The sequence below is a fragment of the Furipterus horrens genome, unplaced genomic scaffold, assembly GCF_987537825.1.
Source record: "Furipterus horrens unplaced genomic scaffold, mFurHor1.1.pri manual_scaffold_3, whole genome shotgun sequence".
NCBI lineage: Eukaryota > Metazoa > Chordata > Mammalia > Chiroptera > Furipteridae > Furipterus > Furipterus horrens.
In genome coordinates, this window is record NW_028327173.1 from 28,831,821 (window position 1) to 28,903,126 (window position 71,306).

The 71,306-nt window shown below is 48.4% G+C and overlaps 1 protein-coding gene across 1 annotated transcript; it reads right to left on the minus strand.

Moving 5' to 3' along the window:
- Positions 1-231: 231 nt before the first annotated feature.
- SLC2A1 (solute carrier family 2 member 1) lies at positions 232-31,982 on the minus strand. The gene is made up of 10 exons (XM_090269252.1): positions 31,782-31,982; positions 19,004-19,099; positions 7,557-7,717; positions 7,164-7,404; positions 6,407-6,569; positions 6,130-6,317; positions 5,778-5,882; positions 5,233-5,334; positions 3,920-4,123; positions 232-3,551 (listed from the first exon to the last, which is right to left on the minus strand). Exons 1-10 carry the CDS (start codon positions 31,797-31,799, stop codon positions 3,351-3,353), a joined length of 1,479 nt encoding a protein of 492 aa, XP_090125378.1. The 5' UTR covers positions 31,800-31,982; the 3' UTR covers positions 232-3,350.
- Between the last annotated feature and the right edge of the window lie 39,324 nt (positions 31,983-71,306).

Here is a 71,306-nt window from a genome sequence, read left to right on the forward strand (position 1 = left end):
TCAGATTTCTGGGAGACTTAAGAAACAAAAATCACAGAATGAGAAAGAGGACATTAAAAATACAATGACAGAGGGTCGGCATTAGCTCAAGCGGTTACTTCGTCATGGCAGTTACTGAAAAATACAATGACAGAGAGAATTAATGTTTTTTCTCTGTTGTTAAATACATTCTCAGTTGTTGGATTTTCTGCCTAAAACTGCACCGGAAAAAACTTAGATTGTGGAACTTCATTGAATCCAAATTCTAGTTTATTCATTCAACAGTCCTGACCAGAGTCTGGTGGGAACTGGGGACAAAGGAATGACTTTGCAGTTGCCTCCCCAGTCTGGTGGAAGGGCATTTGACTCCTCCTGTACTGTGTGGAGAGCGCTTTGATTAGGGGAATGCAGGACTCCATGGGGTCCAGAGGGGAAACCTGATCCAGAAGGTTTCCAGGGAGATAAGACTTTTGAGCCCAGAATATCAGATAAAGGGTCTCACATCTGGAAAAGAAAGGGGCCTGGGAGCACCTCCATAACCTATTTACACCTTTGTCAGAAACCGTAATAGTCACCTAATGCGCGACAGGTATCCCAGTGAGCTACTTTCCCGAGGATGCTGGCGATAAACTTGACACCATCACTCGCTCCTGGAGCAAACGAAATTCCCAGAAGGCAGACGTGCAGTATCCCCAAGAAGCTCCTGGACCGCCCCCCGGGGCAGCCAGGCTGTGATTGGTGGGGGCCGGGGCTTCGGCTCTGATTGGTGGAGATACCACATAGCCCCTCCCCTCGTACCGGGCGATGAAAGGAGCCTAGCGGTGTGGGTGTGCGACAGCCTGGAGCGTGTCTGTTATGGTCGAGGATGTGCTCCAGATTTACACCTGCGGTAGACTGAGGTCCTTACGGAAAAGGCGTCAAGGGACCGGAAGCTGTGCCTCCCAGATCACTGTGGGCCTGGGCCTCCGGCGCCTGTGCGCACTTCGCATCTTGGGAAATGGCGGGCGTTCGGCACGTTGGTGCAAACCCATTGCGAGGAGGGAAACTGGGAGTGGTTTTTCGGGCCTTTGCAGACCCGGATTTGGGGCCCAGGGCCAGGGCGAGGGTGCTGCCAGGCTCTGCCCACTTCCTGGGCCTGGGAAGCGTGGGCACCAAGGAGCGGCACGGGCTCTGAGTGCCATCTGCTTTGCATCCTTAAGCTCAGGCCTCTTGCGCGCCCCTCCCACTCCAGGTCAGTTTTCTTTCCATCCTATAGTAAACAGCCGCCCTAGTACCGCCAGACGATTTTTGACTTAAGGGGCCTCCCAGTGAAACTGACAGAGAACTTCTTTCAACAGAAGCCTTTACGGGGCCAGAGATAAGGCTTCCTTAGTCCCACTTAATCTCTGTTCTGGCTCCAGCCCTTTATCAGTTAATTGCTCTGCCCCCAGGCTCAGGCAAGGCACAACCTTTCTCTAAACCCCTTCTGTGAGATGGGGGATGGATAACTACTCAGGTTCTCTTTACCTAATAATGCACAGCTCATAGGCACTTAAAATTACTTTGTATTTGTTTTCCCTTCTTCAGTCCCTCCTTATAACCCCTCTTCATGCCAAGATTTTATAGTTTAGCCTGTGTGCAGTTGTGAAGGCTTCAACAGGGAATTTCCCCCAAGATTTTTGTCAGGTGAGCCTCTAGGAACAAATTTCCTTGGTGCTTTATTTCATCAACTATTTCTGAGTGCCTGCTGTGTGTCAAAGCCTGAATTTAGTGTTGTAGACCCAGATGAACTACACGTACTTCCCATTAAATTGAGACCAGTGGGAAAAATTAGGATTTGTGATAAAGGGTAGAACTCTATAGTGTTGTAGGAAAGGAACAGAGGATGTCAAAATTCGGGGTTGGGGGACATGAGGAATCAAGTCTTTAGAAAGGATGTATAAGCTGGAACCAGAGGGGGCATTTCCAAATGAAACTGATGGGAGAGGGCTGCTTGACAGCTCATGGGCCCATGCAGTGAGCATGGTTCCTTTTGTTTGTGTGTGTGTGTGTGAGGGCAGGGAATGGGGTTGGGGGTTAGGTATGGGGTAACAGTTGTGCAATATAATTGCTAAAAGCGGGGGTTTTAGCATATTTGTCCTGAGATTCAGGCATATGACCTCTTTGAGCCTGTTACAGGCAGATATAATATCTAAGTCACATTTAAGATAACGCATATGAAGGCCTGAATATCAAGATGCTCACATTGGTATCATTTTTTGAATACCAGTTATCATAGGTGAAAATGGGAATGCCTTGAATGCCAAGATATTTAAATTTTCTCTGGGTAACAGGGATCATACAGATTCTTGAAGAGAGCGTACTGATCACAGGAGGTGCTTGGAAGGGACTTGACAGAGAGTCAAAAGATCTAAAGCAACTTATGGCAGTAGTGACTGCTTCTCTTGCACTCCCACCCAAATCTCCCAGCCCTTAATCCACAAGTATTTCAAAACCATGTTTCTAAAAACCAGCCATTTATATATGTTTAGGTAAGTTACAGGTATATGGTGGTGTATTTACAAGTTGGTTTGTCCAGATATACTATAACTTAGTGTCTGTATTTAATATTGACAACCAAAAAAATATATAAATATCTTCCATCTATACATAGCAGGGCAGGAGCATCCATGTGTTCTTGAGTAGTGAGTCCTCAGCCTCCCACGGCCCTCCTCTCACGGTGATCGTCTGGCCCTCAGTGCAAAGGAGACTAGAACCTGGAAGCCTTATCTGGCCCTTCCCCCTCTCCTCCCTCCACTCCAGTGCTCTCTACTGGTCTCAAGCAAGGAAAGATTAATTTGAGTGGTTGGGTAGGAAGAGATGGAAAAGGGCGAATCCTAATGGAGCCTGACCCCTAGGGTGGGGAGATTCAGGACTACAGAAGTGAGTGGCCACAGCCACCTCAAGGGGTAGAAGCCTCGTAGTTCGTAGTTCAATTAGTGTGTCCTTGGTCATACATAGGTCCAGCCCTACAGATTAGCTTGGTGAAGAAGGCAAGTATGTCTAGGCAGGACTTGGTCCTCACCCTCAGGCAACTGAGCCATTCAGGGTGAAGCCTGGGATGTGGGTACAGGAGACTCTGGCTGATACAAAAATAATAATAAAATCAGTAATAAAAAAAATTATAAAATCTGTTGCTTGTCTGAAGAGATCTGAGCAACAGTCTTGCTTTTGTTAAAATCCTGGAGGCGGTAAAAGTCCTGAATATTCTTCTGGACATCACTGCTAGCTGAAGAAAGGAGCCCCAGGCCCAGCTCTGCTGAGATCTGTCAATTGGAAGTTTTGTCCAGCTGCCTGTGCTGAGAGATCCTTGGGGCTGCTGGGAACAGACTGGGCTGGTGGTGTGGGGTGCCTCACACTTGGGAATCAGCCCCCAGGGGGTGGAACAGCTCCTCAGGTGTCTTGTCACTTTGGCTGGCTCCCCCCTGCCGGAAACCAGAAGCAATCTCATCGAAGGTCCGGCCTTTGGTCTCAGGAACTTTGAAGTAGGTGAAGATGAAGAACAGAACCAGGAGCACGGTGAAGATGATGAAGACGTATGGACCACACAGTTGCTGAAAGACACACAGACACACTTGGTTAGGGTCCTGACCCTAGATTCCAGCTGTAGGACCTTCGATAAGTGACTTTATTCTTTTGCCTCTGACCTGAGAAAGGGTATACCCACCCACAACATAGGTGTGCTGGGATGATTAAGTGAGTCTGCCTGCCTGTACCTGGCACGTAATTAAGTTCCAGGGAGCAGGTTCCCATTCACTGCAGAGCATAATGGAGACAATTCAAAGCCAAGGAAAGAACCCTGAGGTTGAGGTCAGGGTTCTTAGCTGTGTGACCTAGATTTCTGAGCCTCATTCCAATGGGAACAGCTGGAAGAGCACTGGGCAGGTGAGAAATGGTACATGTAGACAATGGGGTTTCTTACCTCCACATACTGGAAGCACATGCCCACGATGAAATTTGAGGTCCAGTTGGAGAAGCCAGCAACGGCAATGGCAGCTGGGCGAGGACCCTGGCTGAAGAGTTCAGCCACAATGAACCACGGGATGGGGCCAGGACCAATTTCAAAGAAGGCCACAAAGCCAAAGATGGCCACGATGCTCAGATAGGATAGCTGGGACACCTTATCCTGTTGAGGACAAGAGAGCGGGGAGGAAAGTTAGCTAAGAGCTTCATAGAAAACAGAAATTGCAGAGGCAGCCCGGGCAGGGCTAAGAGCTCTGGGCTGGACAGCAGGAGGCCTGGGGCTGATCCTGGCTTTGCAGTGTGACTTAGGTACCAGGTACCTTGCCTTAGGTCTTGGTTTCCTCATCTGAACAAATGATTTATTTCCTGCCTGGTGGCTATGAGCTCTGGTCTACCAGCTGGGAATGGTCATGCGGTGTGCATGCAGGAGGTGCCAAGAAGGGGTCCTCTGGCTCTGGGTGCAAACCAGTCTGTGTGCAGCAGGGGTATGTGAAAAAATGTCATTGTAAGGCACCCAGCTCAGGGTTGGCAGAGCACAGGCCTCAGACATGTGGTTCTATATATAATCATTCCCCTGGAGGAGGCCACAGAAGAGGTTAGGGACTTTGGCTCAGATCCCAGATCTGCCATTCATCCCTTACCGTGCACTGGACCTCCAAGCAATCATAGGACTTTTTAAGCCTTGGTTCAGCTGTAAATTAGCATACTAGTGCTTTCCTTTTGCAGAGGTTGGACAAATGAATGTTCTCTCATGTGAGGTGCCTGGCACAGGGTTCTCAGAGGTTGCAGTCATGGGTTTGGGCTCAGGAGACCTGAAGTCAATGCTGCATTACTAACCTCTTGAGACTAGGTTTCCTCGCCTGTAAAATGGGACTACTAACTGAACTACGCTGAGCTGTGAGAACTGAGAGCGGGCATGTACCTTGCTTCTATGAGAAGGGCAATACTTTCTAAGGCTGTTCTAAAGATTAATTCAGGCTACAGATGAAGATCTGAAAGGATTAGTATTGGGCAAAGCCACTCCTGGGGGGAGGGAACTTGGGGTCTGAGGCCAGGGAAGCTGTGGTGAGAAAGCACCATGCTGGGAGGAGCCAGGTCAAGGCAGGGTATGGTTGGGCAGAGTGCAGAACTAGGGAGATCAGCGCCCTGGCCTCTGGGAGCTGATGGCCAGGCTGGTGCTGAGATCGGCACTTTGGGATCTGAAGCCCATGTGAGCTTTGGTACCCACCCCTGCTACCTCGCGCCCCCCCCCCCCCCAGTGTGGTGGCTCACCAGTAATGCCAGCGCAATGGTCATGAGCACGGCACAGGCTGCCATGCCAGCCAGACCGATGAGGTGCAGCGTCCGTCGGCCAGCTCGTTCCACCACAAACAGCTGTGGGCAGAGAGAATGTCAGTGCCACCCTACCCCCACCTGGTGCCCCTCTGAATACCCCCACCCTGAGGCTCGTCCCCAAGAGTGGGAAAGCCACATGGCACTGCAGAGGACAAGGGGAAGACGGTATCACCTCCTCCCTGAGGCTCGGCTTGGGGGCCACACAGGGAGTGAGGGAAAGTGAGGTGGCCCCCAGAGAGCCAGGCAGCTGAGCATCCTGACTGACCAGGGGCAAGCCATCGTACTTCTCTGAGCCTCAGTGCCATCAACTGCTTAATATGAGTAATGAACTTGACGAACTGAGGATGAAATAACACAGCACTCTGGGAGCACACGGCACATGCCTGGCTCATAGTAAATGCTGCCATTCAGTCATGAGGCCCTGAAGCCCTAGGATGGACGCTGGGTGCGGATTGGTGGCGGGCAAGGACCCGGAGACTCACCGACACGACCGTGAAGGCTGTGTTGACAATGCCGGAACCGATGGTGGCATACACAGGCTGCTGCACCCCTGCCTTCTTGAAGATGCTTGTGGAATAATAGAAAATCTACAGGACAGAGAGGTCGTTGAGGCTCGGCCGGGCGCTGTGGCCCTTCCCCTGCCTCTGCCCTGGTGGGTACAGGACACAGGATGAGTAAAGAATGAAGGGGACACTGCAGCAGTTTGGTTCTAAAGTAAAGCTGCTTCTTCAGTGGGGGCTTGTTTGTTATTTTAAGTTTGGGCTCTGTTCACATTACATACTTGACCACAGGGTTTGGCTGGGGCCACAGGAAGGGAGGGTGAGGGGCACTCACAGCGTTGATGCCCGACAGCTGCTGGGACAGCTGCAGCACCACGGCGATGAGGATGGGCTGGCGGTAGGCGGGCGAGCGGAACAGCTCCAGGATGGTGACCTTCTTCTCCCGCATCATCTGCCGACTCTCCTCCTTCATCTCCTGCAGGTCGCGGGTCACGTCTGCCGTCCCTCGAAGCTTCTTCAGCACTGGGGGGACCGGAGGGAAGGTGGGCGTGGCTCAGAAAGGGAAGGAGGCCAGGGCCGGGGCTGGGGAGGGGGCAGGGCCCTGCCCGTACCACTCTTGGCCCGGTTCTCCTCATTGCGGTTGATGAGCAGGAAGCGGGGGCTCTCGGGGCACAAGGGCAGCAGGATGCACTGCAGCACGGCGGGGATAAAGATGATGCTCAGCAGCAGGGGCCACAGCTCCTCGTTGCCCATGATGGAATCCAGGCCGAATATCTGGGGGAAGGAAGGTGGAAGCAGGCAGTTGTGAGCACCCCGGCCCTGGCCCTGTGCCCCCAGTGGCCTTGGCTGGCTTTATGTCAGCAGCTGCTTTAGGAAAAGGGCCCTGTTCTAAGGTTCTGCCAGTAACATGAGGCTTTAACTTCTCTGACCTCAGTTCCCTCATGTGGAAGATGGGGAAAGTAGGACCTATTTCCCAACATTGGTGGGAGGAGAAACGGCACAGGGTCCGGGGTCTGCCACTGCCACAGGAGGCTTTTAGTGATGGGAAGAGGAGAGCCGCCTGGAGAGAGGGTGGTGTGTGTGAGGACACAAAGGCCTGGAGGCGTCAGAAAGCCCAGCATAGTGAGGACCCAGTGAGAAGAAGGGCTCAGTGGGCTGGGATGGACTTGCTCTCCTGCCACGGAGGTCACAGGGGAACTGGGAATGGGGGCGTGTTCTCTGGGACCTGTGCTAGGCTGTGTCCCACAAGGCAGGGCTGGGGAAAGCTGGGTGAGAGGTCTAGTCAGGTGCTGTCTGGTCACACCCCCAAGAGCCACTGAAGCTGTGAGGTGTGGGCTGTGCTGGGGAAGCGGGCCCCGACCCACTCACCTGGGCGATGAGGATGCCAACGACAATGCCTAGCTGGTGCAGGGTGCCCAGTGCCCCTCGCAGGGCCGTCGGGGACACCTCCCCCACGTACATGGGCACGAAGCCTGTGGTCAGGCCGCAGTACACACCGATGATGAAGCGGCCCAGGATCAGCATCTCAAAGGACTTGCCCAGTTTTGAGAAGCCCATGAGCACAGAGGACAGGAAGGCCAGCAGATTTATCATCAGCATTGAGTTCCGCCTGGAGGTGGGGGTCACAGGTCAGGTGGGTCCTTCTCTCCCCCCAAACTTCCCAGGGACTGGGTCATAGGGAACATCCTGGAACAGGCTGTCTCCTGCCACCCCCCAACCCAGCTGGGACTCTCTGGATGGGGCCAGGAACCCTCTGCTCACCGGCCAAAGCGGTTAACAAAAAGGCCCACGGAGAAGGAGCCGATCATGCCCCCTACAGAGAAGATGGCCACAGAGAGGGACCACAGCGTGGTGAGTGTGGCAGGCAAGATCTTCTCCCCATAGCGCTGGATCCACGTCTCGTTGTAGAACTCCTCAATCACCTGCAGGGGGAGAAGCAGCCTGGTGGGCGAGGCCAGGACCCAGTGGTTCTCTTCCTCCTGGCACTCGCCCCTCAAGGGGGGCCATTTTCACAGGATGCTGGAGAGGGCCCAGTACCTGGCCAGGCCCCAAATTCACTTGCATTTTCTTGAGTCAAGTCCCTCCCCTTTTGTGAGGCTCAGTTTACCCAGGTGAGAAACAAGGGACTGGGCTCTACCTCTGGCTCTCACTTCCCCGGGCGTGGTTTCCAGTGCCCTGTGTGGTTTTATATGCTCAGCAGGACTTGCTGGGGACGATGGCAAATGACCAGTGGTGGAAGCTCTGGCATAGAGCAGAGAGTTTGAGAGAAAGTGCTCATTCCCTCTTGCCCCTTTTCTCCTCAAGGTACTTAAGACCCCGGGCCCTCTTCCAACCCCTGTTGGGAAGGAAATACAGCTGGACAGAGAGGTTCTGCCATTGTGAGGCCCTGGGAGGAAGAGAAGAGCAGGCTCACTGATTCTGCACTCAGGGCCCGGTGTGACCGACCAGTCTGCACACAAGCTATGTTCATGAGACTCACGTGGCCCCTCTTGTCTCCCAGGCTCAGCTCCTGTGGCTGGCCTGGCAGTCATACCTTGAAAGACTTATGTATGGCCTCGTCCCCTCTCCCAGGTACCCAGCTGGGAAATATAGGAAAGGCTAGGATGAGGAAGCAGTTCCAGGAACTGGAGCCATCTGTCCTAGCACAGGCCTGCCTGCCAGCCCGGCCTCCCCCCAGGGGAGGGCCTGGCCGGATCCCAGGAACGTGACGGGCAGGAGGTACCGGTTCTGCTGGCAGACACACACCCAGTGCCATGGGACTGGCCAGACCCACCCAGCCACATGTGCAGCTGGGCACAGGCCCAATGTACCCAGAAACAGCTTTCTCTGCGCACATAATCATCACACACACATATTCCTGCTCACATCATCTGAACATTCCTGGCTTCAGCTAGTCACAAACCTGCATGCCCCTCCTCCCCTCACCACTTGCAGCTCAAACTCAACTCCATGCCCGTCCCAGTATTCCTCCCCACAATCATGCTTCAAGTTTATGTACACACAGCAGCATGCATCTTTTATATAACCTCTGTTGGCCTTGCTCTTGGCCCTTCCTAACCCTTCCAAGCCCCAGGGGTCTAGCAAGAGGAGCATGTGGGTAGGCACAACTGCCAAAGGGGAAACTGAGGCCTAGAGTCCCAGGAATACCCACTGAGTATGCTGGGACTGGCCCCATGGTTACAGTGGATCCTTGGCCATTAATCAACTTTTTCCTGCCCTGCTGCCATTATCTGTCCCAGGTCTGGAGACACATGACAGAGGCCAGGCTTAGGGAGTTAGGGTAAGGTGGACATGGGGAGGCAGGAAGAGGGGACAGGCAGCCCTAATGATCCACTTATTTGTCACAGGGAAGCCAGACACTGCAAGGGTCAGGGATCTGCACACAACCCAGTTCAGATCCCAGCTCTACTATGTATCTCCAGTGTGATCAAGGGCTAATGATCTCATTTCAAATGACATTTAAAATATCTACTTCATAGTGCTTCAGGGAATTAATGAAACATCCTTATGATGCTTACATGGTGCCTGGCACCATCACTGAGTCAAGGGACCCCCACCATGTTTCAGTACTGACCCGAGGGAAGAACAGACCACTGACAAAGTCTAACCAAACTTGCATCCCTAGCTCCAAGTCAAGGTTCCTGCCAGGTATCAGTCCAACCTCACATCTACCAGTGCCTCTACCCTCGCCCCGCACACCATTTTCCCACCCTCCGCCTGGAGGGCCCACCCTGCCTTACTGCACTAAAACCTTTTGAGACCCAGTTCAAAGAGTCCCAGGAGTCTGTCCTCCCAGAGGACAGGGGCCTCAGTGGATTCACACCAGGGTCTGTCCCAGAGCTGGGGTCAAGGATGCCTAGTGAGTGAAGGAAGGAGTCAATGAAGAAAGGGCCTTAGGCTCTCCTTCTGGAAGGTAAATTTCAACAAACAAACAAAACAAAACACGAAGTGCTTGTGTTCTTCAAGAGACTAAACCAACTCCAGAGGACTGGTTGGGAACAGCAATGCTCCATTTATCAGGCTGCAGAGAACAGGCTGTCCTGGAGAAGGGAACTGTCCAGATAAACGATGTTCACCCCTCTGAGGGCCCGAGCTTCCCTGACCCGTCATCTGGGTGGAAATCTTTCTCCTTCCTGTCACTCTCACGTTGCTGCCCTTAGCGATTGATTAGACCTATAAGCAGGGCTCCAGGGCACTGATGTCACTGGGGCTCTTTATAGGGGAAAAAAGAGGTGTTTGCCCCAGAGGGATTTGAATTAAGTTTTGCATTCTGCTGTTCTCAGATTCTTCCTGTGATTCATATGCTTGTCCACAGAACTCTCCCCATTATTGTTTAAAATATTGCCAAGGAGTCAGCTAATGGAACTCATTTGAAGTGCGTGCAAGGGCTTACTACCTAAAATGAGCTGAAGGAAACAGGCCAAGGTTTCTATGTCGGCAGTTCAGGTCTTTAAACCTCTTCTTGGGGCCGGCTGGAGATGTTGAGGACCACATGTAAGTGAGGCATTACTGGAGCCCCCCCTAGTTAAGTTTCCTGCTTGTGGTGACAAGTGAGAGGGACCAAACCTTGTGCAGGGCTGGCTCATGAGCTCCTTTGCTACTCAGACCACCTCACGGGGTTGGGAGTGGTGAGCAGCCAGGCCCCTCCACCTTGGCCCCAGGCTCAGCCTCTCTAACCCCCAGCAGCACTTTCTGGCCAAGCTGAGGCTGTGCAGTGGATTCCTGCCTCTTGATGCGACATCGGAGATTTCCAGGAAGAAGCTATGCCCAGTTTCCCATTCCTGCTGCTGGTGTGGGAGCTCTGTGTCCTCTGGCCCCTGGGGGTCCATGCTCCATGTGGGAATAAAGCTGGCCCTGGCCAAGGAAAGGCAGGGGGATCCCTGGAGAATCAGAACCCTACATGTGGCCACTGCTGCCACCCAGTTACTGGCCTCAGCATCCATCCTAGCAGTGACAGGGTGCACCTAAGGGAAGAGGAACCTACTTACCACTCCCCTAAAAGGCTCCCACATACCCAATCTCCACAACAAGTTTACTGGCAACCTCCTTGGCCAGGCTCACATTTGAGGAGAGGCCTGGCACAGCCTTCTTATGAAGGCTCCCAGCCTCACGTGCTCTCCTCCCATGTGCTTGTCACAAGCCTGGCAGGTACCCTTGATCCTACCACGCCCTCCATCCAATCAATCACCAGGTCCTGTCAATTCTGCCTCCTAAATTGTCCTACTCTCTATTCATGTGGCTTCTGCCCTGGATCTCTCCTGGATTCTGCTCCTGACACCCTCATCCACTGAAGCCAGATTCCTCTTCTCACAATTAATTAGGCCCCAACACGGCAGTCTGAGCCGTGCCCATCCAATGCACAGGCTCACCTGTCCTTCCTCGCCTCCACTGCTTTTACAGCTCATTCCCAACCTCTCCCCCACTGCCAAGGGTCTGTGTGAGTGTGTGTACTCTGGGGAGAAAGGGAGGGTCCTGTCACTTTGAAGGGGATTCTCAGGAGTTGGGGGCCATTAGGGATTTCTGTCCAGTTGTCCTCTCATTGAACTAGAGGGCAGTAGCCCACTCGGTGACACCATAGGGGCCAGCATAGAGAAACGGGTCAGCTGTGGGCAGCTGAGATCCCTTGGCTTCCTAAATGGTTTCCTTGGGGGTGAACGTGGGGGGTTGGGGAGGAAGGCTTGCATCATGTCTGACTCTTTGGGAATCACCTCCCGCTACCCAGGCAACTGTGGGTGAAGAACCACACGTCTGCCCGTCTATAGAGGAAGTTCTGACTTCCTCTGTGTCCAGGCAGTGCCTGCAGTGGGGCCGTGCATGAGATAGAGCATGCTGCCCGGCATACAGAATAAGCTGTTACTCACGTCACCGTTATTCTGGGAACCTACTACATTCAGAGGAACATTAAGGACAAGTTTTTTTTTTTCTTTTCTTTTTTTAAAAGATTTTATTTATTTATTTTTAGAGAAAGGGGAAGGGAAGGAGAAAGAGAGGAAGAGAAACATCAGTGTGTGGTTGCCTCTCACGTGACCCCAACTGGGGACCTGGCCTACAACCCAGGCATGTGCCCTGACTGGGAATCAAACCTGCAACCTTTGATTCACAGGATGGTGCTCAATCCACTGAGCCACACCACCCAGGACAAGGACAGGATTTTTCCATTTACAAGTTGCAGGAAGATAAAGCATTACCCTCAGGAATTTATACTGTAGAAAAGGATCTGAAGGAAAGCTCTATCAGATTCTACTTGGTGCACAGAGCCTCAGAGCATACACTTCAGCTGGGGAAAAGAACAGTTTTACAGAGTTCAGAGGACAAGATTACTCACCTTACAGGTAGTGAGTTCCCTGACTGCAGGGAGCATACAACTCACAGTTTAGAGCAGGGATTGGTAAACATTTTATGTAAAAGGCTAGACAGAAAATATCAGGGTCTGCAGACCACATATGGCCTCTTTTGCTTACTTTTCTCTTTTTCCCCCCAACTCTTTAAAAATGTAAATTAAAAACACTCTTAGCTCATGCGCCATACCAAAACAGTCCACTACCTAGATGTGGCCTTCTTGCCCATTTTTGACCTAGAATTCTAGACTACTGCCTGTAGAAGGGGTATGTGTTTTGGAACCTCGAGCTGGTCTCACCATCCTTCCCAGACACATTCCTCTAGCCCAGGAGACCTGGGTTGTCTAGATAATCTTAAGAGAGAATCAGAGCTTCCTTTCAACCCTCTTCTCTCTCACAGATATTACTGTGGGATGAAGGGGTTAAACAGCCAGCCAAGCTTCTGAGCTCCAGTTAGAAGGGAAGGGCCAACTTGTCCAGTTTAGTCCCTCAGCCTGAACTTGGCCCCTATTTCCTATTCCCCACCTTCTCCCCCCCTTCCCCCGCCACCCTGCTCCAGCTGGGGCTGCGCCCCACCCTCAAGACAGAGCTTATGTCTCCATGGCAACTCTTAGCCACACCCAGGGTCAGTTGGTAGTTCAGAGTGAGATGCTACAGGTGGTGCCCTCTGGGCCCCGGGGCCCCACACAGCAGACAGAGCTAGAAGCTGGGCCCCAGGCTCCACAGCGGGGCACTGGACCACCCAAGCTGCTTCTCAGGAAAAGCCCAGACTTGGCTTCTCTCCAAACCCAGGCCACGCCTTGGTTCTGGCCTCCTCACTGGTGCCAGGCCTCCAGGGTCTCCCCAGCAGACAGAAGGATCTTTATCTCCCCCACCCACCCAACTCCCCCACACTACCTGGACACCCCACATCTCTGCATTTTCCTTTGCGCTGCTTCTCTACCTTCTTCCTGGTGAGCTGCTCATCAACTTTCAGGAAATGCATGAACCCTGCCCTGGAGCGTCTTCCTGATAACCAGCCCCCCCTTCTCTATCATACTAATTCTCAAACGGGGGCAATGTGGCTCCCAGAGGGCACCTGGCAATGTCTGGAGACATTCTCGGTTGTCACACTGGCAGGGTGTTAGTGGCATCTAGCAGGCACAGGCCAGGGATGCTGCTAGACATCCCATAATGCACGGGGCAGGCCCCACAACACCAGAGCATTATCTGGCACCAAATGTGCAGTGTTGAGAAAACCCTGCTCTATGGGCCAGGTACCTCCTCCCTTCCCCATTCCCTGGTCCCACTGGCCTGTCCACATTTCCATTACTGCCCTGAGAAAGACTACAAGGTACTATGTGCTCCCTCTAGACTAAATTTCAACATGGGGAGAGTCTGAATCATCTGTGTCTCTGGGGCCTAGCACAGGCTGGGGGTAGAAAGAGCTGTCACTAATTAACAAGCCACGAATCTGAGGGGCTTGAGGAATGATGTAGCTGTGACAGGATGTAATGGTGTGAAGATTGTGTAACTGGGGGGGGTAAACTGTTGAGACGTCTACACATGACTGAGCTTGACTCATTCTGGAAGTCGGAGCAGGAGGGACCAGCCTGGGTAGCAGCTGTGGGTGTGGGAAAGGGTGTGTTGGTGCTCATCTCACTATAGTGTAACTGCCAGTGCTTCTGCAGTGGTCAGGATGCAGACTGGAGCCAGACTTCCTGCATCCATATCCCAGATCTGCCACTTACTAGCTGTGTGTCCTTGGTTTAATCGCTCAACATCGCTGTGCCCCAGTTTCTTATAAAACAGGGACTATAGTGCTACTTAATGGGATTATTATAAGGAACAACTGAATTAAAACACTGAGAACAATGTCTGACACACAGTAAGATATAGTCTGTGCTGGTGGAGATTGAGGAAGGGGACAGGGGAGCCAGAACTCATTGGATCTAGGCAGAGGTAAGGAAAAGCTGCCCAGAGTGCTCAGCGTAAGGAGGCTGAGGGCTTGGGCTAGGAGGTGGGTCTTGCCTCCAGTACTTTTCACTCATGAAGCTGGTCAACCTGGGCGAGGCAGACCTTGCTGGCCCTCCAGCTCAAGTACCTCCTTTGTCAAACAAAGAGGTCCAGCCCCAGCTGTGGGCTCTCTGAGGATGCCTCATCCTCAGACATCCCCGACGCTGTCCCTTGGCCAGGAACTCCTCATGGTTTCTAAATGGCCTTTAGTCATTGCTGTTGGCAACTCAGCCCTGCGCGGAGGGGAGGGGCAGTTTTCTCCACCCAGGATGATGCCTTTGTTCATTTACTTGCTCTCTGTTCTCCTCCCCCCTCCTCCAGGGAGATAGGAGGCCTGGGCTCGGGGGAGTCACACGGATGTTGTCATCGCTCACACAATGTGGGCCAGCAAGAGGGTGGTCAGGGAGGTGTGAAGCCTGGAGTCCATCTCAGGCTCTGCCTCTCTTCCTGCCCAGGTGACCCCACCTAGCCTTGGTTTCCTCCTTTATAACCTCAGCCCCACCCACCCTGTGAAACTTCTGTGAGGAGATAATTTATGGGGAGTTGCTTTGTAAACATTTAAGATCATATGATGATTAATTAACCACTTCCAGGAGGAAACCCTTTGGGGCCCATTTTATGGAGGAGACCAAACTGCTGGTAATTAAGACCAGTACCGGCATCCCTACTATTAGTGGAGCGAAGTCTCCTCTGGAAAGCAGGCCGACACGGTCAGCCCCGCACAGTTTCCCAAACGAAGTTCTAAACAGACAAGGGCGGTCGGAACGATCCGTGCAGGCGGTTAGCAATTCCGTGTTAGTGGCACACTTCAGGCCACCGCATCTCTGCACAAGCTGTCCCCGTTGCCCAGGACACCTGCTCTCCTTCCTCATGGGGCTGACTCACCCTTTAAGGTCTAGAGCAGCTGCCAAGTTCTATAAAATCCTTCCTGTGTCTCCCATCCCCCCCACGCCAGCATCAGCCATTCCTTCCTTTTTGCTTCCATGGCACCTCAAAGCCCTCCATTAATTATACTCTGGCTTTTCCCGAAGTCTTCCCACCCCTCTGGGTGGTTGAGTCTTTGGAGGGCAGGGCCCAGCAGAGACCACGTGTTAGGCAGCTGCCCAAGGACCAGGATGTGCCTCTTGTGCTCACAGCTGTCCCTCCTGGTGTTTAGGACACTACCTGGCAGTCCTTATGAAATGAACTTGTTGAATAAATTTGTTGAATGAAGTTGGAAGAACCGAATCCCCGTGCAGAGAGAGCTCTGAGCTGTGCTTTGATTTCTCAGTCTTGTGTTGGCCTCTCCCCTCTTCACATATTAAATTCACCCCTTCTAATCTGCTCCTGCTCGAGAGAACCACGGCCAGGCTTGTGAGACGTGTTTGTAAAGTGCAAGAGTAAACAGATGGAGTGCCTGAGTGTGTGCCCCAGGAAATGCCACTAGATTTCACTGCGTGTGTTATCAATTCCAGTCACTCGGGTCTCTGGCTCCAGTCCTCAGAGGCTGGTTTCCAAAGTGACATTTGGACAGGTGCCCACAAACGCACTGTTTACAGACTCAGCTGGGCCCTTGGTGCTGCCCACCCGGCCCTCTAGACACCCTGGCCAGCTGCCCCACCCGCCTTCCACAGCAGCTCTCACCTTCCACCTATTTCTGATCAGACGGAAGGGCCCAAGAACTGGAGAACGTCACTCTGGACTTGTCCACACCTGCCACCTCATAAGTAGCTTAGTCTCTCCAGCCAGGTGCAGCCCCTTTGCCCTGCTCCACCATCTTCCTCCTGGAGGAGCCCCTCCCCACCCTCTCTTCCTCTGCTGATTCCTTACATGTTTAAAAATGAAGTCTTTATATATATAAAAAAATCTTAGCCAGGCAGCCCCTCTAGCTACCACCCCCCTTTTCTCTTTTCTCTACCAACTCTCCTGGAAGGGCCATCTGGACTCTTTCCCACTTTCCCTCCCTCTTCAACCTGCCACAGGGAGGTTTCTGCTCACGTGGCTCCCCCCAGTCAGCCTGTGCCACCACAGGGTCACCACGAGGTCTTTCACATTCAGAAATATGGAGCTAATTTGTCCAGGGCACCCGCTGGGTCCCCTGACAGCGTCCCTTCACTCCATTCTTCCACTACTATTTCCTAGGTGCCTCTTATGAGAGACAGGCGCTGCTCTAGGTCAGGCGTGAACAAACCTGATCCCCTTACCCTCAGGTGCTTCTGTTCTTCCTCTGTCCTGTGAGAGCTTCTTATCTCCCAGCTTGGGGGTGCCAGCTCTCCTACTGCCAAGGACCCTCCTCTTCTATCAGTGAGGCTTGACCCTTACTTCTCTCTATTCCAGTCACTCTAGAACACCTTCCTGTCCTGCTATTTGGATGCCAGTGACCAACGTGCAACTTTTCTGCAGCTGACTATGCACCTAAGAGGCCGACCCCACGTCCAAGTGCTTCCTGTACCTCTCCAGCAGTATCACACCAACCCTCAATTCCTGACGTCCCACGGGCCCAATCAGTGTCTCCCATACCTGCTCCTCCTCCAGGCCAGAAACCTCCGAGCCAGGACCTAGAAGCAATTTTAAACCTTACTGTCCTGTCCTCACATTGATCTGATGACCAAATACTGCTCATCCTTCCTGCTCAGTGTTGTTTTTCTACCCCATGGCAGGAACAGCTTTCTCACCGGCTTCCCTGTCTCTGGTCTCCCATGTCTGGATCCATCCCACTACCCCAGATGCCTGGATCATTTTCCCAAAATGCAAATCAGATCATTAGCTGTCCTCTTTAATGGGTCCCCATTGTCCTCATTCTGAAGCCCACACTCACAAGCTTGCCTCTAGATGGGGTATCCATTCTGACTGTCCCGTGCCATGCTGGTGACTGGATATTTTAGAGATGAAACTGACCCACAAGGCCCTCGGTGGCCGGCTCTGGCTTACCTGTGGCCTTGCCAACCTTTTCTCTCCTCCCATCCCCCCAAGTCACACACCAGACACTCTCCGCTCTGGGCATTTTATCCCCCCACCCACACCCCGGGCACCCTGCTCACCCCACCCTGTTCTGTTTCTGGAAACACCTCCTGTATCCTGATCTTAGAGTCATAGTTCTGTTAGTAATGCACTATGGGATCACAGCCAGGACATCACTTAATCCAGTAGTTCTCAGCATTAGCTGCACGTTAGAATCAGTTGGAGAGCTTTAAAAATTCGATGCCCAAACAGAAACCCAGACCAATTAGATCAGAATATCGGAGTGTCTGGGGAACCCTAATGTGCCCTCAACCTCCCTCCACCATGGTGCAGACTTTCTCCCTGAAGGACTCCCAAATGGAGCAAGCTCTGAGGCACACACCTTGGCAAGAGCCATTCAGAGCATTTAACTAAGCAGGGCTTGGAGCTGTTCCAAGCATGGGACCACAGTCGCCATTTCCGACGAGCCTGGAAAAGTCCCATCATGTCCGCTACAGCTGAGCATGACTCAGCAGGCCAGACCTTCCTGGTGACCTGCCTCTTAGCATTGGGCGTAGCTCCGACAGCCACCCTCCGCCTGTTTGGAGCAGGCCCAGCTCTGACTACCAACACTGCCCGGTTCCCCCAAACAGGCCTGGAGCCTCAGGAGCTAGCTACACTCACTTTCTAGTCTGGACAAGGAATGCGGTCTTGACAGGAGGGCTGTCCACTCTCATTTCGTCCTCCCCAGGAAGGTACAGCATTTTAAACTCCTAAGAGGGTTGATCAGAAAGAGGTTGTGTAAACAAGACTTTGGCTTCTGACTCCACTGCTCACTAGCCGTGTGAGCTTGAGCCCATCGGTCATTTCATTCCATCCTCGTCTGCTTTATGTCCATAAAATGGAAATCACCACCCCACCTCAGCCACATATGCAAAAGGCCTGGAGTAGAAAAGGGACCCAGTAGTGTCCTTTCCTGCTTCCTTTCTTCTTCTCTCTCCCTTAAAGCAAGTGGGCTGGGCCAGAGGTGATCAGCAGGGTCCTTCCTAACCTTGACATTCAAGTGAACAAGTGAGGACAGATCTGGGATCCGTGGTGGGGAGAAGGAAGTAAGCACAGACCTTTACCCCCTGCAGTTCCCTAGGGCAAGAGGCTGTTTTTGTTGTGGCTGGCACAGGGCCTCCAGGGAGAGGAGGCAGTTTTAACCTAAAACATGATGATTTATAAGGAGTGTGCTGTGAGTGGATGGGTGTGAGCGCAGGCTCGGGGACCACCTGGCCAGGAGGGCTCCAAGGCAGACTGGTGTTGGATACCAGCTCCGCCCCTGGCTAGCTGGGTGATGCCAGGCAGGTTTCTTCCCTCTGGCTACTCTCTCCACCTGCAGGATGGGCACAGTGGACGCTGCCCGCCTGCCTTACAGGGCTACAGGTGAGCAGCAACTGAGGTAAACACCATGAGAGCCCTCTGTAGCCCCGGGGCGCCACATAAATGCAGCATCATTAATTATGCCAGGCATTGTTTTGATTATTACAAATGCCTGTGTTGCATGGGAGATCGCTCAAGATGACTTATTAAGACCCCATGTTTCTATGGGCCCTGAGCTTTAGAATTCTGCAGTTCCAAGATTCTTTTTTTAATCCTCACCTGAGGATATGTTTATTGATTTTCAAGAGAGAGAAAGCGGGAAAGGGAGAGAGAGAAACATCAACTGGCTGCCTCCTGTAGGCACCCTGACCAGGGATCAAACCTACAACCTTCTGGTGTATGGAATGAGGCTCCCACCAACTGAATCACCCAGCCAGGGCTGCAGCCCCTACCTTTTAAGGCCAATGATAAGAATCTCCGACCTGTTCGGAGCCAGATCAGCGACAGGAGATGCTGAGTTGATGTAAGTAAATGACTGACACCGAAGAGGTAGGGAGAGTGTTGCTAAGCCAAGGAAAGCAAAACACTCACCTTCTGTGGGGCATTGATAACTCCAGTGTTGTAGCCAAACTGCAGGGAGCCAAGCACTGCCCCTCCCACGGCCAGCATGAGGCGGCCAGTCAGCTTCTGCAGAGAGAAAAACACATTGTTAGAGGCAGATCTGGGCCCAGGTTACTACAGAGCAGGGCCTGGGCTGGCAGGTTCCCTGTTCAGGGACCTTGCCTGACTCCGGGCACTATACCAGGCTTTCTCCCAGGAAACTTGGCCACTTTTCGACTTCAGGTGCCCCAATCAGCCCTGCTAACTTCTAGGCACTGGGCTGGCCAGACTCATTCCTGGGGTCTCTCTCGGTTTCTCTCTCTCTATCTGCAGCTAAGTCTTGGCTAGAGATGAACAGGCCTTGGCATTCTCTGGGGTCTCATTCCCCTGGTAGAGCCAGGCCTGGGGTTCAGGTGGCTCCAGACTCTGATTGGGAGGCTCAGGAACCAGGGCCCCTATGCAGAGGGGGTGGGCGTGGGGCACAAATTACATGGGAGAAGAAGCATAGATGGGGTGAATGCCCTGAATTTGGACCTACTTGCTCTGTGAAATTACAGCAGGCTAAGTGAGTCTTCCCACTCCTCCTCTGCTTGCTGGTCTGCAAAATGGGAACTGTTTCATGCTGATCAGCATTGGAGGTGTGGTCCGCCCTCCCCTCCCCTCCATTCACAGGGCAGGAAACAGCCCCACCAGGCAGAGATGAGGCAGAGACGAGGCAGAAGAGTTCCAGCTGGCCAGGGGTCTGCAGAGCCAGGCTGGTGCTCAGGGCTCCCTGATTCCCCACCTAGTGTCCCTCATGGCAGCCATCCCCAGACCTTGAGCTTCTCAGGGTTATTTGGGCACAGATGACATACCAGTCAGGAATGTGCTTTGGAAAAGTGACGCAAGGCAAGTCAGAGTGCGGGGCCAAGGTGTTTCCAATGGGCAGAGGGCTGGGGGAGAAAAACAACGGTGGGCTCCTGTCCCCTGGAAGCTGAGGGCCTGAGAGCAGCAGGCAGGTGGGCCCTTTATTCTTAAAATAAAGAACCCAGGAAATGTCAACATTAGGCAGGCCCTTAACTATCAGGAGAGAATGGAGCCAGGACAGGAACACCAAAGAACAACTGTGGGCCCCACACCGGGCGGGACTGGAGGGGATGGTTGGGAAGCTCACATACTGAGTCACACCTGTGGAGGGGAGACTCTCAGCTCGGCCACGTCTGCTATGGGCCTCGGTTTCCCCGTAGTACCCAGAAGCAGCCCTGATGACTTCAAGATCCTCACAGAGAGCACTGAGCTTAGCTGTTAATCAGACGTGTTCCTAGTACGGTCTTATTATTCTCTAGAAGCCTTTAGGCGAACGATTGAGGAACCCCAAGTTTTCACAACAGAGGCTGAGAAAGAAGAAGGAGGCTCCAGCTAGCTCACGTGCACACACTCAAAGGCTGTTGTTCATCAGGGGAGCACCGGGTCCCTTCTTCCCATCAGCACACCCGGCCCCTTCCTGGCCAAACTTGGACAATCGTCCTAGATGCCGGGGCTTTCTTCATGGTGGGCTGCATGCCCTTTAAATCCTGCCCTTCACAGCCCAGCTCAACCCCCTGCCCACCCACCCACATTCACAGCATGCCCCATTGCCCCCCTTCTCTCAGTTCTGAGTGGTTGGCGAGTATCTGGCAGACCCCCGGCCAAGCCCAGTTCATAGGGTGACCACTGGGATTGTAAGAGGATGTCAACAGGCACTGAGCGTCGACAGAGGGAGGCTGACCAGTGGCTGCTGAGTCCCAGCACATGAGAGTGGTCTCCTGGTGAGTCACAGGCGTTGGCTTGGGCTGTCCAGGGCGTGATAAAAATGGTATGGAAGACATGTTTTTCTAGTACACAACAATAAAGAAAAAACTAGCAACGCAAACCCATGATTTAACAAAACATGGCATAACTATATCGTCGTCGGCAGCCGTCCGTCTCGAGAGACGATGGTGTAGCTTCTTAAGAGTCTATCTGCACCGCCGAGAATGGCTGTGCAGTCCGACTCGGGAGTGACACGGTATCTGTCTCCTCCCGTGTTGAATTGACATCTTGCGATGACGCTGGAGTGTCCTCTCCAGTGAAGCTGAAGCTACAGAGCCTGGGCGGGGTGATATGGAGGGTCTGCTGTTGCCCATGCAGCAGACCCCCCCTCTCTTCGCAGCTGAAGAGTCCAAGGGAAAGACGGAGTCAATACAGCTTGGCTTCAGGTGCGCCGCAGGAGTTGCCGGTGTTGACTACAACGTCAAACCGCCTTAGGGACTCCGGCTCCGGATTTTCTGTCGGGGTTTACTCCCTTAGCCTTTCCCCTGAAGAGGTATGCCGCAAGGCAGCGGAGGTTTTTTGGAGTCAGAGTTTTCCTTCTCTGATGTGCCCTGACTGGAAGATCGAACCAGCAACACTTAGCTCGCAGGCCGATGCTCAATCCACTGAGCCAAACCAGCCAGGGCTAGGCATAACTATATAATGCAATATAAAAAAAGGAAGTTCTTCAGGTATTGATTTGGGACACACACCAAGATATATTAAGTAAAAAAAAGCAAGCTTCAGAGCAGTGTGTGTTGTACACTACCTTTTGTGTAAAAAATGAATTATAAAAGGCCAGGGGGTGAGAGGGGGGAAATACAGTGGTACCTTGGTACTCGTTGGTTTCAGAACTTGTCAAACTTGGTTCTCCATCGCATTTTGACAAGAAAAAAATGTTTCAGCACTTGGAGCTTGCTCATCACTTGTCACACTTGCCAGAACTTGTATGAGGCTAGATGCCGCCTCATAAGAGAAAATGCTTCACCAATTGTCACTTGCTCGCCACTTTTCGGAACTAATTAATGACAGGTACCCAGGTACCACTGTATAAATATCTGCTTATTTAAAAGAGCGCACAAGAAGGTACACTTTGAGGGATGGGGCTGCAGAGGCAGGGTGCAGGGAGGCTTCCTTAGGCACCCTTTTTGCATGTCTTTGAATTTTGAATCATGTGAATAATTACCTATTGAAAAGAAAATTGTTCACAAGCCCCGTGGTTTCATATTACTTAGAACAAAGCAATTTAAATGAAAATATAAGTGACAATAATACAGATGATTTGTGCTCTGATAAAAATCATGCCAGTAGCACAGGAATAAATGGCACTGCAGCAGGGGCCCTTTGAGAAGAAGTACTATTATTACAAGTCCTGTTTTAACTCTGGCTGATGGGTCCCTCTGGGCCTCTGAAGTCACCCTTGGGACCCCACAGAGCCGTGCAGCTTCTGGCGGTGGGGGCTTCCAGGAACCAAGGACAACCTCTTCTGCAGGACTTTGCCATTTGGCAGGTGAAGGTCAAACTGCTTTAGAAAACCTGTCTACCCACGTCCCGAGTTACAGCCACATCCACCCAGGCAGGCTGCTGCGTCAGGACCCACTACAGTGCTCAGTGACCCATGCTCAGCCTTCAGACGAAACAGGCCCCAGTCTTGATGTCAAGGAACAGGCTTCTGGTCCAGAGCAGAGGCCAGTGTGGTTTGAGCTTCAACCAGTGGGTGGGAAAAGGAACTGCGGGAGTCCTGGAGGGAGAGAGACCTATAATTCTGTCTGGGGACAAAGGTGGGTTCTCAGGAGGTGACACTGGAATTGGACCGTGAAGGACATGCAGGGAGTCTCCTTAGTGGGGAATCGGTGGCCAGACCGCATTCCAAGTAGACAGAACCCTTCGTGCAGGTGGGGGAGGTGGGGGGACACGACGACAGGCCCTCTCTGGCCAGACTAAGCAGGGGCTGCTCAGTGTGGCTGGAAGCTAGGTGCAGGGGCAGACCACAGCCTCTGCTCCTTCGGAGGCATGTGGCACACTCCTATTCCCACCCCCACTGCGCCCACCAAACGCTGCTTGATCACTGTTGGACTTGGAGTCAGGAGACCTGGGCTGAAGGATAGTGAGCTGCTTCCCTTCGCCTTGGAGTTGGGATAGTGGTGGTCCTTGCTCTGGGCCTCGCTTCCTCACATAGGAAATGAGGTAAGAGTTCCTTCCCTTCAGGGTTGCTGTCAAGGTCTTTATCAGTGCCCATCATGGAGCCTGCAGGGCTCACCTGACAACTGTTTTCTGAGTTGGGGAAGGATGGGAAGCTGCCCTTGATTGGGCCACCATGGCACCATCTGCCCCACCAGCCCTGTGCCTGGAACTAAAACTTAGTGATGAAGTCCATGCATTCAACATGTATATATTCTGGTGCCAGGCTGATGGACAAGTTGGTGATGCCTTAGAGTAGGAGTATAAACCCCACAACTGGTGGCTTTCTTATGAAGCGTTTTTTAGGGGTGAAGGAGCAATGTGGAGCCCAGAACCTGAGTGAGACACCTTGGGGTGGGGCTACCTTCTAGAACATCCACAGTCTTTGTCCTTGCTGTGTCCTCTATGGTCTCCAGCTTTTGCTCCAAGTAGCTGGGAATAGGGATCTGCTGTTCACCCATCAGACTGGACACTCCTTCAGCACGGGACCTAGAATGCCCAGGGTAGGACGCAGCACAGTTTTTGGGCAAAACTGGCTCTGCGTGAACCTGTTCTGCCAGAATGGTGTTCATCCTAACAGACTTTAACTTGGCCATTCATCAATCCTCTTATGAGTACTGGAACCTCAGCTCTGAGAGGTGGACACAGTGTAAAAGTGCCCCCACACCCCAACCCACAGGGCTGAAGAGGAAAGACCCCCAAACAGCTGAAACCCTGACTCTCCTAGAGTGCCACAGGCCCCTCAGGTTCCTTAAATGCCCAGGCTCAGGGTCCAGCACAGAATATGACCTCATGCCCCTCTACCCCTCGTCACCTCTATACTAATGCTGGGGGTGGTGGGGTGGTGTGTGTGTGTACGCGCGCGCGCGCGCGCGCCCCCCTCCCACACGTGGGATGATAATGGCCCTGGCTATGTATCACTGCTAGCACCGTAGCCTTTTGACCCACATGTGCCCATCCTCGGCAAAGCCCTTCAGCCCTTCAGCCCTGAGCTTGGCCTTCAGCAGGCCCTTGGTCAATACTGGCAGAGGGAGGGCATGTGTCTACCACCATTCAGAGGCAGGACGTTCCCTGTAGGAGGAGGGTCCAGAAGTCACTCCCATCCCTGTTCCCCACATGGCTCCCCCAGGGGCACTGGAGCATGGAACACAGCCTTTGTAACGACTTGGACCCCAGTTCTAAGGAGGGTGGGCAGGAGGGATGGCAGGGGCTTAACAGATCTACAATAGCTCTTTTAAAATTTATTTTGTGTACATTTTCTAAGATTTTGTGAGCAGAATTCTGGTAATTGAAAAAGAAGCCCAAGAAAGTGCAGAACTGCTTTAACACCTTCTTGTGATGGATGGAGCTGGAAGGTCAGACGCAGGGGCCCCAGGGACATTCAGCAAACAAAAACCAGTGTGGGGACTGAAGTTCTTTGGATTCCTACGCTGGATTCCTACACTGGCGTTTTACCCTCTGTTACCCTCTCTGACCTTATTTTTCAAAAAGAAAGAGGAATGGGCTACGGCTCTGATGCCTGACCTTCAGAGGACCGCAGGCATTTACTCCCCTTGAAGCCACTTCCTTCAAGCCTTCCAGTGATGTCAGGACTTTTGCCTGGCTGAGCCGCCCTGCACCCTGTGCTGGCCCTGGAGGCAGAGGGGACTCATCAATCTTTGTGTGGGGAAAGAGGGGACTCATCAATCTTTAGAGAAGAAAGAGGAGGAAGGAGCTGCTGAATTTAGCAGCACCAGCAGCACCGGCAGTACCGGCAGCACCGGCAGCACCAGCAGCACCAGCAGTACCGGCAGCACCAGCAGCACCGGCAGTACCAGCAGCACCGGCAGCACCGGCAGTACCGGCAGCACCAGCAGTACCAGCAGCATCAGCAGCACCGGCAGTACCAGCAGCACCGGCAGTACCAGCAGCACCAGCAGCACCTGGAGCACCAGCAGCACCAGCAGCACCTGCAGCACCTGGAGCACCTGCAGTACCAGCAGGACCAGCAGGACCAGCAGGACCAGTAGTACCTGCAAGGGGCTAGAACCCTGCTGGGAGCTTCTTACACATCCTAATTTAACCACTACGAAGAACACAATCCTGGGAGAGATTGCTCCCCCTTTCACAGATGAAAAACTGGGAGGCTCAGGGAGGAAAAATGGGTACCAGCAAGTCCCTCGGCTTCTATGAAATTTCAAGTTGGGGGGGTCTCAGATGCCAGCCTCTGTGCCCTTTCTGCTCATGTTCTCCCCCCTCAGCTTCCCGGTACTGGTCCCTGAAAGAAACAAGGTTTCTACCTGGTGCCTTCTATGTAGGTCAGATTCCCTTCCAGCAACTCTGGGCCTTGCCCAGTCTGAGCCAGGACCTCCAAGCTTCTGGATACTTAGGTGGATTTTGCTCTAAGCCAAGGTCAGCAAACTATGGCCCATGGACCAAATCCAGCCTGCCAGTTAAGAATGGGTTTTAAATTTTTTAAAGATTTAATTTAATTTATTTTTTTAGAGAGAGGGGAAGGGAGAAAGAAAGAGAAGGAGAGACGCATCAATGTGTGGTTGCCTCTCATGTGCCCCCAACTGGGGACCTGGCCTGCAACCCAGGCATATGCCCTGACTGGGAATCGAACTGGCGACCCTTTGGTTCACAGGCCAGTGCTCAATCCACTGAGCCACACCAGCCAGGGCCTTTTTTTTTTTAACTAGCTGGAAAAAAAAAAAAAAAAAGACTAATATTTTGTAATATATAAAAATTATATTAAATTCAGCCCTGCCTCATGTGGCTCAGCGGACTGAGTACTGGCCTGTGAACCAAAGGGTCACCAATTGAATTTCCTGTCAGGGAACGTGCCTGGGTTGTGGGCCGAGTCCCTAGTTGGGGGCGTGTGAGTGGCAGCTGATTTGATGTTTCTCTCCCTCTCATTCTCCCTCCCTCCCCCCCCCCGGAAATTAAAATCTTTTAAAAAAATTATATTAAATTCAAACTTCAGTGAGCATTGCTATGGTTTGGTTGGAACACGGCCACATTTGTTGGTTTATATATTGTTTATGGCTGCTTTTGTGCTACAGTGACAGAACTGAGTGCTTGTGGCCGATGGCATGGCCCACAAAGCTGACGATATTTACTTACTACCCAGCTCTTTACAGAAAAAGTTCGCCAATTTCTACTTTAAGCTTCAGGTCCTCTGAACTACTACTAGGTGCAAACCCCATATGCAAACCGCACAGGAGTTTCAAAGCCTTCCAGGCAAAACCAAATCATTCTAAGATAAGTAAAAAGGTGTTTCTCCTAAAATGGGATGTTAAATGCAAACAGTTGGCTCCTTGCGCTGTGTGTGGGGGTCCTAGGTCAGGACCTGGACATGTGGAGGAGACGACACCCCCTCAGTGGTGAGATGGGCACCGGTTCAACTCTGATAAAATTAATTTGATAAAAACATGGGAATATATGCAAAGGTCCCGGACATGCTCAGCAAACAAGTATTCTCTTAAGTCCCAGCTTCCCTGCTTGTGTGACCTTGAAAAAAGAAACCCTTCCTCTAACACCTCCAATTCTCAATGAGAGGTTTCCTAAGAAAAATAAATTATATTGCTAAGGAAAGATAACGCTTGAATGCACTAGTTCTAGTCAATAGGGATTTGGCAATATAAACTAAATTCCTGCATTCCTTGAACTTGATCTTTTAGTTGAGGGTGGGGAAAGAAAATAAATCCCTAAAATACATCAGGTGGTGAGTGGTATGAAGAGAAAGTAATGGGGGTGCTACTTGGTAATCATGGGACATGCCTGTAACAGAATACTATGCAGCTGTTGGAAAGAATGCAACACATCTGTATGTACTTGATCTGAAAAGCGCCTCAGGGAAAAAAGCAAGGTACAAAACAATGTATAAAATGTATGTTTTGTGTGAGGAAGGGGAAGATAATGAACTTATATAATGACAGGTGCTTGCACACGCAGAGAGAAACACTGCAAGTATTTACCTCTAAGGGGAGGTGGGTGAACGGGATGGGCCATGCAGGGCTGCACAGAACTCAGTAGAAAGTGTGATCCAGTTTCATAAAAATTACACTTATAGGCACATATATACACACGCACAACACTAGGTCTGTTAGGCTAAACATCAAACCATTGCAATTGGGAGAAGACATTTACTCTTACTTTGTATACTTCTCCACACAGTTGGCTCATTACTTCTATAATTAAAAAACAAACAAACAAACAAACAAACAAAAAACCCACAGCCAGAGCCCGAGAGGTGTGTGCTATTATTCCTACTACTATAAGTTCCAGTGGGAGGTGTGGCTGGCCTGAGGTCCAAGGGAAGAGCTGTTGCTGATGGAGCCCTTTCCTCCCCACTCCCAAATGCCAAGGTCAGGGGTGGTGGTGGGGGCAGCTCTGGGCTAGCTGGTGTGTGTGGGGAGATATCCTGTACAGGCCTCAGTAGTCAAAGGCTCCATAAGCTGGGACCTGGCAAGAGTCTCTCCCCCCACTTCCAGGGTACCGAGGCCCTGGGCAGGCAAAAAAAGCCATAAAGGTGGTGGTCTTGGAGAAAATGAATACTTGCCCTCATTCTGCCCAAGTTCAAGACCTGGGAGCCCTGCTCAGTCACTGTAAAACCCCAGCATTCCTACATTAGCTACTGCTTCCCTGGCCTGGGGGCTGGATGGCAGAGTCTCAGGCTCCACTCCACTCCACCCCTCCCAAGGAGGGAGGTAACAATGGAGGTTTGTTCTGGTGGCCAGGCCTAGGGCCTGCAGGCGGGGACACAGCCTCTCTGAGCCCGTAAGCCCAACCAAGTAGCCTTCTCAACCTCTACTATCCTGGGGATGCCGGTTACCAAACTGAGTGACTTTGTCACCTCTGCCCAGGAGCGACATGAAGGAGGGATGAGGTTGCAGGTCCCAAGCCAGTACCGCACACACTTCCCCCTTTGTTCCAAGCCTCCCCAGCTCTGCCAGCCTGGGGGAAGGGGAAACTGGATGCCTGAACCCTTGGAGCCAGAGCAGAGCTCTAGGCCCCAGCACTGGGTACAGCTGAGCTCCCTGAAGTTACAAGCTGATTATGGGGGATTTGGTGCTGACCCAGCTCTGGGGCAAGTAGGGTCGGGTCCCTGAATGGCTCAGCATGGCAAGGATCATCATGGAGATGTTTACACTGCTTATACACCCAAACTAGCCGTACAAAGGGTCTTTCCATTTAAAATAGCTACCACCCTGACTTAGGGCCCCTGGCCCATCTCACCACATCCACCACAGGGTAGCAAACCTCCATTTCACAGGGATGAAACCAAGGCTCTAAAGGAAAGCCACTTCCCCGAGGTCATAGTTTTTTTGTGAGGACATGTTTTGTTTCTACTCACAGAAGGGTTTCAGTTGTCAAGTTATGCCTAATCCAACTTTGAGATGCTACTGCACCCAGAGAGAGCTTGGAAAGTCCTAGGAGTCTGGGAATTCCTGCTCATTTGGGTGGGGGTGGGGGGCACAGAGGACAGGGGTATGGGGAAAAAAATCACCTTTTTTTATACTGCAGAACATCTCAACTATTTTGGGACAGCCTTATCTTGAATATGTACGTCTCTTTCCTTCTCTGGCCTCGGTTTTCTCACCTGTCAAATGGAGGGTCGGGCCATATACTGGAAGGTCCTTTCCTGCTCTATCCTTTGTCCTCTTATGTCATTCTAGAAAGGCTGGCAGCGTGTTTTGTGGTAGGAGGCTCAGTGTGTGACCTTGGGAAAGTCTTTTTTCATTGGACTGTGACTCATGTCTCCCTCACAGGGGAGGCAAGGCAACTGCATTAGTTGATCCAACTCACCCATGGGCTACCTCTTTAAACCAACAACCTGACAACACCCTACTGGAGAAGAACTGGAGCTTTAATGATCTCCTCAATCAAGTGTTACGGCCCACGCATCCTTGGCTCCCAAAAGGCTCACACTGCCACAATGCCCGACTTCTGGACAGACCCAGGTACAGGTCACCTGAGGACCAGGTAACAGCAACGCATGATGGGAGCCCAAAGAGGCAAGGAAGATTTATTTATGGAATGTCTATGGGGACACACATTTTTTTCTGAATTCTTACAGATACTCTAATGATGAAAATGACATGGCATGATTATGCAGCTAAGGTAGCTGAACTAAGCTGGAATTCAAAACCACATCTGCAGGACTTCAGAAGCCTATGCTTTTTGCACCACTGAGAGGCTAAGGGCCCCTGGGAATTTCTGATTTCTTCTTTGCCTTGGCAGAGGCCCTGGGGCTCCACTAGCTGGGAGTTGTTCACAAAGGGCTAGATGAGACATCCTGGAGCGGGGCTCACTGGTGCCCCCTGCCCAGGAGGGAGCATGAGCAAACGCCCATTCCTTCCCTACTTCCTGCTCAGTGAAACTCATCACTGTGAGCTGCAGAGGAGCACAACAGAACACACCCGGAAGGCAGACCATTCCTAGTTCACAGGAGATGAAGAGAAACAGAGAAGGAACTTCCGGAGCCAGACACACCTGGTCTTAAGACCTTGGGCAAGTAATACAATCCTTTGGGCCTCAGTGTCATCCTGCACAAAAGGGCTGTGCTTGCTGAACAACACAGCAGTCTCCAAAGGGCAGGGATTTATTCCAGAGAGTATACAGGATGATCTATAGGTTTAGCAAAAAAGAAACGTTTTTTTTTTTTTTTTCACTATAACTATCTGTATTTGTTTTTTGAAATTTCTATTATGTAGGCATAAAATCTCCTAGTGTAACAGTGCATGTACCTGAATTTATAAATATATATCAGCTGCTTGGAAGGGGGTCTCCAAAATTTTTCACTGATAAGCAGACAGCCAAAAGTTTGGAGGTTATTGCATGAAAAAACACCCACCAGGTACAGCATTTAGAACCAGCGGGTACAAGAGCAGCCCTTGAATTTAGGCAAACTCTCCTACCAGCCCCAAACTTCAAGAAAGGCTATGGTGCCCTGACTGGTGTGGCTCACCAGCTGACTGGTTGGTCGTTGTCCTGCAAACCCAGGGGTCGCAGGTTCAGTTAGTTGGGGCACATGCCTGGGTTGCTGGTCAGATACCCCAGTTGGTGGCATGCAAGGGGCAACCAATGATATTTCTCTCCCTCTCTTTCTCCCTCCCTTCGCCTCTCTCTAAAAATAAAAAATAAAATCTTTTAAAAAGAAAAAGAAAGGCTATGATTAAAAGGGACAGTGGAAGCCCTTTCTGATTGGCCTGGGTTCAAATCTACCTTAGCGTCTGGGACTTCAGGAAAGTTACTTCCCTTATCTGAGCTCCAGGCCCATGAACTAGCAGTGATCTCGAAAAGCATTTTGGCCAACAACCCTGTAAACTGTAAGAATATTCTATTTTCATGCAGAATATTCACTTATCCACTCAACAAATAAATACCCAAGTCCTGCACCCCATGTTGAACAGGCAGTTCTTACCATTGAGGAAGTAAAAAAGTTATCTCTGTCTTACACATGGAGAAACTGAGGCCCAGAGAGGGTACTGGTCTGCCAGACCACTGAATAACACAGGGAGTATTTGGACTTTGGAATATCAAGCCCTTACCAGTAGCACTTCTCATTTGATTTTTATTTTGTTATATCCCAGCATAATGGCTAACCTATGACTCTTAGGAAATGTGTTCCCCAGGTAGGGGTGAAGCAAGTAGTCAGCAAGTAGTCAGAATTCAACAAGTATGAAGGAGCCTTTTCCCCTGTGAGGGTTCAGCCTGGTGTCAACGTTAGGCAGCGCTCTGTTCAGCCAGGACCCCGCTCACCCCGCCGCACAACTTCATAGCGCACAGGAGAGGGGAGTGCAGAGTTCAGTCCTACCCCAGTAATCCAGGTTAAAAGGGCCCGGGGAGGGGGGTGGCATCCTCGGGTTTTCCCAGACAAGGAGACGGGAACATTTAACAGGATAAGAGGGAGCCTTTCAAAGAAAAAAAGTGACTTGAAAATACTCTACACAAAGGGGAAGATAGAAGGAAACAAACAATGTTTTGCACACAGGAGGGGCTCAATACATATTCTGGGAAAGGCAAGATCCACTGCAGGACAAACCAGTTTCCAGATGAAAAAAAGAGATTCTATTGGGCAGCTGTTTGCCCCCACAGTCCTCATCTATTCAGAGTACGATGTCTCTCGTCTCCAGTCCCCCTCCTCCGGCTCCACTCCAGCCTGAGGTCCCTTCCCGGTCCCCACAGCCCCTGGGGCGCTCTCTCACAAGCACCACCCAGAGGGAAACGTGCCACCACCGAGTACATCTCCCCAGGACTTGGCAAAAGCTTTGAGGCCTGCGCTACCGGAAAAGAAGGGCCTCAGAGGCCGGCTTCTCTTCGTTTAAGCCTGGAAAGGACCAGTCAAGTACCCTGGAGCTGGAGTCCGGGCCTTAAAAAGTATCCTCCGCGTTAAAGGCAAACACGAGGCTGCGCGTGGTTAGGCGCCCAGGAAAAGGGGAGCGGCGCTGCGTGGCTGGCAGAGGGTCCCGCCTCCTCCGCACGCAGCTGGGGCCGGGCCGGGCCGGGGGCTCGGCCCGCTCAGCCAATGGATGAACCCAGGAGGAGTCCGCGCGCTAGAGATCGTGAAAGACGTGCGCTCGGGCCCTGGTGCTGGGGCCCCGGAAGCCAGATATTCAGTGCTCTCGCCAGCTCCGCTCGCGGCACCTTCGTCCGCGCCAGATCCCGAGCCCATGCCACTCCTATGTCCCCACTCCTGCGCTCTAGGCCGGCGCCCAGAGGCTCAGAGACGCGCGTCGCCCGCGCCGGCTGATCAGCGCGGCCGGGCTGCTGGGTTTCCCAGCTCTGCTATTACCTTGCTGCTGGGATCCATGACCGTGCTTTATGCGCCGGAGGCTCTGGCTTCAACGGGTGCGCGGGCGGGTGACTCAGGTCCCCAAACTCCGACTACGAGTGAGACTCTGCGGGCTCCCAAGATCCTCAGTCTCCACGCTCCGCAAGACTACCTCTACGGTTTATAGGACCCCAGCCATTGGCTGGCGCTACTAGTGTATGTGTTAGAGGGTGGGGGGGCGCAGAGCGGGGGCGTGGCTTGGGACACGTCAGAGGCGGGGCTGCACGGGAAGGGGGCCAGGGCGAGGGACAGTTCTGTAGCTAAGATGCGTGGGTGAAGGAGGGCAGGAATGAATGAACAAATGAGCAGTTAGTCTGCCTGTTTCCTGCCAGATCTTTTTTTACAAAAATACTTTGTTTTTAAAATTGATTTTGGAGAAACATTGATTTGTTGTTCTACTTATTTTTGCATTCACTGGCTGCGTCTTGTATGTGCCCTGACCAAGGGATCGAACCCCCAACCTTGGCATATGGGGAGGACGCTCTAACCAACTGAGCAACCCGTCCAGGGCTCCAGCCAGCTCTTCTAGCCTTTCCTCAAGTGCCTTTTGGGTTTCACCACCTTCCTGCTCACAGTCTCTAGTCTGTTGTGTATGCCTCTTCCCAGATGTCAGGATGCCCCGCTCAACCCATGGGTCTCACTCACCATCAGGCACGCTTTCCTTTTCCAGACTGTCCCTGTGCTGGCCACTTCCCTAGGGACGGAGACATGTGAGCCTGATGAAGCCCCCGCACTGAAGACGATGCAATAGGGGAGATGCACAGCAACACTGAGTTGAGGGTACAGGAATACGAATGTGTACAGGAGCAGAATTTGTATCACAAAGGGAATAAAGAGCTTCAGGGAAGGGGGAGGGCATGTTCAGCAGGGTTCAGAAGGCTGAATATGAGTTCACCAGGTAGATCAGAGTGAAGGCCATTCTTGGAAGAGGAAGGAACATGTGCAAAGACAAGACGGGCAGAAAATAATTGGTGAAGGGAAGAAAGACTCTAGACCCCACTCAGACTGTTGGTGGAGCCTTGGATGCAGACTGCTGAATCCCAGCTCTGTTATTACTTGCCAGACATCCCTGAGCAAACCCCTTCTCTCTCTGAGCCTCAAGACCCACATTTGTGCCATGACTGGTGTGTCTCTGGGCGTTAGGTGTCGTCCCACAAAATGAAAGGTTGCCAGTTCCATCCCCAGGCAGGGCACATGCCTGGGTTGCTGGCCAGGTCCCCGGTTGGGGGCGAGCAAGAGGCAACTGATCCATGTTTCTCTCACACAATGAAGTTTCTCTCTCTTTCTTCCTCCCCCTCTCTAAAAATAAATACATAAAATACTTTTTTAAAAGACCCACATTTGTAAAATGCATATAATAATCCCCTCCTGGGTTGGCTAGAGGAAAAATAGGTGTGTATGATTAAAGTTCATCCAAAGAAATAGTACTAATTCATGGTGTCAGAAATTCAGTGTAGCCCCCTTCCTATTGTCTTAGTGGCCCTTGGAGACAAAGCTGAGTGACCAAGCAGCTTTGCCATTGCCCCGCTACATTGTACCTGCCCAAGCAGACCCCCATCACTTGGTTGAAATTCCATTTCTAGGACTTGTCGCTGTAGAAGTTTTATGACCCTGAAGGCTACTGTTTAGAGGTACATTCAGCAGAAGCTATTGACCCCGGATCAGAGATTAGATTTTCAGGTGGGCTAGTCTATTTTGGGGGTGGCTGAGACCTGTCAAATAGGATTTAATTCCCACCAGAGAGAATATCAAAGGGAGTAGCATCTGAGCCTGGAAGGTTGGGGTGGGGTGGGGGAGGGAAGAGCATGAGCCAATAAATGCCTGGAAGTGGGTCATGAAGGTGTAGCTTAAGCCAGAGAGAGGCAGACTAAGTAGCCCCTGTGACTGGAGTGTTGGGGGTTGGGAGAGAAAGGAGATGAGCGAGAGAAGTAGCTGAAGAAGTAGGGTCACAAACGTCCTCAAATGCTAGGTATAGGAAGAGTCCGTGGGTAGTGGAGAGCCATGGAGGACGTTTGAGCAGAGAGGAAGGATCTGAGGAAATCTCAGCCTCCCCTCAAGTCAATCCTACCCTGAGGCTTTAAAGATGTGTGAAGAGGGCTGGGGATTGGCCCCGACCTCAAGCTGCGCTCACACTGGCAGCTTTGCTTCCCCAGGCTGCCTTTAGCCCAGGAAGGAATTTGGGACTTGGCTGGGTCTGATTTCAAGCAATTCCAGCTCTAGCCACTTGGCGTAAGAGAGCTTTCTGAGAGCGGCAGGGCGGTTCCAGGTGGCCCGGCAGATGCTGGCGAGTGCGTGCTGAAGAGCACGCACGTGGGCTCCGGCGGCGGCGGCGCTGAACCGGGTCCTAGCGGCTTCGCCCTGCGGCTCCAGAGTCCTCAGTGATGCCGCCCGGGATAAGGCTTTTTTTTTTTTAATTTTAGCCTTTAAAGGCAAGGTTGCCCTAGCAGTCAGGAAAGAAGGCTTGCTGAGTCAAGTGCAGCTGATGCAAGGTGGGGGCTGGCAAGGGTTGGGATGCAAGAGTCCCAAATCCGCAGCATGTTTTGCAACTCAGATCCTCCCAGGCTGCAGGTAAACATGGTGTTGGACTTCAGGAAGGCCTGATGGACCAAGCGGAACAGTTTTTTTGTGTGTTTAATATTTTCATTCTCATTTGTACACCCATTCAAACCACCTGCTCCCAGAGAATTTCCTGGCTTTCCTTCTTTATCCCTTTGTCCCCCGCCCCACCACCACACACACTTTGCAAGCTCTCTCACCAGGGCCACCACTCAGTTCGCTGATACAGGGGCTATTGATGGAACATACTTCTCATCTCTTATCTCCCGAGCACCAGGTTTGTCTGTCCAGCTGTCTCCAGGACAGCCCTCTGCATGTCCCACAGGTACCTGGCACTCCCCATGTTTAAATCTAAACACATCATCTTCCCCCCATCCCTATAGTCTCCACCCCAGAGATGGCTCCTTTATCCACCAAATTACTGATTTCTTCCTCCCCTCCCCCACCCCAGCTTTAACATGACTCAACAGGGAACTGTTATTAATCCTGTCATTATTTAAATATTTTGTCTTTTGTCATCATGGGTTTTTCTTTTTGCACTCTTAGAAAATATTGCATGAAAAGCATTATTTATTTTGGTGACTGAACTTTTGGCATCCCCCCCACCCCCCAACTCTTATTCGGGATGTGAGTGCCTCGCTTGCCACACCCTAATCCTGACCATACTGGTAATGTTTTGTAATCAGGGTGCTGGTTGCATGGGTGTGTTCAGTTTGTCAAAAATTCATTGAGCTGTACAGTTTCAATTTTTGTACTTTTCTGTATGCACATTATGCTTCAATTAAAAAAATAATTTTTACTTAAAAATCTCTGTAGTTCCAAGGGAATGTCTGCTGTCTGCTTCTTCTAGCTAGCATCCCCAGCACCAAAAAATAGTATCTGGCACACTTTGGGACTTAGGACTTATTTCTTGAGTTGAACAAATACAATATTATTTAATTTAATCCCCACAAAAACTATGAGAATTTTTCTCTCCTTTTTCTAAAAGGGAACACTGAGATTCAGAGAAGGAAAGTAATTTTCCCAAGATCACACAGGTACTATGTTTGAGTTCTAGCACCTCCATTAAAAAAAATAAACAAAACCCTGACTGGTGTGGCTCAGTGGGCTGGGCATTGGCCCAGAACCTGAAAAGTCGCTGGTTTGATTCCCATTCAGGGCACATGCCTGGACTGCAGGCCATGTCCCCGGTTGCTGGCCTGCAAGAGGCAGCCCATTGATGCATAGCTCTTGTGCATTGGTGTTTCTCTCCCTCTCTTTCTCCCTCCCTTCTCCTCTCTCTAAAAAATAAATAAATAAGCCCTGGCTCAGTGGATTGAGTGCTGGCCTGTGAACCCAAAGGTCTCTGGTTCAATTCCCAGCCAAGGCACATGCCTGGGGTTGTGGGCCAGGTCCCCAGCTGGGATCATGCGAGAGGCAACCAAGTGATGTACCTCTTGCACATCAATGTTTCTCTTCCTTTCTTTCTCCCTTCCCTTCTCTCTAAAAATAAATAAATACAGTCTTTTTAAAAAATAAAAATAAATTAAAATCTAAACACTACTTATGTTCTTAAACATATTCTACACTCTTAAACCTACGTAACTTTAACAACATACGTATACAGCACAAAATCCTGCGATACAGCAAAAAATCCGCGATAAATAATTGAATATAATATTTTTAAAAATCGCGCGATACAGTAAGGCCACGATAAGTGAACCACGATATAGAGAGGGACTACTGTACTCAAAAAATTGTAACTATTATTATTATTTCTAGTGTTTTACATTTTCAAAGCCTATGTACATCAGGGAGGCAGGGATCTACCTCTTCCAATTTCCATGTATTGTTTTCTAGGGGGTCTCTGGGGTAGGAGGGAGGGGACCTGATGCAGTCCATGGGAGCTTTGTTCCTCAAGCTCCTGGAGAGGGCAAGTGCTACAATAGCCCGGAAGTCTGGCTTTATGGCCCAGCTCCTCAGTCACTGCCAGTGGTGCCACCTTTGATGAGTTACTTCTTCCATGTGAGCTTCTATTTTCTCTCTGTAAGATGGGGCTCAGAATGAGCTTGATCTTGTGGGGCTCTGGGGAGGGTCCAATGGCATGTCCCTGGGCCTAGCATACAGTGGGTCTGAGGAATTGACCTGCACTCTGAGGTGTGGGAGAAAAGCATGGAGACAGAGGGTCTCAGAGACCCTGAGAAGTCCCAGAACTGATGGGAAAAACAAACAGTATGTCTGGACTCTGTTTTGTTCTTAGAATCTTATTTCTCTTGAGAAGTGAAATAACAATGCCCTTTACCCAGCTGCAACTTTGTGACTGTGCAAAACCTTCCCAGATGGCATTCTTTGGTTCCTCTTCACACCTTGTGCTGAGGGCAAAACCACATTTATTTTATAGTTGAAGAGACTGAGGGACACAGAGGTTAAAGCCACTTGCTTTACCAAAGGAGGAAATTGGTAGCAAAATAAAAGTATGAAATCTGCACCTCTTCATTTCTAAATACCACCATGCAGCTTTTGTAGCCAAAATAAAGCAACACCCCATTTCCCTCCCCTTCCCCCACACCCCAGTCTCCTCTCAAACAAGCAGTTACAACTCAGCTGGCATTGGGCCATCCTTGTCCCCACCTGGCAGCCAGACACGTTCATCACGGAGCTGCTGGCTGATTCACCACATTATACTGGAGCTGACTCACTTTAGAAAACACAGAAAGAAAACCAATCATGAGCCAGTGGAGGCCTCCCTTCCTCACTGAGGCTTAAAGTTAATGCCCCAAGTTCATGGCAGCTTAGAAAGGGAGAGCACCGTGGTCTGGCTCGAGGCACAGATCTCTGGACTCAGAGGGTGTGGTTCAATTCCACTCTGGCTCTGTTACCGGTTTCTTGGGTGACTTCAGGTAACTCACTGTCCCTTTCGGAGTCTCTGTCTCTTCATTTTTGCAATGAAGGTGTTGCAGCAAGTGCCTTCCAAAGGCATCTTTTCGCTCTGGGTTGAGAACCTTTGTTATAAAGTCATGTGTATTGGCAGTTTACTAAGTGCCAGGTGCAGGGCTAAGTGAGTGGTATGTAGTTATCTCTTTTAATTCTTGTAACAAATTCTAAACATGCTGTTTTATCCCATTTCACAAAGAAGGAAACTGAGGCAGTTTCAGAGTAATTTTCCCCAGGTCAAGCAAGTGAGAAAGTGGTAGATGGGAGAGAGGACTTAGCCCAGTCTGTTCCCAGAACTCTCATCAACCCATCTATACTTACTCCCTTTGTCCTGCTAGATCTTTTTCCTGAAAAACAATCGTGCCAAAATATACATAACATAAAATTTACCATTTTCACCATTTTTAAGTGAACCATTCAGTGGAGTTAAGCACATTCACACTATGCGCCACCACCAGCACCATCTGTCTCCAGAACTTTTTCATCTTCACCAACAGAAATTCCATACCCTTAAAAGACTATCTTCCCATTCCCTCCTCCCCTCAGCCATTGGCAACCACCATTCTGTCCTATGATGTTGACTACTCTAGTTACATCATATAAACTTTCCTCATTTTAAAAACGTTGATAGTAAAGGTCAAGGGTTACTTGATCATTCCAGTGGGGAAGTTGACTCTGACTTGGATATGAGTTCCAGTTCTTCCACTCAACAGCTGTGTGCCCTCAGGCCCAATAAGCCTTGCTTTGTGGGGCTATGGAGAGAATCACAGGACACAATGCATGTGAAGGTGTTCAGAAAGGTAGGTGCCACTTGTAAAGCTTGTATATAGACCTTATTCCTGGAGGGCTGGGACCAGGGCCATGGGTTGAATTTGTAGGTGTGAGAGCTGGAAAAAAATGTTGAATTGTGCATTTCAACCCATTTACAGATGAGAACACTGAGGCCTAGAGAGGTTGTAAAGTCTAGTCCAAAGTCATGGAACCTGATGTCTCCATTCTCATCTATGCCCTGAGCACAATGCCTTGAATATGGCAGGTGCCTAACAGGCGTTTGCTGCTGCGGTTGGAAGGGGGAGGCCACGGCAGAGAAAAAAACCTGACTGCTTGTGTTTCAGCCTATATACTTGGAATTGTGAAGTGGCTGGTACAGCCTCTGCTTATAGAAGGTGCTGGGGCAATGCTCTTCTATCTTGGTTGCCTATCTTCCTTCTTTCCTTGGAGTAATGATAGGGTTTTTTGGTTGCAAGTATCAATATATTTAAGCCAACTTCAGCCAAAAAAGGAGAATTTATGAAAGCATACAGAGTAGCAGGGGTACGGTCAGGGACTGACAAAGGTCTGGACTCCACGAGGAGACTATCATCAGGATGGCTGCAGTCCTCACTCCAGCTTTCTTCTTCTCTCTTCACAGACGGGTGTGTTCTGCTCTGCGTGGCATACTCTTATGGGACTATCTCAAAAATCCTCAAGGCGAACTCAACTGTCTCCTGGTCCTGATTCTATGCAAGAGAAGCAGATCAGCTCCCTTTGGGTGAGATGTCTGCCCTGGGTCTGATTGGCTATGGTCATGTCAACCTAAGAAAAGTTCAAAGCTGTAGAGAATTTTCATGAGTTCATTTAAGCCAAAATGACAACAATTGCTGGGAAACAAAATCTCAATGAGTTGAGAAAATGCTCTGGAAAATGGTGGTTTTGAACCTTGTTTTATACATTACAATCAAAAGAGGAGGCATAAGTAGGTTACATGAAATAGGGAGTGGGGGAGAAAGCAAGGAGAGACAGGCAACTTCTGAGATTGAATTAAAAATAAAATTATAGACTCCTCCTTCTTTTAATTTTTAAGATTTCATTTTTTTAAAGAGGGAAGGGAAGGGAGGGAGCAAGAGAGGAGGAGAACAGTTGCTTCTTGCAAGCCCCCAACTGGGGATCTGGCACACAACACAGGCATGTGCCCTGATTGGGAATTGAACCAGCAGCCTTTCTGGCTTGCAGACTGGCGCTCAAATCATTGAGCCACACCAGCCAGGGCTAGACACATACCTCTTTTACTCAGGTGTGAACAGGATAGTTAACAGTCAACGACGTAACAATGATAACAAGGGGATTTGTGGTCTCTCTCTGGTGTGGTTGTTGTGCCCTGAGAGGTCTGGAAAACGGGAAGTGACCTTGACATTCCAAAGACATGTTTACATAGATGCAGAAACACAATAGGCTCAGTTAAGGTAAAGACTGACTTTTGTCAGAGAAGATTCTAGACTAGGTAGGACAGGACTGCCCACCATGAAAAGTTTTAATTTAAGACCATCCTATGTGGTTATGTTAGGCCTCTGAGGTTGTAAGACCACCATGCAGGCCTCCCCTGAGCTTGTCAGGTTCAGTATGTGGCCCCTTTTCATCCATACTCAGACCAATTGGGAGTCATAGAGCACCGACAAGGCAGACAGGACTCACCTCTATGGGAGGGCGGGTGGGAGGAAAGGATGTGAGTCACACAGGCAAACATGTGTGTCCATTAAAAATGTTGAATAGAAATATACATACGTTGACATGAAAAGAAAGTCAAGAGTGTCTTGAATGATAAAAAAGTTACCAACAGTACATTTTTCACATTTTAAAAAGTAAATATGCATTATGTAATATAATTAAATTTCTACACATACAAGTATGCTAAATGATAATTGAAATTATGGGTAGTGGAACTGGGGATAACTTTTATTTTCTTGTCTTGTAATATCGACATTTTTCTGATTTTTCTCTAATGAATGTCAGTTGAGTTATAATAAAACAATAACTCTTACCTCACAGGGCTGCAGCGTGTGTTAACTAAGACATTTATTCACTTATTCAGTGACTATTTATTAAGCACCTAGTTTGTGACAGTTTGTAAAAGCTGCACAAGGACCGGCCAGTGACAAAGACTCGATAATTCGGGTCACCCCAAGCCCTGCCTTCCAGAAGTGCAGAAAAAGGCCGGCTGCTCAGACAGGTGTTTTTGCTCTGCTGCTCTCTGTATATTCTGAAAATCTGGAAAATGAAAACAAGGGGGTGTTTCAGCCATCTATTGCTGTAGAACAACTACTCCAAAACTTAGTGGCTTTAGACAGCGACAATGTTTTATTTCTTATGGTTTCAGGCAGTTTTGCTCCCGATGACGTTGCTGAAGTATTAATTGATGCAGTGGCATTCAGCAGGATTCTTGGCTGGGACCATTATCTCCATATGGTGTCACGTCTTCCTCTGTCTCCAGCAGGATGGCCTGGACTACTCTACAGCATGGCGGTTGTGCCCAAGAGGGAACATTCCGAGAGGACGAGCCCTGATGTGGAAAAACTGATCAAGGCTGGTTGTGTCAATGCTCATCATTCAGAATATTACTTGCTTTGTCTCTTAATCTATAATGAACATTTTCTTCCCAGCATGAATTTTAATGGCTGGCCAGTGTTCCATCATTGATTAACCAATTTGGTATTGATGAATATTTTGGTAGCTTTCATTTGGGGGCAGTTACAAACAACTCCGTGAAGATTGATGTTGTACCATGAACTCGGTTCAAACCCTTAGAGGAGAAGGATGACAGGATCAAAGGACAGGGGCATTTTTAAGACTTTGCCGAATCATTCTTCAAAACCATAGTGCATGTTGCAATTCTACCAGCTATAAAGAAACCCGTCCTTTTCACAATCCTCTGGCCAATAGTGGGTGTGTTTATCTTTTTAGTCTTTGTCAGTTGGGTAAGTGAAAATGTTATCTCATTGTTGTCTTCAAAAAAAGAGAATATTAAAAGTAAGTTGCCCAGAGGCAAATGCTTAAGAAGAGTTCTTGTCTTTTCCTTGGAAGCAGCCTTAAGACGTCAGCAGAATGGGGATGAGGGCGATGAGGGCTGAGGGCTATGTGGTGCAATGTCTCTCAGCCCACTGACTTCAGGCTGTAAAAAGGGAGAACAGCCCTGACAGCCTAGCTTCTGGCTGTGGAGGTGAGGTCACTGTGTCCTCTCAGTGCGATTGATTGGGACAAGCCCTCTGTTGTCCTGTCCTGTGTCTGAGGGTTTTCCAGTGGGCACAGGGCACAGCGCCTCACCTGCCAAGCTCACTATACCTGTCTTGACTCTGGTGCTGTCCCTTCTGACCCGCTAGTGCTGAGGCCTGGACCTGGCTATCTATGGCTGATGAGAATTGTAAGAAGAGGCGTATAAACTGGGATGCCGAGATCAGCCAGAGCCATTCCGTACGGCCTCAGAAACTCACGAGTGGGGGACAGCTTCCTGTGTGGAAATGGGAGTCCTGGCCTCAGAGCCAGATCTGCTTCTAACTAGATGTAGAGGAAGCAATGAAGCCTTTCTGAGCCTCAGTTTGTTCACCTAGAATATCGGGGTGGTAGAGCTTTTAGGGTTATTATGTACTTCCTCTATGTCTGAAACTTGTGATCCTCACAGAAGCCCTCCAAGTGAGTATACTGCCCACTTTACAGATGAGGCGAAGTGAGGTCCAGAGAAGGAAAATAGCTTGCCCAAGACCATGCAGCAAATAAGTAGCAGACTTGGAAATGGACTGAGGCCAGTCTGGAACCAAAGTCCACACAAACACCTTCCACAGGCTTCGTAAAGGGTTGGATGAGAAAAGGACATGTTAAAAAACTCTGCAACTTCTGATGAGTTGAAGCATGTCTGCAATGACAGCACAATGTGTAAAACCCGCTATCACCCAGTTGGACAGTTAATTAGAGCTATTCTCAGTGTGGCAGATGGCTGGCTGGGGCCTCTCCTTGGAGAGCCAGACTTGCCACTGGAGTCCTCCAGGAAGGTGCCTGATTTCACAGCTGTGGTTCTGCTTTAGTTCGCTCTCTCCGCAGAAGCCCTTCACTAACGCTCCCGTTTATTTCTGGAGATAGAGTGTGCTAGGTACCCTTTATATGCATCTGCACCTTCTTGCAGCCAGTTCTCACAATGACCCTATATGGAAGGTACTGTTGAGATCCTGTTCTCTGGATGAGCTGTTGGGGCACAGGCAGGTGAAGTGAGCTGCCAGAGTGGCGGAGCTTGGTTCTAGGATGACTTGCGATCCCACCCTCTTAATCAGGGCCTAGGAGTGAGGTGCTCAGGGCTGCACCACCAATGTTTATAAAGCTTCTCACCTGTGATCATGGGAGCTTCCTCTCAGCCCTGGAGGGCAGCCAGGGCAGAGCCCTTCTCTGCCTTATGGATGGGGAAGCTAGGGCTCAGGGGAAGGAGGAGGCTTGCTGCCTCAACTGCCGTAGCTTGTTCAGGGGAGATGCTGGATGGGGAAGTGAAGGAGAAAAGCTTGCCGTCAGTGCTGGACTTCCGCCTGCCAGCTGAACTTTGTTGGAGAAAGAGCTGGGTGTTCCTTCCTTGGAACTCTAGGTGGGGCAGAATGAGTGGGAGTGAGGTTAGAGGGCAGGCCAGGTCAGGAAGCCAAGAAGGCAGATCTCTGGAGGGTTGTGGGAAAACGAACAAAGCCCAGAACAGGCCAGGAAGGGAGGTTTAAGCAGGGGCCACGTGGAGTGTGCAGCTGGGCCATCAGAGGCTGCGGGTGCACATGATGGCAGTGCTCCTCATGAGAATGGTGAGTTTGGGCAGCTAGTTCTCTGCACTTCAGTGTCCTCGTCTGTAAAAGGCCTGAAGCGCGGTGGGTAAGACCACGGTATCGGGAGCCCCATCTGGCTAATCCCAGCTCTGCCACTTTCAGTGTGACTGGGGCAAGTGAATGTGCCTCTCTGGGCCTCAGTTTCCTCACCTGTCAAATGGTCCTGGTAAGGACAGTACCCACTGCCCCAGCTGTTGTGAGGATTTCAGGGCCCAGCAGCACACGCAGAGGTTTCCTACAGGCGTTTCACCTCATCTGTCTTTGCTACCATCATCATCTTCACCCGCCTCAGAGGATTCTTGGGAGGCTTTAACAGGTCACTGGTGCACATGGTCTGGCACAGGCATTATTGGATGATGACCGGGCAGAGGGACAGGTGCTCTGATACAGGTGGTGGGAGGAGCCGTGAGACTCACAGGAAAGACACAAGAGATCTGCCTAGCTGAGTGGAGGGTGTGGAAGACTTTCTGGGGGAAGTGGCTTTTTCTGGGCCTGAAAGGATGTGTAGTAGTTCCCCTAGTAGGGGAAGGAGAAGGTAGAGAGATGAACTTGAGTGAGAGAGCCTGAGCATGTCTGGGGACCATGGAGCAGTTTCATGAGGCCACATGTTTGGGGTGAGAGGTGAGGTGGCGTGAGGCTGCACTGGGGCACTGGATCCAGATGGCAGGAGGCTCAGTGCGCTCTGCCTGGGGGTTAAACTGGCTCTAATAGGTGGGGAGTTTCTATGCCTGTGTACATGTCAGAATCACCTGAGGGACTTTAAAAAACAGATTCTGTGGCCCCACCCAGCAATATTCTGAGCAGCAGGTCTCAGGTGTGACCCAGACAATTCTGATGCCCACCTAGGTATGGGAACCCCTGCCATGGGGTGAGGGTGTCTCTAAGCAGGGATAAGCCCCATCGAAATATCAACCCTGGATCTCCAAGATCTGAGCAAGAGCTTGAAAAGGTGGGGAGGACATGTAAGGGTTCTCTGATTCTGACCTCCAGCCCCCCATGCCTTTCCAGGGGAGTCCCACGTGCTGATGGTCACATTTGCCACCATGGCTGGCCCCTAGGAATGCTATTACTCTATAGTTCTTTGTCCCCAGGAAAGACAGCCTTCCTATCATCCATCCATTCATTCATTCATCCATCCATCCATCCATCCATCCATCCATCCATCCATCCATCCATCCGTCTACCCATTCATTCATCCATCTTTTTATTCATTTGACGAACAGTTTTTGAAGTCCCCTACCATATGCCCAGCATGGGGTTGGGTTCTGGAGGTACAATGATGAATAAAGCAGACACTCTACACCCCTTACACAGCTTTCTGTCAGTCCTGGCTCTCTCAGCTGGCTAAGCATGGAATGCTTTGTCATCCAGAATATGGCTAAGTACAAGAAAGCTAGGGCAGGGAACCAACCCAGGGGCCTTAAACAGTGGTAGCGGCAGGGCCCACTGGTCTAGCCTCCAGACCCTGTGACTTCCAGGCACTCCTTGGGGTGCCCCCTGCCGGGAGGGTCCTGGTGCCCATGGTAGGCATGAGCTTTGCAGCTATTCCCTGCCCCCCAACCCCAAAGAAGGCAACAGCCTTGGGGAAGGCCTGAGCAACTCTTCCCAAGGGGAGGGCCAAGGAGCATTTCCTCACAGGGGTAGCAGAAATAACAAACACGAGGAAATGACAGGGATTCCAGGGATTTCAGAACACACAGCTCCGGTACAGGATGAGCCCCACAGAGAGGTGGGGTTGGAACCCGTTGCGGCAACTTCTCGGCCTCCCTCTTGGAGCCATCTCCTTGTGTCTTCATGCTTCTTGTCTCTTGTTTTAACATGATTCAATGCCCGCCCCCAAACCACCCACACCAGTGTGGGTGCTGTGGATCTCATCGTTGCGCTTATTCATAGCTATTCATTCATTTCCTCATTTATTCATTCAGCACGTAGGTACAATGTGCTAGACAGTGTGGATGGATGAAGCCACAGGCAGAATATAGCCTTATGTGGAACCACCAGTTGGGTGGGGAAACAAAACCAAAGAGACACCATTAATACAACGTGATTATTCCCACCATGGTGGGCATGGGTGTTATAAATCCAGGGAGGAACCCTGGGGAAGCCGATTCTAGATGAAGGAGTAGGAACTGAGGAGAGCGTGTCAAACAGTGAAGACAGCAAGTGTAAAGGAGGAGTAAAAAGATGGTTTGCAAAGGCTGGAGCACAGTGAATGTTCAAAGGACAGCAGGAGTGGAGGCCGGAGAGGGCAGAGGGCAGTCCATGAAGGGCCTTGGCCACTGGCTAAGGAACTAGAACTTTCTGCTGTAGGCAATGGAGAGCTATATGAGGATTGTGAGCAGGGAAGGGTTATAGTCAGATTTGCATCTTAGAATGATGTATAGGAGCTGCTTTGGAAGGATGGGCTAGAGAAGGAGAGGCCAGGCAGAGCAGCCAGGAAGAAGAACAGACAATCCAGGTAGGAAAACCAAGCCTAATCTAGGGCAGGGGCAGGTCACTAAGCAGGTATGAGCACCTCTGGGTGTTAAGACCAAAGGTGGATATGGGGCAGATGGGCTATAGAGCTGGCCCCACTCAGGGCTGTGGGGCATTTCCATGTCAAAGAGAGGCAGGCAGGAATTCCAAGAATGCCAGGAACTCCTGGGCTTTGGGCTTGATCAGGCTCAAGGTTAGCAGATGCAGCTGCGTCTGTGTCTAGAGATAGGAGATTTACAGAAGGACCCCAACCCAACATCGGAACCCAACAACAGGACAAGGTCCAACCCTAGGGAAGAGTTCCCATGAGCCAAGCAGGGTGTCAGATGGAGTTCTGGTCCTGAAGGGAAAAGAAGCTTAAGGCAAGGAGCAGAGGATACCTGGCTTTAGGTATCCTGGACCACCTCCCTTCTATGGCTACCTGTGAAGATGGGCTGTGGGGGCATCTGGGCTATTTTCTTGCCCTCTCAGGTGATACTCCTCTCAGACTCCAGTTACCATTGGCTCCTGACCTGGGGACCCAAAGTCTGCATCGGGTCTGTCCTGCGAGGATGAACTGGGCTCCACCTTTCCAGATGCTTTTGGGAGTGTGCCCATCTTACCAGCCCCCATCAGAATACAATCACAAGATGATGATCTAGCACACATGGACCCTAGCGCTCACTGCCTAGAGCCCATACAATAAACATTTATTTCAGTACCCCCAGTTTGCCAGTCCTGGATTGAGAGCTGCATTTACAAGGTTGAGTCAGATTTAGTCCTTGTCCTAAGGGGTTCACAATACGGTGGAGCTGAGCACTTTCAACACAACACAATCTATTACAACACAGCACAGTTTGATATGACTCAGCACAACACATCTCAGATCTCAGGTCTATTTCACAGACCTCTGACCTGGGAAGAAGGACCGCACCTAGGCCGAAGGGTTGTGAGGGCTTAGTAAGTAGGGAGGGGAGTGCTTATAGGAATGCCTCAGTAGAAAGAGGCTCCACAGTCAGGATACCTGGCTTCCATCCTGCCATTGCATTCTTGGACTGATGACTGAGCGCTCTGTGCCTCAGTTTCCACACCTGCAAAGGGAAAGAATAATGTGTGTCTCATAGGATTTAAGAAGCCATGTAGATCATATGTGTACAGTGCCTGGCACATGGTAACAGAATAGCATTGTCTCTGGTGGTGGTGATGATTGCCTTAGAATTTAAAAACCTTATTATACTCTTAGATCCTTGGAATCAGAACAGTGTAGAGTCATAGAACCCTAGGATCTTAAAACCTCAAACATAGAGCCTAAATAAAACACAGAGCCTGAATGTTAGTTGGGGGCCTTCCTGACCCTTCAGATGGTGGTGAAATTTCTTCTTGTGCATCAGGGGTAGGGCTGCCACATTCAGTCGCTCAGGCTGGGCACTATATGCCTCTGGGGAGAGCCATTCACATAAACTTTGTTATGAATGGAGCCCCCTAGATGCTACAGGACCCCTCAGTTCCTGCACCATCACACAGGGGTGCCCCACTTTATCCCAGAGTTGCCTGTTAAATGTCAGGGGACTGAGGTCACGCCCATCACCTCTGCCTCCAGCAAAGCATGTGGCTTTGTCCTGAACCACCCTGACTTGAATGTCATGAAACTCAAACCCTTATTTGGATTGCTTATAAAAAATAAAAATAAAACCACTCCTCCCAAGCATTCCTGAGAGTAAATTGTGTTGAGGTTTTGTAATGTTCCGGAGAAAGATCACGTCTTGAGGAGCACAGTCTGTTGGCATCTAGATGGACAATGGGGCATGTGCTCCCACTCCCCCACCTGACATCTCTCGAGCCCAGGCTTGCAGTCAGATCTCTACTCAAAGCCCTTACTGAAACATTTTCCTCACAATGGAAGTTCCTTCTCTTCCCAAGAGGCATTCTGGGCTGTTTGTTTAGGTAGCAATTTTTGTATACATCTTCATATTTAGTGCCACTTATAAAACCTGAGACTCACAGAACATTAAAATAATCTTAAAAACAAGAATCTTGGAATAATTTGGCTTAAGGATCACAAGTTTTAAAAATCACAGAGATCTTTAGAATCCCCCAAATCTTACAATTGGAAGGGGCCTTTAATAAAGGCTCCTGGAGCCCACACCTTATTCAATGCAGGCACCTCTTCTACAGCAACATGGCCAGCCGCTGCTCGTACTGCTTATACAGATGGCCTGGCCTCTACCTGAACACAGCTCTCAGTCTCTCATCGGTGATCTACTTGTTCCGTCGGGGGATTACATCAGCTGCCAATAAAAATGCTGCAATAAAGAGGCTCTTAATTTCCTTTTGTACCTGTCATAATGCAGGTGGAGCAGGATTTTAGAGCAATGACAGTTGAAACCCAAGAGCTGGGACGTGAGTGGTCCCATGTATGATAATCAAAATGAGATCAGATATGATTGGGGCAGGGCTGTAGCCAGAGGGTGAGGTTAATGGTGGTGGTTACCATGTGTTAATCAATAAGTTGTATTTTATTTTCATTTAGTTCAAAATATTTTAAAATTTCTCTTGAGATTTCTCCTTTGACCCATGTGTTATTCAGAAGTGTGTTGTCTTATCTTCCGGTATTTTGGGATTTTTCAGATAGCTTGCTTGCTATGATTGGTTTCTAGTTTCACTTTATTGTGGTCTTGGAGCAGACATTGTATGACTTCTGTGCTTTTGAATTTGTATGAGTTACGTTTATAGACCAGAATGTGGTCTATCTTGGTGAATGTGCTGTGTGAGTTTGAGAAGAAGGCGTATTCTGCTGTTGTTGGGTACGTAGTTGATAAATAGCAATTTTATCCGGTGGATTGACAGTGCTGTAGAGTTTAACTATGTCCTTACTGAGTTTTTGCCTGCTGGATCTGTCCATTTCTGATAGAAGGGTGTTAAAATCCCCAAATATGAGTGGATTCACCTATTAATCATTGCAATTTTATCACATTTTGTCTCACATATTTGACGCTCTGTTGTTGGGCACATATACATTAAGGATTATGTCTTATTGGATTGTTGACCTCTTTTTCGTTAGAAAATGCCCCTCTTTGTCCCTGATAACTTGCCTTGGTGTGAAGTCTGCTCTGGCTGAAATGAATACAACTACTCCAATTTTCTTTGATTAGGGTTAGCATAGTATATGTTTCTCCATCTGTTACTCTTTTTTTTTTAAATCTGTTACTTTTAATCTATATGTGCCTTTATGTTTAAAGTGGGTTCCTTGTAGACAACATATAGTTGGGTCTTGTTTTTGATCTACTGACAATCATTTCTTTTTTAAAAAAAAGATTTTATTTATTTATTTTTACAGAGAGCAGAAGGGAGGGTAAAAGAGAGGGAGAAAAACATCAATGTGCAAGTGAAACATCGATCAGTTACCTCTTGCATACCCCCAACCAGGGACATGGCCTGGGCCCGTGCCCTGACCAGGAGCTGGACCAGCGACCTTTCGGTTTGTGGGACAATGTCCAGCCCGCTGAGCCACGCAGGTCAGGGCAACATTTAGAACATTGACATTAAAGTGATTATTGATATAGTTGGATAAATAGCTATCATATTTGTTACTTTTTAAATTCATTGCCCCTTTCTTTGTTTCTGTTTTTGTCTTCCACTCTTTTCCTGCCTTTTGTGGTTTTACCTAAGCATTTTATATGACTCCATTTTCTGTCCTTTCTTAGCTTATCAATTATACTCTTTTCAAGGCTTTTTTAGTGATTGCCCTAGAGTTTGCAATATGCATTTACAACTCATCTAAGTCCACTTTCAACTAACACTATTCTACTTTACAGTTGTGCAAGTACTTTATAATAACTAATATTTTTAATTCTTCCTTCCCATTCCTTATATCATTGCTGTCATTCATTTCACTTATACATAAGTTGTAATCATTAAACACATTGTTGCTATTATTTTGAACAAACCTATCTGTTAAGATCAATTAAGTTTAATTTTTTATTTTTCTTCACTTATTCCTTCTCTGATACTCTTTTCTTTTTAATGCAAATCCAAGTTTCTGATCTATATCATCTTCCTTCTCTCTGAAGTTCTTTTGATAATTCTTGCAAGACAGGTCTACTGGCAGCATTCTTTTAATTTTTGTTTGTCTGAGAAAGTCTTCAGTTCTCCTTCACTTTGAAGGAAACTTTGCAGGGTACAGAATTTTCTAGTCTGTGGTGTCTTCCTCTCAACACTTTAAATTTTTCACTTCATTCTCTTCTTGCTTGCATGGTTTCTGAAGAGAGTTTAGATGTAATTCTTATCTTTGCTCCCCTATAGATAAGGTTTTGTTTTCTCTGGCTTCTTTCAAGATTTTTCTTTATCCTTGATTTTTCTGTAGTTAATATGATATGCTTAGGTGTAGCTTTTATTTTATTTTTTCTTTTCCTGCTTGATGTTCTCTGAGCTTCCTGGATCTATGGCACGGTGACTGACATTTATTTGGCTGAAATTCTCAGTTATTATTCCTTCAAATAGAGCTTCTTCCCTTTCTCTTCTTCTCTACAGATACTCACGGTATGTAGGCCACACCTTTTGTAGTTGTCTCATAGTTCTAGGTTGTTCTGTCCTTTTTTTTTTTTTTTCAGTCTCTTTTCTCTTTGCTTTTCAGTTTGGGAAGTTTCTACTGAGATATCCTCAAGCTCAGACATTCTTTCCTCAGCCATGTCCAGACTACCAATGAGCCCATCAAAGGCATTTTTACTCTGTAGATATTTTTATCTCTAGCATTTCTTTTTGATCTTCAAAATGTCATTTCTGCTTTCATCACTTATCTGTTCTTGCATGTTGTCTACTTTTTCCATTAGAGCCCTTGACATACTCATCATAGTTGTTTTAAATTCCCAGTCTGATAGTTCCAACATCCCTGCCTGATTTCGCTGCTTGCTCAAATTCTGTTTGCTCTTTGATATGCCCCGCAATTTGTTGTTGTTGTCGTTGTTAAAAGCTGGGCATGATGTACTGGGAGGAAGAAACTTCTTAAATGGGCCTTAGTGATGTGGTAATAAAGGTGTGCGGGATGGGACATGTTCTGTAGTCTTAGGTCTCAGTATTTTAGTGAAGCTGTGTCCCTAGATTGTGAACTTCACAGGCGTTTCTCAGTCCCCTCCCCACCCCACTTAGGTGGGACAGGATGACCGGATAGGTTAGACTCTGATAAAACCCCAATAGCTTAGTCTCTGGTAAATAGTTTCTATTGAGAGCAGGTTTTGTTATGAGGAACAGAATGCTCTGGCATATTGCTGCCCCACTGGACGCAGAGGGGATTTTTCTCGTAGTCACTGCCAAGACCTTGTGAAGCTACTGAAGGTAAAATTCACAAACATGTGGAAGTATCCCAGTGATCGGATTGCCTTGGAATTTTAAAGTCTCAGATGTGTCCCCATGGAGCCTCCAGCAGTTCTTCCCTTACAGTTCGGGTTTTCCTATTTAGTACTAGTTTCTGCAGAGGTTTCTACTCATGGATTTCTGCCTGGCAAGTTGCCTTTCTCTGCATTTGCCTGTCTCTCCAATTTTTGGTTCAGTGGTTTGCCCTGTGACCTCACTTCTCTGATGGATCTAAGAAGAGTTGTTGATTTTTCAGTTTATTCAGCTTTTAAATTTGTTTTTCATGCAGAGTGGTGACCTCCAAGCTCCTTATGGGCCAGCCTGGAAACTGGGGGTCTTGTTTTTACCAAACCACAGCTTGTGTGCCCAACCCTTCAAAAGACCAAAACTCAAAATGTCAGGGTTTGGGGTAAAGAAAGTGTTATTGATCCAGAAGGTACCAGCCAAGAAGATGGGAGATCCAGCAGTGCCTCAAATCCATCCTACTCATTGGACTAGGTTAAAGGTTTCTAAGGGGCTAGAAGGAACAGGAGAACCTTGGAATTTGGCCATTTGTGGTAAAGGGGCGTCAACACCGGGTCTTCCTGGGCTTCTGAAAGGGTGCTTGGTTCAAGTTCTGGCTATGCCCTGGTCCTTTGGTTCTGTGGGGGAGGGGCTGTGACTCTGGTTCCTGGTGCAGCCAGAGATCAAGGTGCTCTCCTCTGCGCATGCATTGGCTGCATGACTTGCAGTTTTTGTTTGCTGTCTTTGAAAAGCAACCCAGTATCTCGTTAAACAGGATAGGACCATTTTTGAGCTGGTTCTTCATTCACATTGCTACCATGTATGAACACTCATGTGAAGTAAGCACTATTTAGATATTACCTCTTTTAATCCTACATCAGTTCTCTGAAGTAACATCATCACTCCATTTTTGTAGAAGTGATGCTGTGGCTCAGCAAGAGTAGGTGACTCCCTCAAGGTAACAAGTTAGAAAGAAGGATTTTAACTTAGGTCTCTTTAATTACAAAGCCTGTGCGTGTCTCATTCACCATGCCATCACCCACAACTAAGCAGATTCTGGGACAGGGCTTTAGGCCCAGAGGCAGACACAAGTCAGAACTAGAAACGGGAGCCCAGGCCAAAATGGAGGATGGGACCAAGAGGATTAGGAAGTTCTCAGGGCTCATTCCTGGCAGGCAAAACACCAGGTCTCTGCAGGTAAGTGCTAAATTCTGATTGTGCCCCATCTAGTTGTGTGACCTTAAGAGAGCCACGTTACCTCCCTCCGCCTCAGTCTTACTAAATATCCCAGGGCCTGGAAAATAGCAACTGCTCAAAAAAATGGAAGTTTTTACTATTGTTAGGTAATAGTTAATGTTGCCAGCTGGGAGGGTACAGGTACTAATCCCTGTTTAGCCCTGGTCATGTGGGGTCAGTCACTGGAGAAGAGGTCAGAGCTCTCAGAGACCCCAGCTAAAATGGCTGGAGGAGGTGAAGGCCTTAGAACCTCAGAGAGAAATCATTTTGTAGACTAAGTTATAATGAGATACCCCAGCTCTGTCTTCCCGTGGGATACACTTATTACCTTCTCTTCCTGGCCACTGCCCTGGTTGGCCGACAACCAGTACTTGAGAGGTTGAGAGACAGTAGGATCAGTCCTTCCCTGGGGCCAGAAGTGCCACCTGGTGTAAGGGAGGAAAAACCTTCTAGATCCAACTCAGAGCCAAGCTTGACACTTCCTGATCAATTCCAATGCCAACTCTGATGACAGGAGCTTCTGCTTCTGGTTAGGATAGAATAACAGACTAGATTTACTTTCCCGTCTGAAACAATTAAAACCAAGAGACAAAAAAGTAGCACTCAAGACATTGCAGAGTAGGGAATGACTAACAGTGATCACTGAGAGAAGGGAAGAAAAGTAGGTGAATACCTAGGATTGACTGAACTTACTACTTGGAGAAAGCTCTCAGCTATGGCACAGGAATAGGGAGTCTCCCTGAATTAAGGAGACAGCTGAAAGTCTGGGCAAGGCTGAAGAGGCTAGAGTTTGTAGGGAAGAGAGCTACGGAGAAAGAGCTCTGAGGACCTACAGAGGATCCCTCTCCATTATTCAACTGAGTATTAATCAACTAGAAATTACATTAATTAACTTGAATGTGGGGGAAAAAACTCAAAAAGATAAGAGAGATTAGTGCTCAGAACTCACACAAGGCTGGGAAATAAAGCCTATTCCTGATAGTCTGATAGCCAGGGTGAAGAGTCTCATGATTCAAGGGGCATCAGTTAGAGAACTAAGAAGGGTCTTGGCTGAGTACTAGGGAAAAGTAAGCCTGTACTAAATGCAGCTCTGGTCCAACCTAACAAAAAGATCACACTGTTTCTAAGTAATTTACAAACACAAGATTATTTATAGAAATACAAAACTATACAGAACACAACGATATAAAATTCACAGTTCTGATCCAATCAACAATTACTAGACACACCAAGAAGCAGGAAAACACCACCTACAATGAAGAGGTAATCATCTATTGAACTTAGGGTAGAATTAATAGATGGTAACACTAAAATGGAGGTTGTTTCATATGTTTAGCGAGAAGAAAGATTGCTGTGTAGAGATATGAAATAGCGAAAATAAAAAAGACAAAAAAAGTACTTTTAATTTTGAACTTTAATAAAATACAAACAAAAACTTCTAGAGATGGAAACTACAATGCCTGAGATAAAAAATACAGTGGATGAAAATAAAGGTAGATTAGATATTGCAGAAAAGAAGAGTAGTGAACCTGAAGACATAGTTATAGAAACTATGCACATGAAACAAGAGAAAAAAGACTTAAGAAAACCCAACCAATTGTTTAGTGAACAATTTCAACAGACAAAGAACTGTTTTTACAATAAAGGGGGAAAAAAAGCAATAAAATGTAAATAAAATTGGAAAGAAAGAAGTGAAACCATATTTATAGACATGATTGCCTGTCTAGAAAACCATATGTAGCTACAAAAAAAGATACTAGAACTCTTAAGTGAGTTTAGCAAGATCAATACACAAAATTCAGTTATATTACTATACATTAGCAACAAAAAAATCTGAAATTAAAATTTAAAAAAATTTCAGTGGCATCAAAAATATGAAATATTTAGGGATAAATCTGACAAAATATATGTTAATATCTATACACTGAAAATGATAAAATAAAAATTAATTAATTAATATAAATTAGCTAAAATAAATTAGCACTGTTCATAAAAAATTGATAAATTTGACTATAAAAATTAAAATTTACTACTCTTAGACATTGTGAAGAAAATGAAAAGACAGCTAGACTGGGAAACCAAAGATTACATATTTAACAAGGGACTTGTTTGCAAAATTTGTAAAAAATCTTATAAGTCAGCACTAAGTAAACAAACAACCAAATCAGAATATGGACAAAGACTTGAGCAGACACTTCTCCAAAGAAAATAAATGGATGCAAATAAAGACATAAAAAAAGCCTCAATATCATAGTCATTAGGAAAATGTAAATTAAAACTATGAAATGTTACTGCCACAGATCTATTAGAATGTATAAAAATTAAGATGACTTGACCACACCAAGCATTTGGTGAAGATGTTGAGCAACTGAAACTCTCAGACGTTGTTGGTGGGAGTGTCAAATGGTATCACCACTCTGGAAAAAGTTTGGCAATTTCATAAAAAGTTAAACATGACCCATGTTGTGACCCAGCCATTCCTCTCCTAATTATTTACCCAAGAGAAGTGAAAGCATTACAAAAACTTGTACATGAATATTCATAGTAACTCTATTTGTAATAGCCAAAGCTTGGAAACAATCCAGGTCCCAGGGCCAAGGAAAAAGTACAAGGGGATTATTTAGATGGAGGTTTAAGCAGGGGCCACGTGGAGTGTGCAGCTGGGCCATCAGAGGCTGCGAGTGCACATGATGGCAGTGCTCCTCATGAGAATGGTGAGTTTGGGCAGCTAGTTCTCTGCACTTCAGTGTCCTCGTCTGTAAAAGGCCTGAAGCGCGGTGGGTAAGACCACGGTATCGGGAGCCCTGCCTGGCTAATCCCAGCTCTGCCACTTTCAGTGTGACTGGGGCAAGTGAATGTGCCTCTCTGGGCCTCAGTTTCCTCACCTGTCAAATGGTCCTGGTAAGGACAGTACCCACTGCCCCAGCTGTTGTGAGGATTTCAGGGCCCAGCAGCACACGCAGAGGTTTCCTGCAGGCGTTTCACCTCATCAGTCTTTGCTACCATCATCATCTTCACCCACCTCAGAGGATTCTTGGGAGGCTTTAACAGGTCACTGGTGCACATGGTCTGGCACAGGCATTATTGGATGATGACCGGGCAGAGGGACAGGTGCTCTGATACAGGTGGTGGGAGGAGCCGTGAGACTCACAGGAAAAAGACAAGAGATCTGCCTGGCTGAGGAAAGGGTGTGAAAGGCTTCTTGGGGGAGGTGGCTTTTTCTGGGCCTGAAAGGATGTGTAGTAGTTCCCCTAGTAGGGGAAGGAGAAGGTAGAGAGATGAACTTGAGTGAGAGAGCCTGAGCGTGTCTGGGGACCATGGAGCAGTTTCATGAGGCCACATGTTTGGGGTGAGGGGTGAGGTGGTGTGAGGCTGCACTGGGGCACTGGATCCAGATGGCAGGAGGCTCAGTGCGTTCTGTCTGGGGGTTAAACTGGCTCTAATAGGTGGGGAGTTTCTATGCCTGTGTACATGTCAGAATCACCTGAGGGACTTTAAAAAACACAGATTCTGTGCCCCCCCCCCAAGCAATATTCTGAGCAGTAGGTCTCAGGTGTGACCCAGGCAATTCTGATGCCCACCTAGGTATGGGAACCCCTGCCATGGGGTGAGGGTGCCTCTAAGCAGGGATAAGCCCCATCGAAATATCAACCCTGGATCTCCAAGATCTGAGCAAGAGCTTGAAAAGGTGGGGAGGACATGTAAGGGTTCTCTGATTCTGACCTCCAGCCCCCCATGCCTTTCCAGGGGAGTCCCACACTCAAAATGCTACATTTACTGCTCAAAAGTTTCTTATAAAAATATATATTTAATTACAACTCAGCAATTGAAGACGGAAGTGAAAGCTCCTAACAACTCTGTTGGTAATAGCCCAAGATTGGCAACAACCCACATGTTCATAGGTGAGTGGATGTATTCATACAATGGAGTACTACTCAGCGATGAAAAAGAACGAGCTATTCATACATGCACAGTGTCAAAACAAGCTGAAGGAAAGAAGCCAGAACAACAACAACAGAAGAGTGCATAATGTGTGTGATTCCATTTCTATGAAATTCTAGGAAATGCAAACTAATCTACGGTGCCAGATAGCAGACAAACACTTACCTGGGATGGATGGTGGTGGAGAGAAAAGAGGGAGGGGTTACCAAAGGGAATAAGCAACTTTTGGGGGTGAGAGATATGTTTCTTATCTTGGCAGAGGTGCTGGTCTCAAGTGTGTATACACGTGTCAAACTTTTCACATCGTGTAATTAAAACATGTCTGTTTATTTTATGTCAATTATATCTCAATTAAGCTGTTTAAAATATCTGATGCCAGCGCTGTGTAGTCACAGCCAGTCTGGTCTTTACACCGTGTTTCTCCTCCACAGGCTCTTCCTGATGGCCAGGGCACGTTGGATGGTTGCCACGCACAAGGTACTATCTGCTAAACACCACGTGGGATTTTTCATTAACCCTCACAACAACTGTGAGACAGTGCTATTATTATTAACTCTGTTTTACATATGAGGACACTGAAGTTCAAAGAGGTTAAGTCACTTCACCAAGGAAATGTCACGTGAGTCCCAGCACCAGTGTTTACCTCTGACCTAATGCAGACTCTGGTCTGATTTGTTCTTATGATTATACAAACATTGTGATATTTGTGGAAAACATAATTCAAATTGCTTTTCATTAATCACTGTACCTTCTGAATATCCTCACACATATAGTGATTTTTATTTTCCATGTTTTTTAGTCCATATGAAGACAGTATGTTTATCACCATAATTCAATAATGTACATAAAATTTTGTTTTTCTCCCCCATGGTCTTACATCATTACATGTAATCTCATTGTCTTCTAGATAAATAAAAATATGAAGAACAACTTTTAGATAGATGATATTTTTATGTTCAAGCCAAGTCCTGAAAAGTGAGGTGCAGGGCACAAATTGTTATGTTTTTTCCTCTTTATACTGATCTTAAGAAAACAAAACAAAAAACAAAATCACAATTCAGCTTTTTCACTGTTTAGTGTAAGCCGGCACCTTCTTGGAACTAGACTGGACCCTGAAATTTCTGTGGCAGCTGTAATTTTTTTTACCACCAAGCACTCTTCTCCCTGCGTCTCTAGAAAGTAGCTCACTCCCCAACACCAACAATGTGTTCTGAAGAAAGAAAGAAGGAAAGAAAGAAAGAAAAAGGGAGAAAAGAAAGGAAGAAAGAAAAGGTTCTGATAGGCTTTAAGACAATCCATGTATCCACAGCCATTGTCCAGACTTGTCCCTGAACCAAATTAGAGCCAGTGAAGAGCAAGGAGATTTTTCTGGCATTCCTGAGAAAGAGAAGTGTCTGTCTTTTCCACGGGTGCTGTCAGGGAGACTCCTCTTTATGGGACAGAACTGGGAGGGACAAGGAGGCTTTTAGCAGAATGGTGGTGGGTGGTGGGAAGCCCTCCACTGACACTGCAGAGATGGAAGCAGAGAGAGGGCGAAACCCCGCTCCCATTCTTGATGATGTACTTTGAGTCACCTGAGCCAACTAACAGCTTCCTTTTGTCTAAACCAGTTTTTGTTTAGCCCTAACCAGTGTGGATCAGTTGGTTGGGCATGGTCTTGCAAAGTGAAAGGTCTCTGGTTCAGTTCTCGGTCAGGGCACCTGCCTGAGTTTCAGGTTTGGTTCCCGGTTGGAGTTGCGGGTTTGGGTTTGGTCCTCAAGTCGGGGCATGTGCAAGAGGCAATCATTCGATGTTTTTCTTGCACACTGATGTTTCTCTTCCTCTCTTTCTCCATCCCTTCCCCTCTCTCTAAAAATAAATAAAATCTTTAAAAAATAAACCAGTTTTCATCTATGTATTTATTTGACTAATATACACTGATCACTTACTATGTGTTAGATACAGTTCTAGGAACCATATGAGTTGGGTTTTCCATTTAATCTTAGCCTAATCCTTAGTCATGAACTAGACTTCTGACCCTTTTCCAGTGAAGAGCTTTTAGTGGCAAGAAACAAAGTACAGAGGGATGTTATAAGAACTATAAGATGCATTTAAGAATGTGTGGGGCACTGAGGGAAACACCAGGACTATTACAAAGACCTGACAGCAGTGGACCTCAGGAGGTATAGATGGAGGGGGGCCCCTAAGGGCGAAGAGTGTAGTCCATCTCTAATCAGCAGAACTTCATGTCAGGTTCTAATGTCAAAAATCTCAAGTAACAAAGGCATCCTTAAGTGATTTACTCCCCAGACAAACTCTGTGGCTTCTTTATAGATCTCTAATAAGTAATCTCTGCTAGACAAATACTATTGGGTTGGCCAAAAATAAAAGACACATTTTTTACTTTCACCAATAACTTTACTGATTTGGATATTTTGAGTATGTCGGATATCTCCTGCTATTCGCTTCCAGTGGGCAGAGGCCAGGGGTGCTGCTAAACATCTTCCAATGTCCTACAGAAAATAATTATTTATCCAAAATGTCATTAGTACCAAGAAACTTCACAAACTACTTTTGACAAGTTTGATCAATCATAGCACCTTCTCCATACACTGCACAATTTTTTTTTATGTTTCAGTTGCGTTTCTACCTTTCTTGAAATAGTAAAGCATAAAACGTCAAAATGTCACTTATTTTCTTCCATCTTCATTCACCAATTTCGATGTGTGTGTTTTTTTTTAATGCATGCTGATATGACAGCTGTCACACTACAATATAACAAAATTGTTTCAAATGAAGTTAAAGACAACTAAGTTCTACTAGAGCCATCGTACAGAAAAAAAAAAAACAAAACTTTTTGGCCAACCCAACATATAACCTATATATATTTACTGGACAAAAACAGTTAACTCTTTCAAGTGTATGGTATTAAACTCCTTTCAAATAATTTTAAAAAAATTTATACTTAAAGTGCTAAATATTCTTTCTCCTCCCTGGCTAAACTTCTCAGGGTCTTGCTTTTTTTTACTTTACTGTTATGAGGCCCCTCTGCCACTGCTGACCACAAGGCCAACCTTGGAGATGGCCTTAGGTCTGAAAAGAAGCCTCTATTTTTGTTGCTGTTGTTATTGTTGCTAAATAGGCTTTATTTAGGTACAATTTACACACAATGGAATTCACCAGTTTCAAGTGTGAAATACGATGAGTTTTGACAAACGTATATAGGCGTGTAACCACCACCACAACTGAGATATAGAACATTCCTGTCACCCCAAAAGTTTCCTGTGCCCCTTTAAAGTAAATCCTCTCCCCATCCTCCCAGCTTCCTGCCACCAACTACTGATTTGCCTTCTGTCGCTATGATTTTGACTTTCTTGAAATTTTTAGTAAATGGAATCATACAATCTGTGTTCTTTTGTGTCTGCTTCTTTCACCCAGCATGATGATTTTTTTGTGTGTGTGAGGGTTTTTCTTTTTGTTTTTTTGTTTTAGATTTTATTTATTTATTTTTAGAGAGAGGGGAAAGGAGGGAGAGAGGGAGAGAAACATCCATGTGTGGTTGCCTCTCACATGCTCCCAGCTGAGGACCTGACCCACAACCCAGGCATATGCCCTGACTGGGAATTGAACCAGCGACCCTTTGGTTCGCAGGCCAGTGCTCAATCCACTGAGCCATACCAGCCAGGGCACAGCATGATGATTTTGATATTCATCCATGTTTCGGTGTATAACAGCAGTTTGTTTCTTTTTATTACTGAGTAAATGCCATTATGTGGATATACCACAGACTGTTAATCCATTAATCAGTTAATTGGCATGTGGGTTATTTTCAGTTTGGGGCTATTGTGAATAAAGTTGCTGTGAACATTCACTTACAACTCTCTGGGTCAACACTTTCTTCATAGATAATCTCCTGGGTAAATATCTAGAAGTGGGATTGTTGAGTTGTAAACCAATTCTATATTTACCTTTAAAAGAAACTACCAAAATGTTTTCCAAAGTTTTACCATTTTATATTCCTACCAGCAGTGTGTGAAAATTCCAGTTGTTCCACATCTTGCCAACACTGTTATGGTCAATTTTTAAAAATTTTGTTATTCTAATGGCTGTGTAGTGGCATCTCATTATGATTTAAATTTGCATTTCTCTAATGACTAATGATATTGAGTATCTTTTTGTGTTTATTAGCCATTCATATATCTTCTTTGGTGAAGTGTCTATTCAAATCTTCTGCCTATTAAAAATATTGGTTGTCTTCTTACTTTGCGTTGTAAGAGTTCTTTATATATTCTGGATAAAAGTCCTTTATCTGGTATATGTTTTTCAAATACTTTCACCCATCTGTGCCTTGCCTTTTCTTTCTTTCTTTCTTTTTTTGTTTTTTTTTATGGCGTGTTTCAAAGAGCAGAAACTGTTCAGTTTGATAGAATCGAATTTATCAAATATTTTTCTTTTATCGTTCCTAACTTTTGCGTCTTCTCTAAGAAATCTTTGCTTAGCCCAGGGTTTCTCGGTCTCAGTAACTGTTGTTATTTTGGGCCAGGTAATTCTTTGATGTGGGAAGCTGCACTGTGTATTGTAGGATGTTGAGCGGCGCTCTGCAGTGCACCTTTAATAAACCAAGTTCTTACTCATTCTGAGTCTGTGAACTTTTCCCTTCAACAGCAGGAACCGTTAGGACCACCAGTAGCAGGAGTTCTTGGACTTTTGCTTTTACAGCTCAAGATGAACACAACTTGACTACCAGCCAAGTTTGCTTCACTCCATTCTGCTGCCTACTTTAATCTTTCTTTTCAGTTACTTGCACAGGCTCAGATTGCTGGACTTCTTCGTATTGTGACTTCTTTGCCTCCAGTTTTCTGTCATGTGTTCCCACGTTTTCCTCTTCAAGTTCCCAAATGTGACAATCTGGTTTAGCCCGTTTCATCTTTTCCCTCCATGTCAGGAGCCCTGACTGTGTCATCAGGTTCCCCCTCATTCCACTTTGTTCTGTGCACCAGGAACAAGGTCCCATGGTCCAAACATGCCCACTTGGGCTGTAGGGGTTGGGGACAGAGCAATCTCCCTTGAAAGGAGTATGACAAGGGGGCCCTGTGATGGACAACTCTCATGCAATGGACACCTCTTGTGGGTTCTTCCAGCCCTAGGCTCTGCCTCCTTAATACTGCTCCTCATCCAATCTGTGAGAGAAAGCCACACCCCATTTTTAGGCTTGGCATTGAATAGCTCCCTCCTCCCTTCCAAGCCCTCTCACCCCTTTCTCTTCTCATTTACAGCCAGCACTGAAAGGCCCAGACAAATCATGCACTGCAGGTGAGTGCAGGTAAGAAAGCTGTGGCCTGGAGAGCTCAATGTCATGTAGAGGCAAAAGTATATATATAGGTGTCCTGATTTTCCCAAGTTGGTGCTCTTCCCTGTTAAGTAGTACTTGGTCCCAGCAGACATGCCCACCTCCCATTCCCATGGAGGGGCTGATGGGGCCGAGAAACTTGTGTTGCCATACAATGGAGGCAGCAGGGCCAAGGAGCCCATTCCACCCAGGGCCAGGCTTTAGGGTTGAATGGGTGAGAACCTGGGGTCTAAGTCCAGGTTTGGCTAGGAGAGAAGAGGTACAGAGGCAGGGGACTGGCTGAGTTGGAGCCAGACCCATAAACCTAGATTAATGATGTGTCGTTGTTGTAACAAACTACCACAAACTGTGTTGCTTAAAACAACAGAAAAAGATACTGTCTCATGGTTTTGGAGGTCAGAATTCTGAAAGCTGGATGTTGGTAGGGCTCCCCGCCCTCCTTAGACTCTGGGAAAGAATCTGTTCCTTGCCTCTTCTGGTGGCTGCAGGTGTTCCTTGGCTTGTGGCCACACCATTCCAATCTCTGTCTCTGTCTTCACATCACCTCCTCCTCTGTGGGTATATGTCTTCTCTGTCTGTCCCTCTGCCTCTCTCTTATAAGAACATGTGTGAGGGCATTTAAGGTCCACCTGGATGATTCAGGATATGCTCCTCTTCTCAAAATCCTTAACCACATTTTTTTTGCCACATAAGGTAACACTCACAGGTTCTAGGGATTTGACGTGGATATCTTTTGGGGCACCACTTTTGGTTTACCACGGATCTCACCACCCCACACCACTACGCTGCTTTCAATGGGTTCTGAGCTGTGGGGGAAGGAGCAGCAGGCCAGGATTCCTTCCTTAATCCTCCTGGGAGTAGAAGGGGAACTGGAGGTTGTCAAGAGAGAGGACAACTATGGCCCCCCTTCTTATTTAGGCACTACATTAATTTGGGCTGCCATAACATAATATCACAGACCAGGTGGCTTAACCAACAGAAGTGTATTTTCTTACCTTTCTGATAGCTAGAACTCTGAGATTGAAACCGAGGGTCCTTATGACTTTGACTACATTTAGCTTTAAATCCTACCTAGCCTTTCCCAGGGATAGCCAGCAATGCCCAAGGCAGCAGAAGACAGCAGCCCAGACCCGACTGATGATTACAAGGTACAGAGTCCTGGCAGGCTGAAGATAATATCTTGATCTAAGTTATGTTGCAGCAACTGAGTCCTAAGGTGGAAAGACCCCCTGGCTATTTTTCCATGAGACCAGTCACACAGATACCAAAACAGACCCCTGAACTGTCCTCAAGACCTCAAGAAATAATTTATTATCTTCCCTTTACCTCTCACATGACCCCAAACCCCCTAACACACAGTGTCTTATGATTTTTGCCCTGTATAATCTGTAACTTAAATGCCCATCAGGGAGTTTGGGCTTTTGAGCATTAGCTTCCCATTCTCCTGGATGGCACCATTCATAATAAAATAGCCGCCCTAAGGAACTGGGAATGACTTTCAAAGGTAATAAAAGCCCGCGAAATAAAAGGCCTGCTGCCATGGTTGGTTGTGCGGTCCACAGCAATCTCTCCAGGGAAGGAACGAAGGTTGTTTTCCTGAAAGATGGCTAGAAGGGACCTTAAGGCACAATGGAAAACCAGAAAGACTTGGAAAGGACAGGTGTGTACAGGCAAGGATGAATGCCAGGTATGTGGCCCAGCTTCTGTGCACTGAAGAGCAGACTGAGGGCCACCCTAAATGTTCCTTGGGTAAGTTCCAGCAAAACAGAACTAAAGATCATAAGTGATCATTTGCTGCTCTTGTTATGCTTATGCAAATGAACAGGATAAATTAAAAATGGACTTAATGTAGTCCCTTTAAAGACAAGGAGAGTAATCTTAGGGAGAAAAATCAGTATTCAAGGAAAATCACAATGATCAGTGGCAGACTGTAAAGTAGGGCAGCTAACCGTCTTAAAAGTTTCTTCTCATTTAAAAAATGGTTTCACTTGAAAATTAAACCATATCTGTGATATCACCAAAGAGATTCAAGTTGCAGGCAAGTAGAATGTCAAGTGCCTTGCAACTGTATGTCTTCCCAATAAGACAGTCTTACAGATTTAGAGACTTTTTTGTTGGTTATGTTACATAAATTAACATGTGTTTTCTGTTTTCAAAGGGCATAAGCCTATGACCGCATTACCTGAGTGATTGTCTGTACGCATAAGCCTCACTTAATCCTCTCTGCAGCGCTGCCTCCGGAGACTCATCAGTTTGGCTGAACTAAATGGCTGAGTTGGTGAAGAATGGGGTGGTCTGTGGGCTTCACTTTAAAACTGAATTCTCTTTTCTATCCTAATGGCTTGGACAGAAAGGGCCCAGAGGTCTGAGAGGGGGGAAAAATAAACTATTTCCCTCAGCCCAAACTAAATAAAATGGGCAAAAGGGTTTTGGACAGGAGAGATGTGCCTAGCACACCTTCCTCCAAAGAAGCCCTTTTTTTTTACTCCTAATGTGGAACATTGAAAAATTAATCCCTGCCTTTTGCCACCTAGTAGTTATGGATTGAATGATGCTTTTTAACCCTTTTTGCCAAATCTGTTGCCCCCAGAACACAACAAGGATGCCAGCCTGCTAAACCAAGCACGCCGTTGTCCGGAGACAGCCAACTGACCTGGAGTCTGCACAATCCTTCCCCATGTGGGAAGGCCACCCTCCCCTCCACACCCCCACTGTTATTAGGGATTTCTGGACCCAAGGGTAGGTAGGACGACGACCATGTCCAGCTTGAAGCAGCTAGAGGAGCTTGAGACCTTCGCCCATTGTCCTTTACAAGATTACAAAGGGTCTTAATATCTGAGAGGGAGGGATAGTTATTTTTTACGAACCATGGGTATGGACTTGGGGGGGATGCTGGGGGAGGGAGATACTGGGTGGAGGGGAGTAAAGGGGAAAAAATTGGAACTACTGTAACAACATAATCAATAAAATATACTTAAAAAAAAATAAAATAAAATAGCCAATATTTCTTCACTGCAGTTCTCACTGTTAAGTGTTTGGCTCTGCTAATGCTGGGTGGGGTGGATGAGCACCTTCTGTTTGATAACAAGATCAGGGTGCCAGTGTAGTCAATTCCTGGTGAGAGCTCTTTTCCTGACTTAGAGATAGCAGCTTCTTGCTGTGTCTCCACATGGCCTTTCCTCTGTGTGTATGTGGGGGGCAGGACATACTCTCAAGCTCTCTGGCGTCTTATGACACTAATTTGATCAGATCAGGACCCTACCCTTATGACCTCATTTTACTTTAATTACTTTCTCAGTGATCCTGTCTCCAAATACAGCCACACTAGGGGTTAGGGCTTCAACATATAAATTTGAGGGGATATAAGCATTCAGCCCATAAAAGACTTTTGTTTATGTTTTATTAAATCATTTCTACATCATCAGGTAGGGATTAGTATTCCTACATTACAGGTGAGAAAACAAGTTCATAGAAGAAGTAACTGCCCAAAGGACTCACCTGTCAGAATCAGGATTCAAAGCCAAGTTGGTCTGGCTCTGAAGCCCAGGCTGACTTCATTGCCCTGGGCTCCGCTGGGAACTCCCCAGCTAAGACTCAGGCTCTAGCCTGCATACACTGCTCTCACTGCTGCTACCTTCCACAAGAAGTGCACAGCCTCCTGACAGCAGCACCTCATCTTCAGCCCTCCAGAACCTCAGATATGTACCCTGGCTGAGTGGCTCAGTTGGTTAGAGCATTGTCCCAATACTCCAATGTTGCAGGTTCAATTCCCAGTCAGGTCACATACAAGAGTCAACCAGTGAATGCATAAATGGGAGAAGCAACTAATCAATGTTGTTCTTTCTCTCTCTTTCTCCCTCTCTTTCTCAAAAAAAAAAAAAAAAAAGCAAGAAAGAAAACAGGACTCCAGATACACTCATGACTCTCAGGTGTCTTGAGGAAGGCAGTGACTTGAGGAGAAAGACAGGCAGTCTCATTCATGTTGGGCTTCCCTGTGTCTACATTGGATTCTGCCATGCATATGAGGAGGAAGGTCTGATGAGAAGGACTTGGGGGAGGGTCATGGAGGAAGTCTTTCTCTCCAGGTAGCTAGGAGATTTTAGTTGAGGTCCAAGCTGGACAATGATCTCTCTCTGGGAGTCTGTTCCACATTCTTAGTTTCCTCATCTGTCAAAGGTGGGGATTCAGTTCATGTATAGAAGATGTTCATATCCTGAACTGCTATAACTTAAAATACTGTCATATTAACAAAAGCCCTCATGCTTGGGCTCTAAAAAAATACCGATACTCTTCCTTGCATCTCCTAAACTCTTCTGGCTGAGCTAATAGCCAAATTAAGAGAGACAGATCAACAGGAGAAAAGTCATAGTTTAATACATGTGCACGTAGAATTCACATAGACATGATAAATCCATGAAAATTCTAAAGACAGTGAGGGAACATTGGGCATATAAGACATTTTTGGACAAAGGAGAAGTGGAGGGGGGCAGGGGAGTAGATTTCAGAAGTGAGAATGGGCGTTTAGAGGTAGTTGAGGAAGAGCAGAACACACATGGAAGGAAAATCCTTGCTAGGGAACTCAGAAACTAGGTGATACAGGGGATGATTACCTAACAGGCACCTGCCTGAAGCCCTCTTGTTTACAAAACTTAATTCAAATCAGTCTAAGGCAGCATCCTAAGATCTCCTTCCTGAAGCAGATTTCTCCGTCTGAATTTCTTGGGCAGGAAAAGGGGGAGAGTCAAAGGTTCTGAGTCCTTTATTTCTTAATAAACAGCTGAAAATCAGTATCCCCAAAAGTAGCTTCAGGGTGGCAGACTTTTGGAGCCTTCACCTCTCTGGTTAACAAAAAGCTTTCACTCAACACTTAACCATTCAGCAGATAGTTACTTCTACTGCCTTGTGCCTGACCATGTGTTAGGCAATAGAGGGCACAGAGAGATGAGGGACACCCAGTTCCTGCCCTGGGGGGACTGCCAGTGCAGTGAGAAAGGCAGACATAAGGGGTGGAGTGGATAAGGGTGTGACAGGGTGAAGAAAGCTCCTCGGGCTCTGAGGGGGAAGGAAGAGTAATGACCCCACATTGAGTAAAGCAAGGAAGGCATTTTGTCTCCACTTTACACAAGGAAACTTGGGCCAAGAGAGACATGACCACCTAAGGCCACAAACTAGGAAGTGGCCAGGCCCGCCTGCATTCCAGAGCCTTGTCTTTGGCTCAGTTTGCCTCACGCTGTCGCAAAAACTAGGATGGAGGATGAAAGGAATCTGAGCCAGACACTGAAGATTTCTGTGAAGAGTTCTTAGCCTGCTGGGCACATCAGTGCTCCACTCGGAAAAACGTTTACTAAGCACAGCCTGGTGCCCGGTGGATGTCAGCCCTTGGACTATGGGCTGAATCAAAGGGTTTCCTGGCCCCTGGGGAGCTGTAACCTACTGGGATGATGAGGATATACAACAGGGTCAGAGCAGTGACAGTCCCCAAGAAATCCCAGCCTGGGCCTGCAGAGGGTTTTCAACCCACAGGAATTCGTGGCTGTGGACATTCATCCGTCCATCCACTCGTGTTCTTTCATTCAGTCACCATGCAGTACTGAAAGCCATCTGTGTACCCAGCCCTGTGTCTGTTTGGGGAGCCTTCCCTCTCTCTCTTTACGCCAGTCCTGAGTCCTCAACTTGTGGGACTGTGGCCTGTGTCTGCACTTGTGTATGTAAGTGACTGTTGCTCAGTGGCCTGGACATCCCCAGGGCAGGGACCTGGTCTCACCCCTCTCTAGCTCACCTACAGGAGACTGTACCAGGGTATTTGGTGGCTCTGAGCTTCTCTTTGCTGCTCCCAGCACTCCCTCTACCCTCTCCAGGAATGTATGTTCTAAGCCAGATTGCAAGGGCAGTAGGTTTGTGTGAGCACAAGGACCTCATTCCCTAGATCCACTGATCAGCTCCAAAGCAGAAGGTCAGAACTGTATCAGCTCTGCTCCCCACTGTACTGATGAGAAAACTACCCCCACCCCCCACAATTTAGCTCCTAGTTCTCCCATGGCCTGCACACCTATTCTGGGATGGTCCTCTGGCCTCCCATTTCAGTGCTTTGATGGGGGGTTGGGAGGTCTCTCTGTAATGGAGCAGCTGGCGGGCATTATGGGAGAGGGGCAGCCACTCCCAGTCCGGAGGACATTCCCTTATAAAGAGCTTTTGATCTCCAGTGAGCTTGGCCAAATGCTCCTCCCAGTTCTGCCCCAGGATTGCCCTGCATGGAGGTGTAGGGGTTGGGGGGGCAGGGGGAGTGAAGAGGCTGGATAATACCAAAGGATCATTCTAGGAGTCAATCTCCAGCCCTTCTTGACAGTTGGGATCCCTTGAATAGTTCCCAGGAGCACGAACCAACCAGTGCAAGTATGAGATTAGGCGCAGACACAGGTCGTGGGACTACACACACATGCACGCATGTGCATGGGTACTCGTGTTTGGGGAATTGTGAGTAGCATGTGGGCATACTGCGGGCATGGGCCCAAGCGGTGGTGCCGCCAGGAATGCTGCCACGAATGCTCGAGGCTTTGGTCTCCTCCTAATCTCCATCAGCGCCATCACTCCCTCTTCCTTTGATGTGGACAGAACAATCGTGTGTCAAGAGCCACTTGGAGACCAGTCTGTTCAAGTGGACTCCTCCGAGATAAGACATTCCGGAGCGCAGACATGACCTGTATACATGAACGTTCTTGCAGATCGAATTCCGCTGAGAGGCCTGGGGCAGAGTGTTTGTCCTCACTCTGGGGGTGGGGGTGCGGTCAGGGCACGCCTGAGTACAGGGAAGCACTGCCTGGCCTCTGCTGCAAAACACAGGTCTGTGCATTTCACAGCTTTGTCCCCCCCACCCCCGGCCGTGGGCTCCTCCCTGTGAGACCCGGGCTTGCCCCTTTCTTTGTCTTGCCACAGACATCCGTCTGCCCTACAGGGGTCCCGCCGCCCTCTCCGGCCCTAGAGGCCGCGGGAGGGAAAGCTCTGACGGAGGAGAAGGCTCTGGTCCAGGGAGGGCCCTTTCCCCTCCCCCTTTCAGTCTGTGGGGCCCCGGAGCCGGCGAGCTGCAGGGCCGGGCCGCGCCTGGCGGGCGACACTGGCCCTTTGTTACCTGCCCGGCGCCGTGCCGACGAGCGCTACGTGCGGCCGGGGCGGGCGGGGCCGGGGGCGCCGAGCTCTCCCCCTCCTCTGCCTCCTCCTGCATCGCCCGCCCTCTTCCACTGCCCGGGCCTGGGACCTCCCGCGGCATCCTTGTGAAACGCATTCCCGCGCCCCTCTCCGGCCCCTGCCCTCGCGCCACCTGTGTGGACTCCTCGCCCACCGCTACGGAAGCCAGACTGCACTTCCCATTCATGGTTCAGGCCACCTGCCCTTTCCCACCCCTATCGTCTGACAAACTGGCTCCCCAAGGCCCAGCTCAGAGGCTGCTTCTGGGAATCTCCCTCTGACTCCCAGTTTTAGTCACTCTCCTCGGGGTGACCTCTGTGTCTGATCACTCTGGTCGAGGCTTGTCACCCCTCAAGATCCAGGGCAGGGCCCTGCACCCTGGGCGGCCAGGCTCACCGTCCTACAGATGTCTTCAGTAAGGGAGTGAATGAGTAAAGTTGGAGACAGGCAGGAAAGAAAACTCAGGTTCCCTGAGCCCAGCATGGGCCCTGTACGCTGCCTGAGCTGTTGTCTGAGCTTGTCAGTCCCTGCCGCTCACCCTAGAGTCTTCTTGCGTGCCAGGAGACCCTTCATTTACATGGCCCGCTCAGCAAGAACCTCTGGCCTCCCAGCCCTTACTGCGGCTGCTCTGCCTGATCCACTCTCCAGCCGCAAGTGCAAACCAGACCCTTCTGAGGCCCATCTGCCCTGGGGAAGCCATACCTGATCCTTGGGGTTTTTTGTGGTGATCTGGGCACCTGACTTTCGTGTTTTACACGTGACGTTGCATTTGCCCCTCATTGTGATCCTGCAAGATAGTGAGGTGATAGCCTACAAGTGGTTGACTTTAAAGCATGCTTTCTCCCACCTGACACTGCTCCTTCCTCTCTCAGGCCTCTCCCAGGGTCAGCTCTTTCTCTGAACCTCTCCCCATCTCCCCGCGCCCTTCCCCTTTCAGGCCAGAGCAGGGTAGGGCTGGGATTCTTGCACTAGGGCAAGTCAATCTGGGGCTCCTGTGGCTTTGCACCTGCTCGAGGAATTTTGACGGGAGAATGTGCAGGGCGTGGTGAGAGGCCTGAGTTGGGGCAGGAGGAATGTGGGGCTTCAGGACGGAAACCTAGCAAAAGGTGGAGAGGGCTGAGGGAGCTGGTTTCCCAGGCCCTAGTTTGAATGATAAAGGTCCCCTGGGGAGCCAAGCAAGGCTTGTGAGGATGGGAATGGGGGAGGAGGAGGGTCAGAAGGGCGGGAAGGAAGCTGCCCCTGAGTTCCCATCTACAGCAGCCCTTTCAAGTCCTGCTAAACCCGTAACAATGAGAGGAACTGACCTATGGACACTGTGGGCAAAGGATGATTAACGTGTAACTCACCGAGGAAATATAAAAACTTTACGAAAATGTTAGAAATTCCAAAGTAAAAGGAAAAGATGCCCGCTTTTGTTACCTATAGAATTGGTTAAGATAAAAATAACGAGGACACCAGAGGTTGGTGAGGAAGCCCGTGCCTTTTTCTGTGTGCAGGAGAATTGCACTCAGGACCATTTGACAGTATGTACAAAAACTTTTAAGAGTTATACTTTGATTTAGCAATTCTACTTCCAGGATATACCCTAAAATCAGTTTATTCATCCCAGCCTTATTTGTAACAGAGGAGAATTGGAAATGTCCTAAATGTTCAATGACAGGCAATTGGTAAGGTGATTATACCACATTCATAAACAGACTAGGTACTTGGTGAATATTAAAGATATGAGGAAACACTCAAAATATGCTGGTCAGTGAAACGGGGAAGTGAAAATAGCATGGCTCCAATTTTATACAATGTCTATATAAATAGACACAATATCTTCCACTCACAGTGGTGGACGGGGGTGCTCTACCCTGTGCTAAGAACTTGACCCAGTCTCTTATTCAAGCATCACAGCAGGCTTGCAAGGGAGAAAGTCAGTCACAAGCAGCCTTGTAACTGAACTGGGGAGAAAGAACCTGCAAGGAAATTCACCAAAATGTTAAGTGTGAAGTGAGAGGGTATGAGTTGCCCCGCCCATGCCCCCCCCACTCCCCCACCCTCCCTCAGGGTGTGTGCTTTTAGTTTTCTTCTTTATACTTTCTGATCTTTTCCAAATTTTCTTCAATAAAAGAATATAATAATAAAAACATTAGGAATTTTTAAATCACAAAAATCATTTGTTCAAACATATCAACATTTCTTCTTTTGGGGGGAGGTGGCAGTTTTTTCCTCTGTATTCACTTACTGGGGTTGCTGTAACGAAGTAGCAGAAACTGGGTGGCTTAAAAAACAAAAACAAGACAGGAGTTTACTGTCTCACAGTTCTGGAGGCTAGAGGCCTGAAATCAAGCTATCGGCAGGGTCTTTCCTTCTGAAAGTGTGAGGGGAGGATCTGTTCCAGGACTTTGTCCCGACTTCTGTAGCCTCTGGTGCTCCTTGTTGGGTTTCTCCCTAGGGGGTCTTCCCCGTCATCTTCATCCCCTCACACTGTACCCTCTGAGAGGAGTGTGGCAGAGAGGTGAGGGTAGGGAAGCCCTCCACAGGGGTAAGGGTCGCCCTGGACTTGCTTCACTGTGTGACCTTGGGAACGTATTTAGACTCTTTGGGCTTCACTTTCCTCCTTCACAGACTGGGGCTGGTATTCCTCACCTTCCAAGGTTGTGAATGAGGTGATGGGTGAAAAGTGGCTTTCATGGGCCTCTTCTTTCTCAGGAAGTGCCCCCTTCCTCCCTGTTCAACTCAACAGTGGGTGGATGGGAGTGGCTGGGAGAACACTGGCCCAGGGACAGTCCTTTAGGGCTTGATCCAAATCCTAGTCCTGTGCATCACTAGTTGCACGGTTGCCGTGAGCTTCATCCTCCTTGTTTGTGAGCTGCTGTGCTTTACTCTCCCTGGGACTTGGGAGCCTCAGAGCAGGAGAGGAATGAGACTGGCAGA

What these genes read in the sequence shown, in the direction of transcription:
- SLC2A1 (XM_090269252.1), bottom strand. An exon ending in TTTGTTAACCGCTTTGGCCG is followed by an intron (nt 7,405 to 7,556) that starts GTGAGCAGAGGG and finishes CCCCACCTCCAG; the next exon opens with GCGGAACTCAATGCTGATGA. An exon ending in TGTGCTTCCAGTATGTGGAG is followed by an intron (nt 3,552 to 3,919) that starts GTAAGAAACCCC and finishes TGTGTCTTTCAG; the next exon opens with CAACTGTGTGGTCCATACGT.